The sequence below is a fragment of the Haliotis rubra genome, unplaced genomic scaffold, assembly GCF_003918875.1.
Source record: "Haliotis rubra isolate DU_JTF1 unplaced genomic scaffold, ASM391887v1 Scf170, whole genome shotgun sequence".
Classification (NCBI taxonomy): domain Eukaryota; kingdom Metazoa; phylum Mollusca; class Gastropoda; order Lepetellida; family Haliotidae; genus Haliotis; species Haliotis rubra.
The window spans coordinates 1,231,666-1,303,754 of NW_025765670.1; the positions used below are offsets into that span (position 1 = coordinate 1,231,666).

A 72,089-nucleotide genomic window follows, 5' to 3' on the forward strand; every position below is an offset into this window, starting at 1 on the left:
GAGAGAGAGAGAGAGGAGAGAGAGAGAGACAGACAGAGAGAGAGACAGACAGATAGAGAGAGGGGAGAGACAGAGAGAGTGAGAGGCAGAGCGAGAGAGACAGAGAGGGAGAGAGACAGATCGACACACAGTGTGAGAGAGAGAGACAGAGAGAGAGACAGACAGATAGAGAGAGAGGGGAGAGACAGAGAGAGTGAGAGGCAGAGCGAGAGAGACAGAGAGAGGGAGAGAGACAGATCGACACACGACACACAGAGAGAGAGAGAGAGAGAGAGAGAGAGAGAGAGAGAGAGAGAGAGAGAGAGAGAGAGAGAGAGAGAGAGAGAGAGAGAGAGAGAGAGAGAGAGAGAGAGAGAGAGAGTCGTACACCCTATATATGTTATCTTACTTAGTCACATTATTCGTTCTACCTATTTAAGAAATACAGTTCGCTCTACCACCATGTATAGAGTAATAAAGCACACTTTCGCCCTGAAATATTATAGTTAAAGCACGTGGACGCTTGCGTACACGGGCAATGTGAACGTCGCATTTCTAATACCAACGTAAGTTTAGATCAGTACATGGAGATGAAGCTGACTGGTCACGCGACATTCCACGATTGCATTGTGGGAATGTAAACATTGCGAACGTTACCGTCTCGCTGTAAAATTGTGAGTCAAACTGAGACATTTTATCCGTCGGAAAACATAAACGTAATGTTTCCACCAGTGATGTTAGCTGAGAGAAGCAACTGCAAACCAGAAACGGGATGCAACGGTGTAGTTTACTGCCAGGAGGCTGTACGAGGCGGTGACAACTGACATGCATCGTGACGTCGGTTACATTGTGACGTAATGCAAAAAGTGCACACAATCGTCTGATAAAGTACTGTCGGCGCCTTTGATCTTTCACCGAAGCATCTTAGAATTCTAATTAATTTAGTAGTTATGCACATTATGAATTCTTGCTTTTAACTGCCAATTATTGGTTTTCCGACGTGGAAAACATAGCTTATTGTATGGGTAGCCGGTTGGTTTGGTCCAGATTCGAATGTTTACAGATCGACGGACAAAAAAAAGAAAAAGAAAAAAAAGATAAAGGAAAAAACAAACCCAAAAAGCACCAAGTCACAAATCAAACAACATTCACTTAAACAACATGTAAGTACTATGTCCGAACATTAAACTCGGGAGGATATGGTGCTTATTCGGTAAGAACGATCCTCCCTCTGTGGTTTTATTGTGAGGTTGTCTCTCTGTAGAATCGAGATATCTTAATATAATTTGCAACCAAGCGCTTTAACGTTCACTCCTCTGTTAATACTCACATCGATTACTAATTGGTAAAGCATAATCTTGTCGTCCGATAGGTTAGGTCCCGGGTTCGATTCCCAAACATAGGTACCATGTGCAAGGAAATAAGCGATGAATAACCAGCTCACTTCTCCATGGAGCTCCAGGACGGCAGTAAGAAATGTAGGCTACTCACTATCTTCTTGTCCAGCAACTAAGATTGAAATACAGGGATCATGGGGATTATAAGGCATTTTTCAAGACACATTGGCAGACAGACAGACAGACAAGTTTATTCAGTAAAAGGCCACAGGCCCATCATACAGTCATTTGCATATGATATAGATAGTTTAGTGCACATGCTGTGTACTGACTGACTGACTGAGTTTGGTTTTACGCCGCTTTTAGCAATATTCCAGCAACATCACGGCGGGGGACACCAGAAATGGGCTTCACACATTGTACCCATGTGGGGATTCGAACCCGGGTCTTCGGCGTGACGAGCGAACGCTTTAACCACTAGGCTAGCCACCGCCCCACATGCTGTGTAAGAGGAACATTTCTAATGCGCTGAAGTACATGATACAGAAAAATACTGACATCTCTTATGATACAGTCATTATGTGTTTTCATAATGTAAATAAAATTGGCATTTGGATCAAAATCAGTCAAATATTTCTGAATATATCATAACCTTAAATCAGAAAAACGTTCACACTTAAGGAGTACATGGAATTCATCTTCAATAACATTTTTGTCATCCAGTTTACAAAATAAAAATAATCTCTCATTGTAATTAACTTTATTGTATCTTCCAGTTTCAACAGCTAAATTAAAATTACCACATCTAAATTTAGAGAGTGCAGATCTGAGATGTAAAGGAATATCAGAATTTAAATACCTTTCCACATTTAAAAATGTCTTAAATTGGGAGTAATAAAAACACTTATTAGAATTTTGAATTGAAGTGGACTAACATTGTTTAAAATTATCCGAAAGTCTCTGCTTTTACAAGGATATGAAATATTCAACATTGCCAACATCCTGACTGATCCATGCATAGCCAAAACCATACTTAAAACAAATATTTCTGACACAAGTTGCCCAAGTAGTGCGGCCAACATAATCTAAGGACTTGAGCATAATATAACAATGTTTTGGCAGTCTATTATAAGGCATATACAATAGGTGATACCAGTATTTATATTAATTACTTTAGTCATATAAGTAATTTGTAGAGGAAGTCTGCCACAATCACCGAGAACCATGTTATTACAGGTAAATTAACCAACTTTCAAGAAATATTTACAAAATTTTACCTGAACAGACTCAATGATGCTACAATAGTTAGTACCCCAAATCTCAGACCCATAACACAAAATAGGTGAAACCGTACAGTAAAAAATCTTAAATAAGTCTTTACAATTTACTCTTCTCATCTTTTTTTGAAAACCATTTACAGAAAATATTGCCTTATTAGCTTGAGATACCAGACAGCTTTGCGCTTTACTCCATACAAGCTTTGGTGTAAATACAAGTCGTAGATATTTATAGAAGGATACAGTTTCAATAGGATTACCATTACAGAACCACTTTTCATATTCCCGTAATGGCCCACCATTTCTAAAAACAAGAACTTTTGTTTTACTAAGATTAATTGACATTCCAGTTTGTTTACAAAAACATTCAAGTGCATTTTTCTTCTGTTGTAACTGATTACAAGTATCAGAAAGTGCAGAAACATCATCTGCAAACATAAGTGAACACAAATTGTTAAAATCAGATGAAACATTAACACCTATACCACCTTCCTGTTCCATTAAGGAAAACAACTTATAAATAAATATGATAAACAGCTGTGGGCTTAACACACAACCCTGACGGGTACCAATATTACATGTAAAACACTTAGATTAACCATTTGAGGTTCTAACACATGCAGACAAACTGCTGTACATTGATGATATTATATTAATATATAATTTACCAGAAATACCAACTTCAGCTAAAGATTGCAAGAGAACATCATGTCTTATTGTGTCAAAAGCCTTTGAGAAATCAATAAAAAGGCAATAAAACCTACCTCTCTTTTTACCACAATATGTTTGGGCTAAAGCCTGAAGAGAGAAAATATGATCAATTGTGGAGTACCCTGCTCTGAAGCCTGCCTGGGACTCATTAATAATTTCATGTGCATCGCACCATGATTTTAAACGCTTATTCAAAATATAGGGAAATGTTTTACAAATAGAATCAATAAGAGATATACCCCTATAATTATTTGGGTTACTTTTACAGCCAGATTTGAACAGAGGGCATATAATACTCTTGCCCCAACCACATGGAAAATTACCACTATCAAATATCTGATTAAACAATACTGTAAGAAAAGGTTCAATGGAGGCACTTGATGCTTTAAGAAACTCATTTGCTATACCATCAGGTCCATGGGACTTATTGTTAGGAGAATGTAAAATGTGAAACAAAACTTCCTGCTCAGTAATATCAGCATTAAGTATTGACACATCAGTAGCATTTACAACATGTGGTGAGACAATAGGTAAAACATCAGGTTGGTCAACACAAAGTAATGATAGAAAGTGATCAAACCACTGATTCCATGAGATAGATGGGGGAAGACTGTCACACATTCAACAATTTCCAAAATTGGCTCGAGTCACTGCTGGAATACACTAGTTTCTGTCTCTGCTTACACTGATAAGTCTCCTTTTTGGATATGAATGTCTTTTTAAATAGTTTTTGCAGTTGTCGAAATATATCCAAGTCCTGATTATTGTCTCTGTGTGCATGTAATGCAGAATATGTATCGTGTTTTAGGGCATCCCACCAGGGGGGCCGTGATATGTCCCTCTGCTTATCAAAAAACTACGATACAAACTTCTAGTATGGGGGCAGTTTGTTGTATCACACTAACTAAGAGAATAACTGCTTCATCAATATTGGTATACACAAGGTCAGTTAGTGTAACAGACATATCTAAAAATTTGTTGTGAAACTGTGTTGCAAATTGACTATTACTGTCCTTAGACCATACATATCTAACCCATGAATCCTCCTCAGTAGTGGCCTGCTGATTAGCATCTGTATTAGAAGTTATGGTACATTCAGAGTTAGACAGAACACATGAGTGAGTGAGTGAATTTAGTTTTACGCTGCACTCAGCAATATTCCAGCTATATGGCGGCGGTCTGTAAATAATCGAGTCTGGACCAGACAATCCAGTGATCAACAGCATGAGCATCGATCTGCGCAATTGGGAACCGATGACATGTGTCAACCAAGTCAGCGAGCCTGACCACCCGATCCCGTTAGTCGCCTCTTACGACAAGCATGGGTTACTGAAGGCTCATTCTAAACCGGACCTTTACGGGTCCAGAGCACATTAAATATCAAGAGTGCAGTAGAGGGGGAAATGACAAGAAAGGTCCAGAGTACCTATCCCAAAATTTCTAACCTTGTGGAGTAATGATGAGCTTCCAATCATATAGACATATAGACACATTGAGTGCTTTGGAACTTAAACTTATTTCATCGACTCTTCTAAATACGCTCAAATCGTCCCGAATCATAGAGTGAGTGAGGGAGTGAGTTGTATTTTACGCCGCTTTTAGCAATATTCCAGCAATATCCCGGTGGGGGGACACCAGAAATGGGCTTCACACATTGTACCCATATGGGGAATCGAACCTGGGCCTTCGGCAGAGTGAGTGAGTGAGTGAGTGAGCAATTTTCCAACAATATCACCCGTGCCCCTTTTGCATGCCGATTCTGGAAACTCCAATGGCGTGGTCTGACACTAGATCAGCTTGTAGACCGACCGCCTATCTGATGGAATACTATGATCTAGTCGAGTACAGATGCATTGTGATGCAACTCCAGTATCTACTACGTAAGTGTACACAATATCTGAGTGTGAGTGAGTGAGTGGCATTTGAATTATGTTACAATCCTTTGTTACAATCAATAAATACCAAGGCGGGACTCAAACAGCAGATGGACGTGACAAGTGACCCCACTAGGCTATCTCAGCGATATATCTATAGTCTATATTTTCCGCGATAAGCAACCACGTATATCCTCAGTGGTCGGCGGCCCTGGCCTGGGAATCCCCGTTGTGAAACAAAGCGTATTTCGCACTTCTACAAACTCACTATCAAACGAATGACCTATTTTTATTTTTTTTTAGTTAACAACCACAGGAAGAGAGTTTATTATGTAGCCAAAACCTGACAATGCAGTCGAATGTCTAGAATGTTGAAAGAAACATTATAATTTTGATAAAAATTAAGAAGTATAAAAATGCATAATTTCTTTATGTTTCTTCCGTGAGTTTATTTTTTCATATTACATATTAAACCCTATCTGTGGACCTTTCTGGGGAATTATAACTTTATACGCAAAAGTCTGAACTGGATTTATCATTAAAGTATCCATTTTATAAAATGAGAAGTATAAATGATTAATTGACATTTAACCATTTTTAGGTACAAAGGTGATTGATATTTGGCCTTTTGAAATTGTATGGATAGTAAACATTAAGAGATTATAACATGAAAACATCCTTGAAGAATTATAAACAAGGAAACATTAAGAAACACACGGAAGATGATTAGAACTTGCGAAAATGATAAGAGATCTCTGCTTATATCGTTGTTAAAGGTTCACTTGATTTATATCCAAGTTCCATGGACTTTACACTTCCGATAAGTTATCTCTAAGTTAGAGAAGCCGGGGCATAAAGGGTGTGACGTAGGATTCAAGGGAGACCACTCTCTTACAAAGTCAACTTCCTGGTTAGCTGACAAGGGAAAGTGATCAATGTTATGATCTTCGCCTCTGCTTCGTATGGCATTGGTGCCGAGGCCATTGGCTTGACATGATTGACAGGTGAAATCAACATGTAAGTACAAGTGGACTGTTTTATTTGAACACTGTGTTGGAGGGTGTGAGAATATTTCGTAACTATTTCGTTCGTGCCGTCGAACGAAAATCGAAACATGTCGCTGAACTTCTGTGCTCTAAACTTTACCAGTTTACAGAACAGAAGTTGAGTGCCTTGGACGAAAGTGATTAAAACTAGCATAACATGTTCCTTGAAAAGTTACGAAATAGCTACAATAATGGTAAAACAAATTGATTATCGAAATGATATTGTGTCATCTCGGAAATTATAGAACTGAAACCCAGTTCTGTCAATGTTTTCGATAGTAAAGTCAACACTGGGGTGGGTAGACATCCGTTACACCCTAACCCTAAACCACTCAAAATAATCCTAATAAAAAAACATACACGTTGACCGGAGCCAGTGTAATTCATTCTTACTGTGTTTGTGTAAATGACGATCTGTTCACATGGAATAATTATGTTTGAAACAAATACTGCCAGTGTAAATTATAATGGGCAAATTTGTGTAGTAAAAACATTTTCATGGAAATAGTTTCTTTTGAGAAATATGGTATAATGGAACAATTTCACTACAGAACAGATAGATCTATCCTGTTACATTTTCACAACGGAATCAGTGCAGTCACAGTACTGTTTTAGAACACAGACAAACTAAAATGGACTTATCATTCTGGTCATACACAAATTAATGTGGAAACTGACTCAATACTGCTGTTTAAAGTCACAATTGAGGGCTGCAACACTACTTCGAAATGTTTTGTCCCACATAACACAAATACAACAAGGAATGTTCCAGGGATTTCTTTTGTTAATTACACTTCAGTGTTATATTATGTATACTGGCTAGCGAACAGTTATCGCCATATTTTAGCGGTATTTACAAAATTACTCCGCCATTCGTTAAATTTATGAAACAGAATTAATTATGATACTTAATAAGCTCTTCACCAGTGTGTCCAGCCTGTTCACTGCAGCCGATCGTGTTTTTTCATAACGCGGAAGGGAATCATGGCAGTACAAATAGATGTTTTCTCTCAAATAACTGTAACAGTTATCACCATTTCTGAATTTCTCAAGCCATTCGTGTAGTAATATACATTTATATCAATAGTAACCTCGAATAATTGATTGTGTGACTATTTGAGTGTTTTTACAGTAGATTGATAGGGAATGAGAAACATTTAATGACTTGTGAACTTGAACTTGATATTATATAATATAGTTCGTGTGACATTCCCCCGACTAAGTTAAATATATTTTATATCATTCATAATTTTATCTTTAATTTTTCTCTTATGTTACTCACCGAGAAGAATTTTTTTCTTTTGCTTTCCTTTATTGTTGTCAAATATCATGGGGAAAAAATACCAGAATTGTAATTGACCGGAACTGCGCACATGTGATACTGGTGTATTGGCGATAACTGTTACATGACAATAACTGTTCACTAGCCAGTAGTACAACCAGAATTTGAAAGGTATCAGAACCGCAAAGGTATTGGTGCTGAGAAGACTCCCATTCTGTAAAACAGACTTACTGCTGTCATAGCGTTACAATTGCTTTAGGAACAGCACCCTGGTATTCTGATCATTTGAATTTTAGCATTGATGAGAATAACAAAGAAAACAATACTTTAATTTCTTTTGAAGATGTGTGTAAATGTAGTTTGTTTCTTGTCAGGCAATTGTACAGTTTGATATTCCCTTCGAAGAAAACGCCTTCCATTGAATATTTTTTAACTGACACTCAAATAGGAATGATAAAATGATTGAAATAGACACATGCTTTTGATTGAATGTTTTCATGACTGCAGTTTTATGACTAAACTCTTTGTTTGGGGATTTCATTTTAGAATAGTTTGCCCTGTCCTTATCAAGTTATGTTCATTGTAAGATACAACATGTACTAAACTTTCTGTGTGGATTCCAGCTTAGAATAGTTCGACCTGTCCACAGCAAGCTATGTTGATTGTAAGATTCAACATGTACTAAACTTTCTGTGTGTGGATGCCAGGAAAGAATAGTTCGACCTTTCATCGGTTTTGTTTTTGACATGTCTACACATTTAGATAAATATGTGTGACAGAATTGTAAACTTTAGTTGAGAAAATAGCTTTATATTTGAAAAACTATTTTGTCTTGTGTAGTTACATGTTGTTCACATTTGTTGTACGGCTCCACATGCTATCATGGATGACCTACAGAGAGCTAGCAGTACAGTCCCTTTTATCCATAAATGTATATTGACATACCCTTCAATGTCCCAGTTGTTGCAGTCCACTGTATCAACACACCCTCAATACAAGCACACTGAAAGGCTTACATGAGACCAGTCTACTCGGATGTCAGAATAAGCATGTTTGTTTACAGACAAGTGAAAAATCCAAATGATATGCATGTTAGCCTGGGGTTGCAACGATTCACCATGACCTCGATTCGATTCGATTTTCGATATTGGACCCTCGATTTTTTCATTTTCGATTCGATTCTTCATACAAGTAAATACATCAAATTTCATTTACTTCTCAGATTCTGCTTTTTTATTGTGAAATCCATGATCAACTTGGCGTTGTCTACTAGCAACAATTCTCATTGGATAATTAGCCCGGCATCAGCTAATCTTGTTTTGCCATATTCCAGTGCTCGAAACTGCTCGAGTTGAGTCAAAGTTACGTTCTGGCTGTGTGGAAATAATTTAAATAGGTACATTTGTATTCCAGTATCTAATCGAAATAGTGATAATGGTTATTGAAAATTGAAACTAAGGTGTCAGATTTGATTTTCGATGAATTGAACCGGATCGACACAGCTCTACTATAGAATTATAAACTTTTGGAACCATAATTTCTTGAGTTATTATCAATAGATCCGTGTCTGTTTTATGTAACCTCTGGCTTAATTAATAATGACAATTTCTTTTTTACTTTCATGTCTTTTTTGAGGTAGTATCAGAACATTCTATAAAGTAACTTTTCATTATGATGTATCAACGTTCTGTTAAAGTAGTAGTGTTATAGTATAATGAATATGTTTGAGGTACCGTTAAAAGTTTACACTGATAGTCTGAGAATTTGAAATATGTTCCAAATTTAATAAAGTTATGTAAATAAAGAAAAGGTCAAATGAAAATACTTGACCGACAGGGACCTAAACATTTGACTAGATCAGTATATATTTGTATGAACTATATCCCACTACGAAATCAAATTCACACGACAGTATCCTGGTCTGAGAAACAATGCGCACAATTATGATATCATATATGGAGGTGTATCATCTACAAAGACAAAAGTTTCTTTTACAAAAATGACAGTAGCATCAACGTATAGTTTGGCATGAAATGCATGTGGACCCGTTTTTTTGTAAATATCTCTTCATCCAATGACCCAATCGATCTCAAACTGTGCAAGTGGATGTTTTGTCAGACAACCTAATCACATTGTAAATCACCGATTTTATGCATTTGTATTAAAGAATCTGTCTATGTAACTGTCAACAAAATAAACAGCAGAATGCAGACGGCTTGCAGAGGGAGGGATCCAATGACCTGTAACAGCGGTAGTGTTGGGTCATAAAGGTAAATGCACGTGCAGTTCGTGATAGTTACCTGTGCACTGCACAGTGATAGACCGTTTGGATCATTCACATTGACTAGTTCTAGCTGTCATCATGAAAGCTTATTCAGATGATGCTAAACGTTTAATTAGCAATGTGTTTAAATTTTTTTTTAAAAGAGAGCAAACATAGCAAACCGATTTATAAGGTGTCGGATTACATGATTACTTTTGCTCTTGGCATGAAAAAGAACATCGTGATAACAATTGTGAAAAATAAACCAACGTCCAAGAAACAAAACCTTGTACAAAAATTTAGGCGTCCAAAGTTAGATTCTTTTGACATCAGGGTCATCAGCATTGCTGACCTACATTGACGAACGTTGACCTTTATGACCCAACACTGCCGCTGTTACAGGTCATTGGATCCCTCCCTCTGCAAGCCTTCTGCGTCCTGCTGTTTATTTTGTTGACAGTTACATAGACAGATTCTTTAATACAAATGCATAAAATCGGTGATTTACAATGTGATTAGGTTGTCTGACAAAACATCCACTTGCACAGTTTGAGATCGATTGGGTCATTGGATGAAGAGATATTTACAAAAACGGGTCCACATGCATTTCATGCCAAATTATAGATGCTACTCACTTCTTAGTCTGGCTCACTGTCGCTGAACCACATTGTTTTCTGTACTGCCAAGCCCTCCCTTCAATGCTAAAGCCCTAAATGAAACAAGTCTAGATTTCCTCAGGTTCTGAATTTTCCATCTCACTGTGGCTCCTTTTCAATTTAAATGTGATTATTTGCTACTATCACAATTGTATACATTCAGAACTAAGCATTAGTCTACTATCTCCTATGTAGATTTAAGTGAGTGAGTGAGTGAGTTTAGTTTTACGCCACACTCAGCAATATTCCAGCTATATGGCGGCGGTCTGTAAATAATTGAGTCTGGACCAGACAATCCAGTGATCAACAGCATGAGCATCGATCTGCAATGGGGAACCGATGACATGTGTCAACCAAGTCCGCGAGCCTGACCACCCAATCCCGTTAATTGCCTCTTACAACAAGCATTGGTTGCTGAAGACCAATTCTAACCCCCGACCTTCGCGGGAGCTGTGTAGATTTAAGTATCATCCATGCAGATGATGAACATTCTATTATTTATATAATAATTTTATGTTTACCTAGATTTACGCTGAGTCATCATTACTATGGAGTGTGGCAGATTCAGTGACTTGATAGTATGTCATTGTACATTAGTGTGGAACAGTGCTCATAACGTCAATCACTTGTCTGGTCGGATGTTTTCATGCTGTCTTAATACAGCTGAAATATTGCTAAGTACTGAGTTAAACAACAAACAAACAGTAACACATATTTATTTAATGATACCAATCAAATTTGCTGTTAAGAAACACATTAAATCACAATATGGAAAATATGTCCTAAAAAGATTGATATGTATAAACTATGCAAACTGTTAGGTTCATATTTTTGATGAAGTGTTTGTCCAGTTTCTCTTTTAAATAAGGGGCGGTCGGGTGGCCTAGTGGTTAAAGCGTCTGCTCTCTATGCTAAAGACCCCAGTTTAATTCTCCATATGGGTACAATGTGTGAAACCCATTTCTGGTGTCCCCCGTTGTGATACTACTTGAATATTGCTAAAAGCGGCGTAAAACCCAACTCACTCACTCTTTTACATAATAATAATAAGGCTACTCATACAGTGCCATGGGCATGCTCTAAGAGCATATACCTTTGAAGATCCGGGGCGAATAGGTCTTCAGCAGTCCATGCTTGCCACAAAAGGTGACTATGCTTGTCATAAGAGGCGACTAACGGGATCGGGTGGTCAGGCACGCTGACTTGATTGACACATGTCATCGGTTCCCAATTGTGAAGATGGATGTTCATGATGTAGATCACTGGATTGTCTGGTCCAGACTCGATTATTTACAGACCTCCGCCATATAGCTGGAATATTGCTGAGTGTGGCATAAAACTCAACTCACTCATCTCTAAGCACATACAACATAATTGACATTAGCGAGGAATATTGGGGTAGCTTGGTGGTTGAAGCCTTATCTCATCATGCCAAAGACTCAGGTTTGATTCCAAAAATGGGTCCATAATAGGAGGTTGAATTAATTTGTATCCAACTGCCATGATGGTGCTGGCATATTGCTAAAAGTGGCATAAAACGATATTAACTCACTTACAGTTTTATGTTGTCATTTGACACTGGTTATATATCATATATTCTACATGAATTTTTTCCTGTCAATTCCATAAGCACAGACCATGTATTTAGAGTCTGTAGATAATGAATAAGCCATTTCTCGGTTGTATAGAGGGGTATTGGGGTAGCCTAATGGGTAAAGCTTTACCTCGTTATGTCAAAGTCCCAGGTTTGATTCCCAACATGGGTACAATGTGGGAATTGCTAAAAATGGCATAAAACTAAAAGATATTCACTCACGTACGTGATTTATGTTGTCATGTGACGCTCGTTATATGTCATATATTCTACATGAGTTTTTAGTTGTTTCCATAAGCACCAACCATGTAATAAGAGGCCGTGCATGATGAATAGGCCATTGTGCCTTGCAGAAGAAGACAGTAGGAAGGGGGGAGGTTATTCAAGGTCCATCATAAATCTGCCTCATCCTGTACATGCATGTATGACAGCAAATTACTTATATGTCAGATGTCATATTTCTGCGACCCACTTTCCATGTTATCTGTCTGTGCACATGTCGCTGCTGCTGTTGACATTATCGACCGTTCTGCACGACCAGGAACTGTCTACTTGGAGGACTGTCTCAATCACTATCTTGTCCTGATGGCTATCATCTGTATTTATGCAAGAATAGGGTTACTGACCTGATGTGGACATTTAAAGGGAGGCTGTGATGCTCTGTTCTCTGTGACCTTTAGCCCATTTCCTGCTATGGTCTAGACACCGTGAGTAGCAAGGATGAAAATTTCCTAGGAATCTTTTGAATTCTTTGGATTTCATTGTGTAAGGTCATTTTTGTGTAGCATGCCTTTAGAATATATGCATAAATCATATAGTCACAAACTGACAAACTTCCACTTTGTAAAAACAACATCTGCATAGGTTTTGAATATATACATATTTAGGACTTGATTCGAAGTGCAAGGGGGATAAATCTTACTGGTTGTTTAGCGAACTTTGTGGGATTGCTGAGCCATGCCAATTTATGCATGTCAGAGGGGTACACAATGTATGTGATCTTGACTACCAGTTGTCTGACTCAGTTGACGATATGGCTGAAATATTGCCAAAGTGACTTTCAATTTTAACTCCTTTTACTTGCTCAGTTGTCCGCTGTGTCAGTTAGATGGCAGACTGTATGTGCTGGTGATCTGGTGTTTCCCGCTAAGATTGTGGGTTCTGAGGTTGTTGATGGGACTCTGTATGAAAAGTATTTGACTTTTAAACTTCACAAAGAAAGTGTAATCCCATATATAGCATATGTTAGATTTCAGTTTATCAGGGAACAGTCTATCTCATGATCACAGTGATAGACTTCAATGATGAAGGGGTGGTGCTGTAGCCTAGTGGTTAAGGCGTTCACTTGTTTGGCTCGTCATCCTGGTTTCTGGTGTCCTCTGCCATGATTTTCCGGGAACATTGCTAACGGCAGTGTAAAACTTGACTCACTCACTAACTTTCATGATGAAGCACTGTAACATATAAAGGGAATAGTACCTCTGGGAATACTCTAATGTATCTGTAGGGATCATATGTGGTCTGTTATATACTCTTTGGTCTTCGCAAACATCATGTCATCCTTGTGAGTGAGTGATGGCGTGAGTCAGAATGAGGATTAGGCACCTGGGCAAAACGGGTGTGTGGTCGAGGCAAGCCTTCTGATTGGTCAACGCTTGCCAAATCTGCAATTCTTTATATATTCTCTTGATTTTTTTCTCTCATCGACTGCTTAATGTAAGAATATTTTTTGAGCAATGGCTTCTCAAAAGAAAGCACCAGTTGTAAATATCTCCTAATCAAGGATCAACCAATCAGAGGACTTTCTTTGACCACACCCCCCTTTTGTGCGGACACATCGTCATCCATCTGTGTCAAGATCGTTTAGTTGGGGGTCAAAATCGGGTTTCAATCAACTTGCAGAAATAACAATACAGAATTGGTAGGTGTCATGGTTGGTGCTCGATAGGCCAATCATCCATGATTATGTTTACATTAAGGTTTAATCATTTGCATGCGATGGTAGTGTAGTGATCGGCAAAGCAGGTGCGGGTGGAGGTATACCGAAGTGTCCGGCCTTGTCATAATGTATTGTACTGTGTAGCATTTCAAGTCGGGGGTCATCTAAAAAAAATACTTTTTTAATCTTTAATCTTCGCAAAGACACGAGGGCCTGTGCTTGGCTACCCCAAAGCTTCCATTGCCAAACAACTGGTTTTATCTGGCACTTTGTTGGCTGGGCTTTTGACATGATGTATACTCTTCAAAAAAAGAAACTTGACATAGGATTTGATTTTTTTTATGGAAACATACTTATTCAAGAGAATGGATTGGGTACAAGTTATGCCAACTTAGTGAAACCCTCTCCTATTTACAGTGCTTACATGTAAAAGTGAAACTATATATACAGGGATAGAAAGATATATACAAAAGGATATATACAATACAATTAATACATGATTTATTTAGATCATAAACATTATATCCAATTACTGAACCTTCGGGAGTTTGATATATATTTTTGAACATCTTTTGAAAAATTTGATTATGGTCACTGTACGGAAGATCTGCACTGCCATTTAATAGTACATAGGACATATTTGAGTTTTGGGAAAATATTTGACACAAACCAATCCATGCTGAATCCCAGCATGTGGGGGAATGGTTGCCGACAACAAAACGTTTGAAAAAAGAAATGTTTAACAAAAATGTAACGTTACACTCACGTCTGTAGTGAATCGCTAAAATGCACCCTACATGAAATGCACGAGCATCATGAAATTGTGTATCACCCTGAGCTGAAGTCTATGACAGTAGGCTTTAAAAAGCCACATCATGATACCCCACATGCATTGCTTTAAGCCACTGTAGACAAGAGAATGAAAAGACTGACAGAAGCTCAATGACACAATGGCCGTTTACAAGGATGGACATCGAAAAATGATGTGGCAAGGCACTTCACCGTGACCAGGCAGACCATCTCAAACCTATGGATCCAATGCAAAAATACTGGGGGTGTTAATGACAGACCCAGGTCAGGTCGACCTGGAGTTACCACTGCCGCCCAGGATCGCTACATCTGGTAAAAACATTTTCGTTCAAACACCATGGCCGCATCATCCACAACAATCCAAATACCTGGACTGCTCCGAATCTCCGACCAGACAGTGCGCAATTGGCTATGGAAAGCCAGACTTTTTGCCAGAAGACCAGTTCAATGTCACACCGTTCCCTACATCAACATGATCTTTGACCTTACGTTGCACGTGTTTGACAGGTCTTCCTCCAGCAAAATAATGTTCAGTTGTTAACTTGGCCTTCTCAATCACCAGATTTGTGCCCCATTGAACATCTATGGGACACACTTGGTTGACGCTTGCGCCAGCGTAATCCGCCACCTCAGACTCTACAAGAACTGCACACAGCACTTCAGCAAGTGTATCAAAAAATTCCTCAAGACAGCATTTGGCATCTCATTTTTTCTATGGGTCACCGCTGCCAAGCTGTTATCGATGCTCATGGTGGTCACACCAGATACTGACATTTTGCTCTGAGAGAGTGGCTTTAATAGCCCTCAGTGGTTTTACCAAACACTTTCTGGATAATCATGTTTTGGAAATTTGTAAAGTGATGATTTTACTGTAACTGAGCAATGATGTCATGTTTGAATCAGTTATATGCACTCAGTAAGTAAACTCCAAAACAGCATTTCAAGTTTCTTTTTTTGAAGAGTATATATATACATTCCTGAAAGAAAACCTTTGTACTGTAATGTTTCGATACTGTTGTCAGTGATGAGGATGTGAAATCAACAATAGAAGAATCACATTATATGATGATGGAGATGGTAAATACTCTGGATTAGGAATGTATAATATAAGTTGTAGCATTGTGATAAGGATTATACAGGGTTATAACCCCATATACCCCGAATCATAATGCTACAACGATATATTGTTTATTCCTAATCTAGAGTATTTACTATCTTCATCATCATATCGAATGTGATTCTTCTAATGTTGTACATAATGTAAATATAGCAATAAAACAAACTGAAATTCAATCATATATTTTACTGACATGGCACTGACTTGACGATCTGAAACACTGATTCACGGTCCACTGACAACCGTGGATGCAAGCTTTTTCCATTGGGTGGGGCATAATGATTTATTCTCCCTCACAAAGATTTATAACCCACTTGGGTTGTGTTTGGGTGTGCACCGGGCATACATGGTAATTTGTTCAAGGTCAGGTGAACCAATCAGAGATGGACATTCTTACATGAGGTAGGATAATATGTATTTAACTTGTAATGGCTCACTAAATACATGTTTATTCCTATTACAAGATATTTAAACCACAGGTTTACATGATAACATCAGTGTACATGCTATAGGTGATATATTTAAAACACAACTTTGCAGATTCTGATACCTTTCGGTATGGACTTACCGAAACAAATCATCAAAAATGCAAATTCAACTTATAAAGTTGAAAAATAACGCGATGACAAAAAAACGCCCAAAATCGGAGTTCAAACGATTCACTAATTTTCCCCCGACTTTTCGGGGGAAAACTGATTTCAACAGCTGGGCTGCGCTCATTGCACGTGCGCAGTGAAATAGGTTCGCGCAACTTGGAAGCGGGCTGTCCGGTGAATACTCGGTGAAGGCTTTGGTGTGAGCTATTTGCCTAATGTTTTGTTGATATCTCACAGGCGTGAGCTTTTTATATGTTATGACAGTAAATAAACTGTTTATATAATTTCATTTGTCTATTTCACCACACGTTCTTCTTACCGAGTCACTTTCTCAGTTCGATACTTAAAAGCAATGTCATTATTATTTACAGAATTTCTAACTGTGATATAGATATGTCGTTGTCAAAGACAAAACTCAATGTCTTGTTTTATTGACACCTGTGTGTCTGCCTGCCTGTCTGCCTGTCTGCTAATGACAATATTCAATACACAACTGCGATCACTGACCACATGCAATTTGAACTTAACACCAATCAGGCTATACACCATAAACAAAACGCATTGATTTATGGCCCCAGTTCGGTCTCTGTCACATTATGTAATTACACAGACAGGCAGGTGTGATACTTGTACACATGACATGTTATGATGTCTGTTGATTGCAAAATGTTATACACAAAAAATGAGCATGTAACTACAAAACCCAACATCTCTATATATACACTAACAATGAACCGTGAGGGCATCTGCAAATGAACCAGCCGTTACACTTGAGTGCACACCCACCCGCTCTGACTGGGTTCGGTATCCCGGCTGCTTCATTTCTTGGGAAGTAAACCCAAGCACACAATATTGCACTTTTGATTTGCGGTTGTACGCTTATAATTTTGTTTATATGTTTTTTCATAACCAGCAATGTATATTATATGTCATGAATAAGTGATAATTGTGTTTTAATTATGTTTGATTTTTTGGTTGCATGTGACCTTTAAGTTATTCAATGTCCTGTTTTTGTAGAAACGGGACAATATTGTAGAAAAGCTGAAAATAGAATACGTTCTTGGAAAGGGTATCCTGTTTATCAGAGGCCAGTGTAGTCTCTAGTACAGACCCTGAAGCAAATATATCCAAGAAAGCCCACACAAGTCTAGAAAATGTGGCAAGTCTAGATTTCCTCAGCAGAAGAAAGTCTCAGGGCTCCTTTTCATATTATATTTTATTTTTACTATGAACTTTTTTTAGTAAAATATGTTCATTTCAGAGACTAGTTGTTAGTCTAAGGCCAGTGCATGATGTCATGATGGATTTCGATTGGATAAATGTCAGTTCCGTTGACAATATTGTAGAAAAGCTGAAAATAGAATACGTTCTTGGAAAGGGTATCCTGTTTATCAGAGGCCAGTGCATGATGTCATGATGGATTTCGATTGGATAATTGTCAGATCCGTTGGCTGTGGTGAGTGCACCTGCTCTGTCCTGTTGAAAATGATGAGCCAGATTCTAGACGACATGTTGCAGGATTTCCTCTATCTTGACTTGGGACGGTAGGCAAGCCAAGTGGTTAAAGTGTCAAAAACAAGTACAAGCCAAAATCAGAGCAAGCTTACCTGAATCTACATATGTGATCTGTATAACTGCATAAGTCCTGCATCCTATACACATAAAAATTGACAACAGATGCAACGAAATGTATTTGCACATCCACAGGGACGCAGAAAAAGTCCAAATACTTTTTGTACAAATTCAAATCAATTATCAATAGGTTATCACTGAGTTTGCTACTGGCTGGGTTATGGTATCATTTGCAATTTAATAACTGTAACCATTAATGTGGTGATCATGATACACAATACAATAGCAGTATTAATAATAATATTTAAGTGTATGGGACCCCCATTTTGTTGTCCAGAACTCCTGAAAATTAAGAGTACGAGTCCCAGGGACCCTCAAATACAGGACTCAAGGTACATCCCTGCATTCACTAATATGTGAGGTCAAATATAACCAGACATAGACATACCAGTATTTGTCTCAGATAAAAAAATTCAATTTGTTGTAGTCTAGTGGTTAAGGCATGGGTTTAGTCCCCACATGGGTACAATGTGTGAACCCCATTTCTTATAAGTGTCACTTGCAGTCATATTACTGGAATATTGCTAAAAGCGCCTTAAAACCACCCTTATTCGCTCATGCCAAAGGCCCAGGTTTGATTCCCTCATGGGTACAATGTATGAAACTCATTCGTTGTATCTCTTTGCTGTGACATGAATAATTTTTTCTGTGAAAAACTATCTAAGTTTTTAATTTAGATTTGATTGTGATAATGGATATTTGATGATGCTCAGAAATGTGAGTTAACAATGCATTGTTCTTAACCTTCCCCAACAGGGGACAATGGGGTAGCCTAATGGTTAAAGTGTTATCTTGTCACGTCGAAGACCTGTGTTCGATTCCCCACATGGACACAATGTGTGAAACGCATTTCTGGTGTACACCACTGTGATATGGCTGGAATATCGATAAACGCCGCGTATAAAAACACTCACCCATCAACTCCTCCCGAAACACACGCAAGCACGCACATATGAAAATTGTTGATAATGTGAGGTTTTAAATACAAAATGTAATACATGGTTGGCATATGGAAGAAATAAGGTCAGGAGTGTCTGTCACATACCACTGTTCACTACAGTGGAAGCTGTCAAAACCGGCAGTTGTCCAATCCTGCAAGTTGTCAACACCAGCATAAAATCTCAGTCCCGTCTGTGGCTAGTGCATGTGTCATCATTTAAAACTAAAGCTCTGCAATCCGGCAGCTGTCAATTCCGGATCTTGGCATGAAATGAGCTCCCCTTATATGGGTTTATACTGTAATCAGAGCTGTCTAATCTGGCACATGGTGAGGAGTCGGCTGGATGTGTATTGTCACCAATTAATCTTGCGTTGAAACTACATGGTTGCCGACAAAGACATTTTAATCTTAGTTCAGCATGGGTATACTTGTACATGTTACTGGTGAGTTGACATGTTTTATTGTGATAGAACAATGTATATGAGAGTGACAAAACTGGTTCACTTCTAGTTGGAAATAACCGTGTCATCTGTACAATCCAGCATGCTGTGTAAACCGGATTATTTCTTTAGTCACGACGAGTGCCGGTTTAGACAACTTCCACTGTAACCAGCAATTGTGACTTTGATACCTTTTGAAGCATTGAGCTATTGTTTTTGTGTGTATTGTAATGTGATGTCTAAATTCACGAGTAATCTGTCATTGGTGATGCCTGACACTCCCAAATGAGATGATAATTGACATGGTCACCATAATGATTAATAACATGAGATTGTTGTCGGTTTGTCCTCTCACTTCAGGCATATGACATTTGCTAATGTGTAGTCACATATAACATTTATGTGTGCCAGCAACATCATCTAGCTTCTTTTGTTGCCTGTTAAGCCCATTTCTGGTGTCCCCCGCCGTGATATTGCTGGAATATTGCTAAAAGCGGCGTAAAACTAAACTCAGTCAGTCAGTCTGTTGTTGCCCCGAAGACCCTGGTTCGAATCCCCACATGGGTACAATGAGTGAAGCCCATCTCTGGTGTCCCCCGCCGTGATATTGCTGGAATATCGCTAAAAGCGGCGTAAAACCAAACTCAGTCAGTCAGTCTGTCTTTTGTTGCCACTGCAACTTAACCACTGCAAGAAGATTCAAGATCCAGCAGGGTTAGTTACATTATAGCGCAACTAGCTCAACCAGGGGCCCTCTTTCTGTAAAGAGAAATTGAGCATATTTTGTAAAAGGGATAGAAACACAAAATCAGAACAAGCTTGCCTCAATCTATATATACACATGTATAATATATATCACTACATATTACACATCAGTTCACTAAAATGTCTTGTGCAGTAAAACCAGACATATTCCATATTTGTATTCTATTCTTTGTCTCAAAATAAAAAATATAACTTGTGTGAGGCATTGGGGTAGCCTAGTGGTTAAAGCATCTGAAGATCTGGGTTTGATTCCCCACATGGGTACAATGTGTGAAGCCCATATCTGGTGCCCCGTGATATCACTGGAATATTGCTAAAAGGGTCATAAAACCCACATTATTCCCTCTTAAGGGGCGGTGGGGTAGCTTAGTGGTTAAAGCGTTTGCTTGTCACGCTGAATATCCGAGGTTGATTCCCCACATGGGTACAATATGTGAAGCCCTTTTCTGGTGTCCCCCACCGTGATATTGCTGGAATATTGCTAAAAGCGGCGTAAAACCAAAACTCATTCACTCACTCACTTAATTGTGTGAAAAACTAAGAACTTTTGCACCGTGATATATTGCTGGAATATTGCTAAAAGCGGCGTAAAATCAAAACTCATTCACTGACTCACCTAATTGTGTGAAAAACTAAGAACCTTTGCAAACTGTACCTGTTGACCTGACATATTGGTTACAAATTTAAATAAATCCCAGTAAAATTGGATCCATGTATGCTGTCTGTCACGCTTCGTTGAAATCTTTTTCTTAGAAAAGTCTGGGAAAGTGAAGCTGAAACTTCATGTGCATTTTCCCCATGAATCCGATCAAACCCACTGTGTTCAAGAGGTACCAATCTGAGTTTCATTATGGTTTCTATGAGTGAGCGAGTGAGTTTATTAGTTTTAGCAATATTCCAGCAATAACACGGCAGGTCACACCAGAAATTCGCTTCACACCGTACCCGTGTGGGGAATCGAACACGGGTCTTCAGCATGATGAGCAAACACTTTAACCACTAGGCTACCCCATCACCCTTACCAATTACGCATTTAAAATGTTAGATACGCAAAAAGTTTAAAACAAATGCGTACGGAATATATTTATGAAAATCGCTCGCGTAATGAAAAAGACATCGATTGCTATCAAGTTGTACTGTTAGTATAGGACAAATGTTGTTCTGTCAGTATAGGATGAGTGATTTTTTATCAAATCATTTCCATTATATTTAAGTTGGTTTTGATTAGGTATGACATAAGGCAGAACATACCTGCTTAGTAAACTTACTCAGTCACATAATACTTAGGTGAGTAAAATGACTGAAATACGCACATATTTGAAAGCAGTGGGTAATGGAAAATGAAATACCCGCTCAACATTCATAATACCCACTCCAAAAAAATACAGTGGGTACAGTACCCACATGAGCTAAATCTTATCTGGAGCTCTGTAATTGTATTTTCTTCCTTGATGAGACCATTGGACAGCTAGTTTCTCCTACGTGCACAATTTTCAGAAACACAATTTTTGTGTTTTTGTTAAGCATATTCATTGTAGAGTAACAACATGCATGCACTTTTTCAAGCAGCTGTGCCATCACATTGAAATATGTCACATTGTTTAATCTGCTTGTATTACTGGTAAAGTAGGTATCATGGATGTCAAGCTTGTATGAACGATGACTCTCAAAAGCATTAAACTTCTTTCCTGAAGGTGGGTCACCTGTAGGCATGCCTGTTGGTGGACCAGTGGCACAAAAACTTTTCTACATGCTATTTATTAATAAGAATAATAATTGTATGTAGTCATAGACTTTTGTATCTATGTTGAAGAATATGAGTAACCAAATTTAAAAAAAATTAAAAACATTAATGAATGTTGGTTTGGAACTGGTATAGTTTACAAAGCAGGTTCAAAGAATGTTAACCCATGAAGACCCATGAATTGATCTTCAGTAACCCAAGACTAAGACTGGCGACTAACGGGATTGGGTGTTCAGGCTTGCTGACTTGGTTGACACATGTTATCAGTTCACAATTACGCAGATCGATGCTCATGCTGTTGATCACTGATTTGTCTGGTTCAGACTCGATTATTTACAGACCGTCGCCACATAGCTGGAATATTGCTGAGTGTGGCGTAAAATTAAACTCACTCACTCAAAGAATGTTGGTTTGGGGTATTGGCTGACATCTGTTTCTGTGCCCTTGCCGTAAAATCTTCAGAACTCAGTCTTTACCTCATGAATTATTTTGTTTTCAGTAGAATAAAATGGCACCGGTAGTTCAGATGTTGATAATAATAAGACTTTTTGGATGATCAGCAGTTATACCCACAGCTAGTAATAATAAAAATACGACGACACTCATGTAAATGTTTTGGCTGATACTGGGTGATTACAGACTAACCCTCTAAGTCTCTGAACATATATGATTTTGGCGGAAGAAATGTCTCATATGTACTGTGTCAACTAGAGCTGTGCAATATTACCGGTATACCAGTATACACCGGTACAGTGTCTCGTGATACGATTATCGCTATATGCTTCAGATTCTGCAATATATTGGGTCATCCAGAGTTAGCTCCCTTTGAATGATCTCCCCTTGATTTCCATGTAAAAAAATATGCTCTAAAAGTGCCAAATATGTTTTTATTTCTGTTGGTTTCACGTAACATTTTACAAGTGGAAATGACATTATAAGTGGCTCCAAAAGTGCCATATGTTCTACCAAATGCTTTACGTTTTGTGGGTTTGAATGGTTTCATTTTGAGGAATTAAGTGGCCTCAAATGGACCATTTGTTTATTTGGACTTATTAGTAGAGCCTCTGGCTCTGAGTGACCATTTCACAATTCCCAGTATTTGGTTATTTTTGTTTGTTTCATAACGGGACATATGATATCAATTTAGCATAAAGGTTCTTTGACTCATAAATTTTGTAGGACTATATAATGACATTCTAGTCAAGGATCTTAGTTGATATTAAGCTCAAGTAGTTAAACTAAATCATGATTTGTTTCATTTTGCAATAGTTCATGTTAACACATGTTTATATTGGGAGTTGAATCTGAATGAATCACTGACATACAGTAACAATAATTACATACTGCATTGAAGTGCATTCTGTTGAAGCAAACAAACACTGACCATGAAAATCATGTTATACTATTGTTTTTATCATTATGTTCGCAAAACTTTGTTGCAATGCTTCAATTAAACATTCCACATTAAGGCTCAATATCATTTTATTTATCTGTAAACGATTGTCACACAGCCATACACAATGTGGAAGGTGAGCCTGAAAGTATGATGTAACAGCGACTAAGAAGATGATGTCGCACATCAATAGAGAGCTATTATGAATTTATGATGTACGCACTTGGGCAGAAACCTTCCAGTCAATATATCACAAAAAGGGAAAGCAATATCTCTTAAATTATTGCAATATATGGCAAAATGAAAATCAGGGCAATATCCAGCCCTAGTGTCAATAGGTTCAACATGTCTAAAATGTTTTTGTTTGATGTGGGTAAAATGTTGGTGAAAGGTTTATTGTAATGTAATAACACTTCCTGTTAAAGCTCTGACAGGTTCCTTTTTGTTTGCTTGCTAGCAGACGACATTTTCAGTGATCCTCAGTATGGATGATTTAGAGAAAGGGAAGTTGATTTTAGAGTATTATAACAAGGACATCTGATCAGCTAAAGTGGTTTCAAGTAGAACAAGCATCCCTTTGTCCACTGTTTATTGTGTTCTGAAAAATATTGCAAATGGATATAGCACTGAGCACCAGGGAAGCCTAGGTAGGCCCAGGTAGGCCCAGAAAATTGACTGTCGGTGACAGGAGGCGGCTTGGTATTCTTGATTCTAAAAACAAACGAAGGAGTCTATTTGCAGTCCGAAATTTAACGTGTGGGGTGGCATTTCTGTGCAGGACAGTGACCAAAAACATCGGTCAAAGCATTTGCAGGCCTGGTTTCGGACCAAAAATTCGGACATTATTAGATTGGCTAAGCATGGGCCTTGACCTAAATCCAATAGAAAATATTTGGGGACTTATGAAGGAAAGTGTCAATAAGAAAAATCTGACAAATATTGCTGAAATGAAAGAAGAGGTGGTCCGATTTTGGGACAGCATGGACCACGACTTTCTAACTTCTTTGATCACTAGTATGCCCCGCTGCATTGAAGCCTGCATTGCTGCCCATGGTGACTTGACAAAATACTAACTGTTCAGCTGTCTTTGAATCTGGAGTTATGTTCTGTTAATATTCACATTTAATACGTGCGTAATGAGTGAAAAAATAAAATAAAACAATTTACTATCTTAAATTCTCAATAATTTCTGGTTGTACTGTATCATCAACATTGGGTAAGGAATACGAGTGAGCGAGTGAGTGAGTTTGGGTTTACACCGCTTTTAGCAATATTCAGGCAACATTTTATTTGTTATCCAGAAATGGGCTTCAGACATTGTACTCATATGGGGAATCAAACCAGGGTCTTTGGCATGACGAGTGAACGCTTTAACCACTAGGCTAACCACACCGCCCCTAAGCAATATGATTATTGGGTAAGCAATACAATAGCAAGTCAACTATGTATATTCATTATATTCAGTGAAACAATGAGAAAAAACAATATATATTATTTGACATGTTTTGACCATGTTGACACTGTTAATTTATCACGATAGTGAATAGTGACAACATTTCTGTCAAATTGAATATGTAAGCGTGTCATCTGTTATCTTGCCTGGCTTGGATATCTTCCATTTTGCATCCCTGCCTTTTGATAAATAACACCCTAATTCAAATAAAAACACATGTTTAAAACAAATTTTCATACCGACAGACATATAGAGATGTACTGTTAGAGATACAGTCTTTCAGAAATCAGCAGGGTCCCGATCAACAAAGTGTTCGTAGCACTGTCATTCATAAGCCTATAATAAACTATAGAGTTATGATAGGTTACTGTTACTGAATGCTTTGTGGATCAGGACCCTCAACTGTACTAGAGGTGGGGGTTTACTCCCAAAAGTTAGACATCCCAAAAGTCAGGCGTCCCAAAAGTCAGTCATTTAATTAACGAAGGTAACAGTGTAGTGAACCTCAGTGAAACCAACCATAACCTTTGTTGTTTTAACGCGTGTAACTTTTGGGACGTCTAACTTTTGGGAGGTCACCGAGGTGGGGACAGAGTTCAGACAGTTAACTGCCATTATGTTTTCTTTGATTGGCATTTCTTCTTTGATTGGTCTTCTAGAAGTTAGGTAGATGAAGAATGAGGACTATTTTTATTGATATACAACTTCTTTATTCTGTGTAGACAAAGTTTCAACATAGATTCTTATGTTGTCAAGCAAGTGGTCGTGAGAAGTAATGCCATGATGTTGTTAACGTATGTGTACGTATGGGTGGCTGGAGTATAGGAGAAAAGGAGAGTAGCTTTGCATGAGAGGCATGCGCATGCGCAAGGTGCGTCAGTGTGGTCAGTGAGGAACCATGTGCCGGCCGGCGTGGTTGTGTTGGTGTTCACTCAAGCGGGAGGTATAAAGTACATGTCCTGGCAACTTCGCCAGGGTGTTTTATTACCACGAGTCATATTTATCAGATGTTGCTGGAATATTGCTAAAAGTGCTGTAAAACTCACTCACTCAGACAGATGGACAGATAGTTAGAGACGGAGATGTACTTGTTGACCTATGAGCAGTCTATTACACAGCTAGAATGTGGTGCTCCTAAATACCAGATATGGACTGAAGTATAGGTGATGTAATTACTTCCCTGTTAAACTGCTCAGAGACAATGTGCACTAGTCAGTGTTCGTTGCCCACTGTGTAAACAGACTATAAGCGTCCCATCCATGCGAACATTAATGTGTCATTTTGCCCATGCTTGTTGTAAGAGGTGACTAATGGGATTGGATGGTCAAGCTCGCTGACTTCGGTGACACATGTCATTGTATCTCAGTTGAGTAGATCGATGCCCATGCTGTCTGGTCTAGACCCGATTATTCTGCTGCCATATTGTTTAAGCACTATCAAGTGCTTCTCATAGTATGCAGAGCTCCGTGTTCTCGTGTACAAGAGATGGTAGCCCGGGGTTCAATTTTTTTTAAAAAGCCACTTGCCACAGGGCAAGTGACTTTAAGAAAGTAACTTGTCCTGACTAATTTTCCACTTGATTTTATGACATAATCATGATGATGTAATTATTAAAGAATCAATCAACATGTTATTTGATGTTAATGTCTACTGGACTTTTTATTGAAAAGTGATAAATAGCAAAGAAAGACAACTCTACTTTATTATCATTGCGAAATTTAATAGCTACATTTTGAGCAGATATGAAATTAAATCCAAGTCTATTTGCAGTTTGAAACCACAAGTGAAATTATCTAGTAGCTCACGGACAAGTAAGATACCATTATTTGATTGCCCGAAATGAAAACTGACTTGTCCCGGGCATCGGGCAATGGGATTTTTGAACCCCTGTAGCCATGTCTTTGAATAGTGTAGGAAGAGATGGCATGCTTTTGGCTTACTATCTGTCTTTTATCCTGTATTCATACAAGATCTTCCCCAGTGAAGATCTAGGTTAGAACTGGCCTTCAGCAACCCATACTTGAAATAAGAAGCGATTTAACAAGATAGCGGGTGAGTGAGTTAGTGAGTATGGGTTTTACAACACTTTTAGCAATATCCCAGCAATTTCACGGCGGGGACTCCAGAAATAGGCTTCACACATTCTACCCATGTGGGGAATTGAACCCACATCATCGGGGTGATGATCAAATGCTTCAGCCATGAGTCTACCCCACAACCCCTGGTGATCATTAGTGTTGGGAATCGGAACCCAAATCGACTATCGATTATCGGAGGACTTGTGGTGAACGATTATCGATTATAATCGAAATATATAAATTTTTAATGTAATCACCAATTTTAAGCTTTTTCCCCAAGGCAATTTCTAATTAATTTTTTTTTTTAATAAGTAATACTGTCATGCAATGAAATGCACGCATGCAAGAAGGACACTGGAATTGTAATAAACAATAAAAGAGGTTAAGTTTTACAATGCTTACTGTCATCTTTTCATTGCTTGATTATTTTATTCTATATCATTAAAGACCCGTGAAGATCCAGGGTAGAATAGGTCTTCAGCAACCCATGCTTGCCACAAAAAGCGACTATGCTTGTCGTAAAAGGCGACTAACGGGATCGGGTGGTCAGGCTCGCTGACTTGGTTGACACATGTCATCGGTTCCCAATTGCGCAGATCAATGCTCATGCTGTTGATCACTGGATTGTCTGGTCCAGACTCGATTATTTACAGACCTCCGCCATATAGCTGGAATATTGCTGAGTGTGGCGTAAAACTAAACTCACTCACTCACTCTATATCATTAAATATATATACCATCATTCATGAGTATCTTGAGTCTATGAATACAATGCGCATAGCTTTGCACTGATGATCGCGTGTTTGTTCGTGAATGTTCGTCAATTTTAATGGTTAGTTTACTTCATTCAGGTGTGTTATACTAAAACAACAAAATTCCCATTAATAGAAAATATGTTTTTTTACAATCGATAATTATTTTTAATCCTTCTTTCGATCGATTTTCGATTATTTTCGATAATCGGAACACCACTAGTGATGACTCGTCCTGTCTAAGACCCGGTTTCATTAGGAAGTTGTCCATCACACCTTGCCAATATATCTGCATCTAGCTGATGAGATTATTGGTTGAAAGAAGTGATGGTTGCCCAACTTGTGCATGTGCAGCTGTGTTGATGCAAACTCTTAAATAGATAGATCTGAATTGATCTTCAGCAACCCATGCTTGTCATAAGAGGTGACTAATGTGATCGGGTGGTCAGGCTTGCTGACTTGGTTGACACGTCATCATATCCCAAACTCACAGATTGATGCTCATGCTGTTGCTCATTGGATTGTCTCATCCAGACCGCCACATACAGCTGAGATATTGCTGAGTGCACCGTTAAACAACAAACAAACGCAAAAAAATCTGAAATAAGTTGGTAATTAAGAGGACCCCTTTGGAAAATCGAATGATTTTATAGTGTGATGATTGGTGACTACAGGCCAATGAGTAATTTATGGCTGTGTTGTAATGAGGAAAGTAGTCATAGAACTAGTCATTATTTCTATAATCACTGCTTTATATTGCCTTTGAATTTGTACTGCCAGTCTATTATGTTATGATACTGTAATACCTTTTTATTGGTCTGTGGTCAGTTGAAAATTTGGTTTAAGTTTAGAATACAATACAATTGTTATTTACCACATTGCTTAGTTTGTTGGTTTCACACTGATTTCCGGTTAACTTTCAGTTTCAACTTAGCAATCAACGCTTAATTACACATATTTTCCAAATATTTCAATCAAGATGCTGAAGTAATTAAAAGCATTTCGCAACATGAGACCCATTTTAATAGAATCATCTATTTTGGCTGGCGTCATTGTAGTGCAAGAATCGATCCTCAAATTTCAGCCTAGTATGGCAAGGCTGGAAACTGGTATTAATCTGTCTGATAACTCCCTTCCTTCAAGAAGACTGTCAGACAATATTCAAGCAGTTTGATAATGGATGAGGGTTAATATTTTCATTGAACAGTTGCCATCATCAGTTAAAAAGAAAAATCAACTAAGCAAAGAAATCACTAACTATGATGCTAATATATTCCTAGGAAATAAATATCACATTAAAATATTCCCATAAAGAGATATTAGACAATAAGGAAGTCCTGATATGACTGACCAAGCGTTTCACATCGCTGCTTTCATTTTCCTGTAATGCATCATATAGTGACTCTATTAACGGATCTGGTTGAGATGAGTATAGCAGTTGGCCGGGACAAGGTGGGCGGCCTTTATTCAGTGTTAGTCAACACTGATCCTTGAACACAGGCATATTATATCGTGGGCTTGTGAAGTTGTCAGACTGGAATATCACTCTAGCTATTACCTGAAGTCCTTTTACATCTGGTGAATTTGGCTGTTTAAAGATGGTTGGGAGTACTGCAAGAAGAAGGTGAATTGTCTTTTGTTTATGAATGCTTTGTTTTATGTTTTTGGTGATGAGATACTGTGAGGATATGAGATACTGATGAAGTTTAATATATACTGGACAAAATAAGTTAGGGATATTTGTATTTTTATGATTGATATTTTATCAGTGCGTCAATGAATAAATAGATCATTGTTCAGAATTTCAAAATTTACATATATCCCTAACTATTTTTGTCCAGTATATAAAATTGATATCTGGAAAGAAATGACATATGTTGACAGTTTGTGCTGGAACAGCGGGGATTTTCAGTCATCTTCATTGAGACTGGTTTTACTTAAATGGTTACCAGCACAAACAGTCAGTGATGGCTCAGTGGGTTAGACTGCTGTCTTTGTGTGCTTGTAATATCGTGCCTCACACTGAGAGTGTGGGTTTGAATCCTGGATATGACTCAACCTAAAAGAAAAGCTAGAATCCGTACTTTACTGAGAAAGTGTAGTCCATAAAACATAAAAACATTTGATCTCTTCCTAAAACCCCATGAAGATCCGTGTTAGAATTGCTCTTCAGCAACCCATATTTGTCGTAAGAGGCGACTAACGGGATAAGGTGGAAATGTTCAGCCACAATAGTTTATATGAACCCCATGTCAAGACAGAATTATCCGTGAAGTTCCTTCCACCAGAATATGAACACGATATACATTTTATCCTGGATGTTATCTTGATAAATATTATATTACAATATTTAAATATGGAATTCAGGATGTCATTTAGAAAATGTCAGTGTGAACCTCCATTTTTGACATGTAAAGCATACTAAACATGGATATATACAATTTGCCAGTTTATACAGGATTGGGCATAATGTAAGTTATCCCACCATTATGTATACAATATTAAACTAACTCATTTTGTGACTACAACCTTCTAGAGCCTAACAGGCAGTTATCTGGGGCAATAATTTTCTGTGCAATTCATTGTTAGCCCTATGAGCATACCTGTTGTAGAGTTTAGCGCTATGTAAATGGACACATTATTATTATTATGTTTTACAGATTAAAAATAGTATGCAGCAGAGAGGGTGGTAATAATAATAATATTATTATTATATGTTTTCAGCATTACGCTGTCACTACCTTTGTAAATATGAATTTCCAAATCACAGAATAGGTTCAAGGGTGCCTGCTTCTGTAGCGTAATCATTCCTTTGTTGTCTATTTACACAAGTTTTCCACTACACCTTTACTCTGGCAATATATCCTAACATCTGAGGGCTTTACCACATACAACTTTACTGTTCAGGCATTTTGTATACTGCTGATGTGGCGGACATCTTGCAATGACATGCGAGGGGAGCATTCATTAATCTTGTGTGGGGAGCATTCATTAATTTCTCTGACATCTTCATTCGGGATGAAACTGTTTCCATGGGGAACTAATTATTAATGACAAATACATATTACACATACTACACAGAGCTGTATCTACACTGCATGCTATGTCATATATGTCTTGTTTTCTGTTTGTGTTAATGGGTATATTTAAAAAATTCAAACTACTTTAACTAAATTTGGTTTACTAGCTGAGCCCTATGAATTGAATGTAATCTGAGTTTAATGCAATTATATTCTTATCAGTAAGGCACTTCAGAGTAGTGTGCAGTGTGGACAAGCTAAATCACTTCATCAATACAGACTGCTCGGTAGTTAAGTGGATAAGGTGTTTGCTTGTCCCACCAAAGACCTGGCTTCCATTGGTACTATGTGTGAAGCCTACTTTTGGTGTCTGTTTTGACATAGCAGGAGTATTGCTAAAATGGATGTAAACTTACTTTCGTACTCAATAGATCAGTATGTCTACCTGGTCAATCAAACAAAGCCAACCTTACTTGTTTCAATGTAAATACATGTATAATTATTTGGAATATGGCCTCAGTGAGTTACAGCACTTTTTTACTTCATGTCTATTGCATTAATATGATGCTTCCACATAAACCCCAAGTCCACTGATCTGAAGGAAATATGTTGAGGTATCAATTTTAGACTAACAATGGATGAATATAAGACAGTAGCAAAGTGAATGATAGTGCTGACACCATCAGATGACTCTGTGTTGAATGATATATCAATTTAATAGTGTTTGAGGTTTGTCTTAAATGATATATCAAGTTAAAAGTTGTTGAGATTTGTGTTAAATGATATATCAGTTTTAACATGTCACTGTTTCTCAGATCTATTTATTTGCACAGATCGATACTCATGCTGTTGATCACTGGATTGTCTGGTCCAGACTCGATTATTTACAGACCGCCATATAGCTGGAATATTGCTGAGTGCGACGTAAAACTAAACTCACTCACTCACTCAGATCTATTTGTCATGTAACATATACAAGAATGTTTCAGATACATACTTGAAAACAAATTTAGAAGAAAGTTTTTACTACTTTTACAAGTCAAAATATCTGCAACTCTGATTGATCCTTTAATGGCTTTATTATTAAAAAAACAGCTAGATCAAACAGTAAAAAATATTCAAAATTTTGTAAAGTTTCGCCATATGTTATTTTGAGACAACTCTGTGACATTTCTTTGTAAGGCATGCTCATATTTATCACTTGCTTGATAATGGTGTTAGAACCTACACCAAAACATCGCACTCACTTTTCGATAACGGTGTTAGAAGCATCGCACCGTCTCCGTAGAGAAGCAATCGGTGTGGTGTAGTGGTTAGAGCGTCTGCCCGGAGAGCGGAAGGTCGCGGGTTCGATCGCCGACCGCGTCATACCAAAAGACGTTAAAATATGGTACTTGTTGGTCCCTGCCTGGCGTTCGGCATTAATGGGTACAACAAGGACTGGTCGGCTCGGAGTCAGTATAATGTGTCTGAGTGGGGTATTCATGCTTCACTGCGGCATGGTATCACAGTGGGCTAGCACTATAAAACCAGCTTAAGTCTGGGCTAGTACAAGCAGCCGCACCTACACATACACATGCATGCACGTCGTCATATGAGTGAAATATTCTCAAGCACGACTTAAACCCAATTTCACCTCACCTCACCTCGATAGAGAAGCTGACTATACATAGAACTTGGTTTTCCTTCAACTCTGTGTGATGTGTATGTGTATGTTTATGTTCCAGTGCCAACCGCCAGTCCGGAGCACTCTATCAGGGCATCACTATGGCTCGGGAAATGGGTCTGCCGGAGAACCAAATACGAGCTGCCAGAGTTCAGAACATTCCCGATGAAATCAAAGCCTTACCCTACTTCTATGCAAAATTTGGTGACAGCAAAATTGTAAGTAAATTATACAAATGAACATGGTATTAATATTAATTAATAATTAATTGATCATATATATTTTACTGTAAAATCGTAATGTTGCTGAATATTAATTGGTCATGTAGATAAACATAGTATTCATTAAAATTATGCCAATTTGGTGTCAAAGTTAGAACAAGCAACAAATTCTTTCATTTTGTAGAAATTGATGAAGTGACTAATTTGTCAGTTGCAACATCCTGTTGAAATGTGGTTAGCCCTTTAGAATGCTGGTCAATACAGGTTATAGAAATATGAAAACAGGAAATAAAGGCAGGAAGATTCAAGATGAGTAACTGAAGACTAAGCTTTATCTAGAGTTGGATAAATATTTTGATCTTTTTAACATCTTTGCCAAAATACGACATGTTCCCCTTTGATGCTAATCATGTCCTTGAAAATCTGGGATTTGAACTTGTGATCATCTCATCTTGATATGACTCGGAGACGTGTTGTGGCCACTTATACTACTGTGCCAACAATGCTTAGATGGAATTGATTACATAACTGTGCTGTGCGTTTTGTTGTGTGTTGGAGGTATTTGATGGGCTACATATATCTGTTCAGTATTTTGTGTGAATTCTGAAAACAATATTTTCAAATTTTTAGGCAACAAGATATGTGGAGCAACATGCGCAGGGCCTGGGTACTACTTGCTGCGTCTTAGCTCCAAGGGAGATAACTATTTGTCTCTTTCAGTCAGGTAAGGTGATTCTTGTTATTTCTCAAATACATCTCAGACATTCATTAAGAACATTTTATTTCTTCACCAGTAATGGGCTTCACACATTGTACCCATGCTGGGAATCAAATCCGGGCCTTTTGTGCGATGAACGAATACTTTAACTGCAAGGATACGCCACCATTCCATGAAATTAGAGGAAGATAGTTTCATCATCTTTTGCATTCAGTGGAAAATGTGCAGCGGATATAATTGCATCCATTATATATTTAATGATTTATTTAATGTTATACTTTGTAACCTATAAAACACTGCCTCTATATTTAGTTTTGACATATTTTTTTGCACTAACTTTTGAAATTTCTATTTTTTCAGCATTGCAAATTCTTCTGTACGGCATGTAAATGTAGTCATTGAGAGACGACCAGCTTTGAAGTACTTCATTGTGGAACAGGTGAAGTTCAACAGCTTCCATGAACTCTGCACTTACTACCATACCCACCGAATCTGTAATCTGGAGCAGATCGAGAACGTCAAACTCTTACACCCAATAAACCAAGGGGCAGACTCAAAGGAAGACTATGCACTACCATCGTCACCTGTAAATGGAGCAGGAGTACCCATTCCTCTCAGAAAGGGTTCTGACACAAGCCTGCCCAAAACACCTAGCTCGGGTCAGTTGACAGCGAGGTTTGACTATGTAGAGGAACTTCCTCCAATTCCCGTGTCAAGCGGTCGGCCACGGAAAGACAGCAACCCTTCGCGACCTCTACCAAAGACACCAAAGTCGAGTAGTGAGACACGCCCCCCTTGTCCACCTCCTCCAGGATATGAAGGCAACTCGGATCTGTACTACTTCCCGCCCGAGGGATGTGAGCAAAAATAGGATCGATGAACTTCGACAGATTTTAAAAGATTCTGAAATGTGTGATTGTGGTGTGAACTTAAGTGACTCTGAACTCCCTCAGGGCTGGACCTTACATAAGAGTCACGACGCGGCATCATATGGTTGCCTCTTCTACCAAAGTAACCAAGGAGACACAACTTGGAACCTTCCTCTACACATTGTGCCAGAAATCACTCCCAAGATGAAGAAAATCATCATTGATTTGAGTCATCAGAGCGGGAAGACACCCCCAGCAGTGTTATTCCCGCCATATCAAGAACAGATGAGGGGGCGAACAGATGGTGGCCAGCGGAATGGGGTGGGCACTATGTTTGGACCGGGAGGAGGGGCAAGGAAGCGGGGTGATGAAGGTTGATCTTGGTTGCCTTTCTGTTACTCTTTGTTTTAGCATCCTGACATTTTTAGAAATCCACACAAGGATGTTGTTTCTCTTGAGTTAGTCGTCTTCCATAGCGTTGAATGTTGGCTGAGAAGATTCGGTGGTGACAGTGCTTTTGACAAGTTTGACCATACCACATCACCGTAGTGTTGAAAACTGTCAAATGACTTACTTAAAGGGGGACTATACTCCACATTCTGGTGACAATGTCCAATACAGATCTAGATCTCTTTAAGCCAAGATGTTATCTGTGTAATATAGGAAATCATTTGTTTCTATATCGATACACACCTTGAAGATTGAGTTAGGAGAGACATAAACATGATAAAATCAGATTTGATTTGAATCAATTTGACTAGGACTTTGAATAGTGTGGAAACAAGCTCTTACTGAAGTATGGGGAGATGAGGAAACCTAGATTTGAAAGCACTGCCTTGGCACACCAAGGACCTGGTTTTGGTTCCCCATGTGGGTAGAAAATGTGATACCGATTTCTGATGTTCCCTTTCGCCCTGTGATATGGCTGGAAGTGTCGTACATTGTCGTACATTGGTAAGACAACAAAACTTACAACATCAGAGGCTTCAATGAAAGGTTGTTATACTCTGATTGAATGATTGTATCGAAGAAAGGAATATAGAAGATTATCAACTCCAGTCCAGATGAGACAAAACAGGACTTGAAAACATGACTTAAGAATACTGTATGACTGGATGACTGTTTCTGCAATGAATACTGTTTGTTATACTTTATATACATTGAACTGAGAAATACACTGTGCACCATTTTAGACCAACCTCTTGAAGGATGTCTTCAGGAATCCACTGAGCTTTAGCCATTCTTGTGGTGAAAAATCAACATTATTAACACTTTATCAACATCTTTGAATCTGTAACCTAATACAAAAATGGTATGTTGTACAGTTGCCTTGATCATATTAGCATGGTTAGTGTCTGAGGTGAGGTGAGGTGAAATTGGGTTTTACGTCGTGCTTGAGAATATTTCGCTCATATGACGACGTGCATGCATATGTATGTGTATGTGCGGCTGCTTGTACTAGCCCAGACTTAAGCTGGTTTTATAGTGCTAGCCCACTGAGATACCATGCCGCAGTGAAGCATGAATACCCCACTCAGACACATTATACTGACTCCGAGCCGACCAGTCCTTGTTGTACCCATTAATGCCGAGCGCCAGGCAGGGACCAACAAGTACCATATTTTAACGTCTTTTTGGTATGACGTCGTCGGGAATTGAACCCGCGACCTTCCGCTCTCGGGCAGGACGCTCTAACCTCTACACCACGGAGGCGGTCGTTAGTGTCTGAACATGTAACATGGTTTATATTCTTGGGGTGGAGGCCTGGATGTTCTATATATTTGGACTTAGGGGCCTAAATGTTGTATATACTCTGGACTGGGGCCCTGAATGTTTTATCCGGGAGTAGGGGCCTGAATGTTTTTATAAACCTTGGGTTGGGGGTCTGAATGTTTTATATATTTGAGGGTAGTACCTTAATGTTTTATGAACCAAGGGGTTGGGGGTCTGAATGTTTTATATATTTCAGGGTAGTACCTTAATGTTTTATATACTTCAGGGTAGTAACTGAATGTTTTATTTACTCAAGGGAAGGGGCCTGAATGTTATATTAACCTATGGGTGGGGATCTGAATGTTTTATTTACTTAAGAGTAACGCCTGAATGTTTTATATACTTGGTGTTAGGGGACTGAATGTTTATGTACGGGAGGGAAGGAGGCCTGAGGATATATAAACCAAGGGGTGGGGCCCTGAATGTTTTATAAACCAAGGGGTGGGGGCCTGAATGTTTTGTAAACCAAGGGGTGGGGCCCTGAATGTTTTATAAACCAAGGGTTGGGGGCCTGAATGTTGTATAAGCCAAGGGGTGGGGGCCTGAATGTTTTATAAACCAAGGGGTGGGGACCTGAATGTTATATAAACCAAGGGGTGGGGACCTGAATGTTATATAAACCAAGGGGTGGGGACCTGAATGTTATATAAACCAAGGGGTGGGGGCCTGAATGTTGTATAAACCAAGGGGTGGGGACCTGAATGTTATATAAACCAAGGGGTGGGGGCCTGAATGTTTTATAAACCAAGGGGTGGGGGCCTGAATGTTTTATAAACCAAGGGGTGGGGCCTGAATGTTTTATAAACCAAGGGATGGGGACCTGAATGTTTTAATATATTCTGGGGGATTCAGGCATGAATGTTTTAAATTCTGATTCGTTTGGGCCTAAATAGATTATTCATCTGGTCCGGCATTGATTCTGTAACCCCCTGAACACCCCCCTCTGGATCCGCCACTGGATGAGAGTCAGTACTGCCTGATGGTGCCAACTCTACCTGTGCTCAAGTGCCTTAGTGTACAGGGACCCTACCCACAAAACGTTCGTAGCACTATGCCATTCGTAAGCCAATGATAAAGGGTATCCTCCCAAAATGCAGACCTCCCAAAACGCAGACCAGTTAAAACAACACTTGTTATGGTTGGTTGCATCTACGATTAGTAGGCTGTACCCTTGATTAAGCAAAATGGTATCACCCATGTAACGAGTTGTAATGGTATAAGGGAGTGGACCAGGCCATTCATTATTTAGGGGTGACCAGCTTGGCCCAAATTAGTAGTGTGCTATTTTTTTTCGCGTTTTGGGAGGTCTGTGTATGGGAGTAAACCTGATAAAGTATAGAGTTACCATAGGTCATAACGTTACGAACGCTTTGTGGATCTGCACCCAGATGACGTAGTATTTGTATATTCTATTTCCTATTTATTCACAAAAATCTGCAACTGAATCATACAACATGCAACAAATGAAAACATGTGAAGTAAAGGCATTGTTAGGATAACATTTTGCAACAAATTTCCTTAGTTATTGTTGCTGAATACGGTATTGCATTGGTTATTTGTTAGGGTATATTAACCCTGTAGTGGAAAATAACCTTCCTACCAAAAACTTCTCGTTTTGTATTCTGTTGTTCTTATTCCATTATACACCAAGTTAATTTCTTAATATATGTATCTATAGATGTGTGTGTGAATGGTATGTGAAATCAGCTTCCATATCAAGGGCTGAGTAACGTCACAAGAAAGTTTTATTGTATTTTGTATGTAGCAACATATTCAGTGTTGAAATTGTAATGTTTACGAATTGTTTTTTCTTATAATGTAAGCTGTAAATTGAAGCTTTCAAATATTTTGACATTCCAGTTTATTTCTAAAAAGAATTGTGTCTGTGTATATAGAGATTTTTATCAAAATAGTTTATTGCATCAGGGATTATTCCAATGGACTAATATAATTATATTCCAAGACTGCATATAGTTTTCCATACACTCAGATGATTTTGCCCTACATTTGTTTTGTACACAGTGCTTGGATAAAAGAGTGGGGTATATGTTGTTTTTCGAAAAATAAAGTGTTCAATCAAGTATTCCTATTTGTTTTTGTTATATTTTATCTAGTTTTTACATGTGAAACAGCAATTAAATACCAGTTAATTTCATGTGAAAGGCTTGGTACATTTTGTTATATTATATGGCCAGACCAATTCTATTTCTTGTTTTATGGATCCGCTGGTTGTATATTTTCTAGAGTAAGAAAAAAATTAAATAATTTTCCTTACTCAGAAAATCTTTTTTAATGTTTTTATTGGCCAAAAATATAAACTTGCAAAAAAATGATTTAAGATTGTTTTTTGCCCCACATACACTTCATAAAGTACCAAAAGTAAAATTCTTTTAGTATTTAAAAGGAGTATAAGTGTTTTTTTAAAAAAAAAAAAAATTCCTCCTGCCTTTAGGTTTTCTGAGGACAAAAATCCATTAAACAAGAAATAGAATTGGCCTGACCTAATGATATTTTGGTATAGATTCTTAAACCGTTGTCAAGCTTGTCACTCTTGTTTGACAACGGTATGAGGATCTATACCAAAATGTCACGTAATATCATAATAAAGCAGTTGTTATCCATAAAGCTTCATACGTTTTTATTAATCAACTTTTAAAATCCAATCAACAGATCAGTTAATTTCAGTGGTCAGATTGTTCCAAGGATGGTTAAGTGAATTATATTGATTTTAAAACCAATTCAATCCCATTGCCATAGGTCAAAGACACTTTAATACACAGGGATTGATTTAAGGAAATGAAACCTACTTGCACGTGGTGCAACCTCAAGTAATAACCTTGCTGCACCAGCCAAAAATATCACAATATTGACATGTACTGGATGCAAGTTGGTACAAGTAGGAGGCTGCATTTTGAGCCCTTAGAAAGGTTATTACGATGACAAATTGCTGCGATATCACTAAGGTCCAGCATTAAAAACTCACATCCATTCTTTCGATACCATATATTTTGACAGCTTTTATTCAAGAGCAGGTAGGCCTTTATACTGTTATATCCACCACAGGGTTACGATGTTTCCTGCATAGTTTTATACAATGTTAACATGTTTGAATTGTGTATGAGATTATGTATACCAGAAAGTCCCCAAGCAAATATTTTGAACAATTTTATTTTCTATTTTGATTTAAGAAAATTCACACTTAATATTGGAAAAAAACCTGTTTAAACATTGATTAGGCCATATTTTAAAAAAAATCACCAGTCAAAGTAATATTTCTTTTAAAGACAAAAAGTATTTTACTTTTGGCAATTTATGAAGTGTGTATGGGGCCAAAAAGAAACAATCTTAAAATGTTTTCTTATATAAATTTTTATTTGTGGCTAATAAATAACATTAGGATTTTATTTTTTGAGTGGGGAAAATTAATTTTCCTTTTATTTTTTATTCATAAAAATATAAGATTGGCGGATCCGTAAAACAAGAAATAAACAGGGATGAGAATTTTCCGCAGATCTGCGTAATTCCGGGAATTTCATAAGGCCAAGGGTCATTTTGTGAATCATCTAAATCCGATAGATGCTAACTCCCCGGCTAGTTTTCAGAGTTTTTCTCAAAACTTCATTCTCATCCCTGAATAAAATTGGTCTGGCCTTATACAGAGTACTATCTTAAGCTAACTGGTCAAACATATTTTAAAAAACACATCTGTATTCAAAGTCAGGCCTCGATTTCTTGAAACAAAATTAAGTGTGAGTTATGACTTACTCAAATTTGAGAAAATGCATGAAAATGCATTTCCCAAAATTAACTGAAGTCGATATAAGTTTAGTAGGTAGGTAACTGTAGTTGTTTGGGGATTTTGATTTAAGAAATGCAGTTGAGTTAGAAATTCAGCTGTTTAAAATTGTCAAACTCAGTTTGAAATTTGACTAAAAACTTAAGTTTGTTTTGAGAAATCAGCGCCTGGTCTGCAGAAAAGTGTTAACATAGGAGGGAAATAAATATTTGACATGTATTTGTTGACATTCGTCAGATTGAGCTGACGTGCTGAACATAGGCTTTTCTTAAGGAGCAAGTTACAGTTTTTAGAAACTGTTTCTCCAAAAGCAAGGGTTTTTTTAAAAATATTTCTAATCGATTTGTTTCGTAACTGCTTCCTTAATAGTGAAATAATTGTGTTTTTAGTATGATGCTGTTGGGTGCTTGTTTCCTTTATATACTTCCTACTGAATGTTTAATTTACATTTTGAAGCATATTATTAAATTGAGTTTAAACAAACACACGGAGTTTCATTAGTTGGGATTCTCTAAAATACAAATGACCTTGTATTATAAATGAACATTGGAAGTTTTGGTGTCAAAGGTTCTTTAACAACTGGAATAAATATTTCCTGTTTTGTCAAGGTCGAGTACTGATTCCCAGGGAATCCATAGAGCTCAGAAATACTCTTTGTTTGTTTTGCTAATGAAGTTTGAAATGATGTATTTCATTTCCAGTTTATGATTGTTAATACAAAGCTCTCGGGGAAAATATTCCAGATTTTGTTGTCTCAGTGGATTCATTGGTTGTGACAACTATTTGCAGTTTCTTTGATCAGTTATTGTTTGAAAGTTTAAAAGTTATTATTTTTTCGACTGTTTAAAAGTTATTATTTGTTTGATTTTTTAAATTTTATACTTTTCTAGTCAAAGATGAAGCAATCACTGAAATGAAAATGTATTTTTTCTTACTTTTATGTTTTTATCAATGTAGCTTTTGATTTTATATCGGTAGGTTTTGACAAGTTACAAATTGTGTCCCCAACAATGCTGATGAACACAAAAGAACCTAGTAATTAGGGAGAAATTTCTAGATCAAATCCCCTGTTGTAATTCTGCCATGAGATTTAATATTTTTAAGGGGACAGCTACAAAACCAGCTTTGTTTTAGTTTTAAAAACCACCTTGAAGCAATGCAGATATGCTTTAGTATTAAAAACCAGCTAGAAGCAATGCAGGTATGTTTTGGTATTAAAAACCAGCTAGAAGCAATACAGATATGCTTTAGTTTTAAAAACGAGCTAGAAGCAATGCAGGTATGTTTTAGTTTTAAAAACCAGCTAGAAGCAATGCAGGTATGTTTTAGTTTATAAAACCAGCTAGAAGCAATGCAGGTATGTTTTAGTATTAAAAACCAGCTAGAAGCAATGCAGGTATGTTTTAGTTTAAAAAACCAGCTAGAAGCAATGCAGGTATGTTTTGGTATTAAAAACCAGCTAGAAGCAATGCAGATATGCTTTAGTTTTAAAAACCACCTTGAAGCAATGCAGGTATGTTTTGGTATTAAAAACCAGCTAGAGGCAATGCAGGTATGTTTTAGTTTTAAAAACCAGCTATAAGCAATGCAGGTATGTTTTGGTATTAAAAACCATCTAGAAGCATTGCAGATATGCTTTAGTTTTAAATACCAGCTAGAAGCAATGCAGGTATGTTTTGGTATTAAAAACCAGCTAGAAGCAATGCAGATATGCTTTAGTTTTAAAAACCACCTTGAAGCAATGCAGGTATGTTTTGGTATTAAAAACCAGCTAGAAGCAATGCAGATATGTTTTAGTTTTAAAACCAGCTAGAAGCAATGCAGGTATGTTTTGGTATTAAAAACCAGCTAGAAGCATTGCAGATATGTTTTAGTTTTAAAACCAGCTAGAAGCAATGCAGGTATGTTTTAGTTTTAAAAACCAGCTAGAAGCAATGCAGGTATGTTTTAGTTTTAAAAACCAGCTAGAAGCAATGCAGGTATGTTTTAGTTTTAAAACCAGCTAGAAGCAATGCAGATATGTTTTAGTTTTAAAACCAGCTAGAAGCAATGCAGGTATGTTTTGGTATTAAAAACCAGCTAGAAGCAATGCAGATATGCTTTAGTTTTAAAACCAGCTAGAAGCAATGCAGGTATGTTTTAGTTTTAAAACCAGCTAGAAGCAATGCAGGTATGTTTTAGTTTTAAAACCAGCTAGAAGCAATGCAGGTATGTTTTAGTTTTAAAACCAGCTAGAAGCAATGCAGGTATGTTTTAGTTTTAAAACCAGCTAGAAGCAATGCAGGTATGTTTTGGTATTAAAACCAGCTAGAAGCAATGCAGATATGTTTTAGTTTTAAAACCAGCTAGAAGCAATGCAGGTATGTTTTAGTATTAAAAACCAGCTAGAAGCAATGCAGGTATGTTTTAGTTTTAAAAACCAGCTAGAAGCAATGCAGGTATGTTTTAGTTTTAAAACCAGCTAGAAGCAATGCAGGTATGCTTTTTTAGTTTTAAAACCAGCTAGAAGCAATGCAGGTATGTTTTAGTTTAAAAACCAGCTAGAAGCAATGCAGGTATGTTTTAGTTTTAAAACCAGCTAGAAGCAATGCAGGTATGTTTTAAAACCAGCTAGAGCAATGCAGGTATGTTTTGGTATTAAAAACCAGCTAGAAGCAATGCAGGTATGTTTTGGTATTAAAAACCAGCTAGAAGCAATGCAGGTATGTTTTGGTATTAAAAACCAGCTAGAAGCAATGCAGGAATGTTTTGAAGCAATGCAGGTATGTTTTAGTATTAAAAACCAGCTTGAAGCAATGCAGATATGTTTTAGATTTCAAAACAACAAAATGCATTTTGTTGCAGACAGTTTCTTCTTCTTTGTTTCAATTGTTGGAAGATTACCATTTGTAGGTAGTAATTGTTTTAAAGCATTTTCTGAGATAATATATAGTTTTCGATGATGTTCCAGCCCCACCCCCAACCCACCCAATATCAAATGGTTGGTCTTTTGTGTGTGTACATTAAGTATATCATGAATTAAAAACCAGATTCAAGTTGTTGTTTTGTAGACTTGCTTGGGGATGTTAACTTTACAGAAATGTATATGTCCCATTAAATGTGGTTTGTATGAAATATATATATATACAAAAGATCTTTCTAAAACCGGCTTTTGCACAATTTATGACCGTGTTGATTCAGTCTTGTTGTATAACAATCAAGCAAGCAGGTGCTATATGTCAATTTCCTTGTTTGTAAACCGTACACAGATAGCAGTCGAACTGTGATTTGTTGTATTTATAAATAGATGGTGATAGATCTGCGTTATATTTATCTGCTGTTGTCACGATTTACTTCCCTGAGGCGTTAATACTTGTTATTGCCCAGGTTACATGGGTGTAGACGGCTGACATGAGATAAGATGATATTCCAGTTGTTTACATCTGCATTAGAACAGGCAGTATGGTGGGTCAATTTTGTTATCCAATTACTCATTACTTCAGGGTTCTTTGGTTATGAGGGTCCCGATGGGGAGGTCACAAGTCAGTAGTCAATATTTTTCAGCAAAGTGAAAAACGTGAATAGGAGACCCGCAAGTTGAATCTAAAATTATAAAGGTGATTGCTGTTTCACTCTCATTTCTGCAATTGTGTTTTGCAAGTACCAAATAGTGGCTTGTTTTGTTGTGTAGTTGGATCGAGAAGTGAGTGAGTGAGTGAGTATGGTTTTTATGCCACTTTTAGCAGTATTCCAGCAATATCACAGCTTCACACAATGTACCCATGTTCGGAATTGAACCATGGTCTTCGGCTTGATGAACAAACGCTTTAACCACTGGGCTACCCCACTGCCCCTCCAGCAGTGACATCTTTCAAGAGATTTTTTAAATAATTATGACAAAGAGTACATTTTTAATGTATGCCAGGTAATTTTTAAAGGGCATTATACATTTAGATGATTTGACTCACCATATGTTTATGATAGTTCTTATTTTATAATGTTGTTTTATTGTGAACAGCAAAACTCATCAGGACCCTCTGTTAATCCCTGCCCATGTGAACCTGAGACAATCTGTGTAAGTAGGTAATCAATAACTGCTAAAAGGATATTGATTATAAATCCTAAGTTAGCAGACAGACATATGAGTTATTTTTATCCCTACAACGTGTTTTGGGGGGGTATTAAAATGGACTCCGTCCGTCCATCTGTGCGTGCATGCGTCCATGCACATTTGTCTTTTCCGGAGCATAACTTTAAAACCGTTCAATATTTCTTCACCAAACCAAACTTGTTCAATGTTTCTTCACCAAACTTGGCACATAGATAGATCTGGTGGTCCACTGGTGCCTTTTGGTAGTTTTGGATTTCTGAATAAATTATTTTTTGTGTTTCCATGGCAACAAGTATGACTTAGACTGAAATATGTGGTAGTGCCCTTTTCCAGAGCAGAACTCTAAAACCTTTCAATGTTTCATCACCAAATTCCATACACAGGTAGGTCTAGTGGCAAACTGGTGCCTATTGGTATTTTTGGATTTCTGAATAAATTGGGTTTTTTTTTTTCGTTTCCATGGCAACAATTTTGGCTTCAACTGAATTTGGTGGTAGTGCTCCTTTCTGGAGCAGAACTTTGAAACCTTTCAGTACTCTCCTTCCACTTTGCTATATACATGCCAAAACATTTGACATAATCATAACTTGTAGACATATTCATGAAGAGTATTTTGCCATTTTTTGTATTGATATTTTAACATGACTTATTGTACGGGTAAAGGTGAGGTGAGGTGAAATTGGGTTTATATTTCGTTCATATGACGACGTGCATGCGTGTGTATTTGTAAGTGCGGCTGCTTGTACTAGCCCAGACTTAAGCTGGTTTTATAGTGCTAGCCCACTGAGATACCATGCCGCAGTGAAGCATGAATACCTTACTCAGACACATTATACTGACTCCGAGCTGACCAGTCCTTGCTGTACCATTAATGCCCAGCGCCAGGCAGGGACCAACAAGTACCATATTTTAATGTCTTTTGGTATGACGTGGTCGGGGATCGAACCCGTGACCTTCCGCTCTCCGGGCGGACGCTCTAACCACTACACCACGGAGGCCATCTGTAGGGGTAAAGAAAGATGTTAACCTTTTTGAGGTTTAGTCATAGTTCATATCCAAGATATTTCCAAAATGTTAGTATTATATTAAACAAATACCAGATTGCATTGATTATTGCTAACGTGATTTATGTTATTCTTGTACTAATACCATGCAGTGTAATAAAAGAATTATTTGAACTTTTCACTATATCTCTTAAGGCCATAGCAAATTATTATTTGCTTTTCTGAATTAATTTCTTTTCCTCCCATTTATTTGTTTTGTGTTTTATGTTTAAGTCGAATGCTTTAACCTACTTACAGTATACATTACTTTTGATACATTTATCTAATGTCCATACTTCCAAAAGAAGTATTATTTTTTTATAATGTTTATGAGCAGTAATCATTTTTCTTATTCATTTGGTGTTTTTGGCATTCCAGTGAATTTTTCTTATTACTTGTGGATAGTTCTTGATTTCGTGTGGCTGTACCTTTTATACCAAGTCTAACCTGGATCTTCATGGATAACTATATTAAAGGATGGGAGTTACTATTGTCTTTGTTCTACTATCATTTGAAGGAGGGGTCAAGATGTCTATTTTGAGGATTAAGAAGATTCGAGCAATGAAATGATTTCAAGTTTCCAGGTTGGCAGCACCAGTTGCGTTTATGTTTGGTTGACTATTGATGTGTTTGATATCAAATCCCAGGGTGGTGAGATTCTGTATATTATTCATATTACCACATAAACTATAGGGAAATAAACAGTGTAACAATACAGCTAACCAACTTCAGTGGGAGAGATTAATGATGTCATTTGATAAGTAACCATGGTAATGCATGATGTCACAATAGTTTGCACAGAGCATTTTGATGCAATTGCATTGCAGCTGTAGCTCCTTGGGGTGATATCAGGAGAAGATGCTTGATCAAGTGATGTTTTCTGTGGACGCCAGTTTTGGCTGATAAATACCTTGGATATCACATATACCCATTCAACCACTTTACCTTCATTTTGAGAATGACAGGATGCTAAAAAGTGAGGTCAAGTCAAATTACAATGGTCTTTCATTATTTCAGCAAGCACCAATACCTACTCTTTTTCCTTGTCTGTGTGTGTTAACTCCAGGCTATAGGGCTGAAATAAAGCTGATTTGACCTTAAATTTTAACTCACTCACTCTAGACTTTTATATATAATGCAAACAGATCTTTTTATATCTTGTATTAAGTTCTCTTTCCATCTGAAGACTGTGAAAAATCATTTCCAGCCAAGAAACAACTTTTAAGAGTCCTCCAAATACACCAATAACTTACCCAGATAAGGCTGTTTTGAATGTAGATCAATACCAAACTAGTGTTCAGAAGGGACATTTGGATTTTCTTGAGCTGGATTAAATCTGTTCATGTTGTGTTTATATAGATGCAGCTGGTGATTTGAATCAGTGTCAATCATTGACTTTGTATTGACCTATAGTATGACCAGAAATTATTGAGAATTTTAGGAATATGTTTAATTGGATTTCTAGTATAAACAACCTTGACTAGCTATCAAGTGCTTGGTTTCATTCAAGAGAGACAACTCCGTTAATCCTTTTTCATTAGTTTGTGAAGAGTTATCCCCCTTTGTTTACTTGCTAGCAGACGACATTTTCAGTGATCCTCAGTATGTATGATTTAGAGAAAAGGAAGTTGATTTTAGAGTATTATAACAAGGACATCAGATCAGCTAAAGTGATTTCAAGTAGAACAGGCATCACTTTGTCCACTGTTTATCGTGTTTTGAAAAATATTGCAAATGGATATGGCATTGAGCACCAGGGAGGCGCAGGTAGGCCCAGAAAATTGACTGTCGGTGACAGGTATTCTTGTTTCTAAAACAAAGGAGGGAGTTTAGAAAACTTAATGCTGGATATGATTGATAGAGGAACTGTGGCTGTCTGTAAGGAGACAATTAGAACTGAGCTGCATGCAATGGGTTGGACCAGACAAACTGAAAAACCTTTGTATCAGCGCCCAAAGCATAGAAATTTTAAGGACAGATTTTCTCAGAAATTTAACTGTGTGGGTGGAAATTCTGGACCAAACAAACTGAAATATCTGTGTTCAGCGCCCAAAGTTCAATCCGAAATTTAAGGGCAACGCAACCCCTCTGTGTATTTGAAGGAATATGAACAGTGAGCGGTACACAGATATTCTCGAGGGGCATTTACTTCCATCTGCTCACGTGTTCTATGGAAAATGTTTTGATTTTCCAGCAGGACAACGACCCAAAACATCGTTCAAAGCATTCACAGGCCTGGTTTCGGACCTAAAATATGACATTATTAGATTGGCCAAGCTATAGCCCTGACCTAAATCCAATAGAAAATGTTTGGGGACTTATGAAGGAAAGTGTCAATAAGAAAAATCTGACAAATATTGCTGAAATGAAAGAAGAGGTGGTCCGATATTGGGACAGCATGGACCACGACTTTCTAACTTCTTTGATCAGTAGTATGCCCCGCCGCATTGAAGCCTGCATTGCTGCCCATGGTGACTTGACAAAATACTAACTGTCTTTGAATCTGGAGTTATGTTCTGCTAATATTCACATTTAATACGTGAGTAATGTGCGAAAAAAATAAATACAATCTTTAAATTCTCAATAATTTCTGGTTGTACTGTATCACATGTTTCAATCGTCAACCATAGGTTGCCAACAAACTTACACGTCTAGTCATAGGTTCCAGGCGCTTCCTTTCGTCACTGGATCGTAAAAAGCCTTGTTTTAGGGCCTGGTGACACTCCACATAAAGGGAAAGTTGGCTATGAGAACCTGTTAAACTAAGTTGAAGCCAACCTTGTAAGGCAGAGATCTGAAAATACGTATCTGGACGAAACATTTGACCTTCAATAAATTCGGATCGTATTCCAAATACGCAGGTCGATGCTCATGGCTTGATTGTCAGATCCAGATTCGATTCTTTGCAGACTTCTGCCATATATTTGGAACATTGCCGAGTGCAGCGTTAACAACAAAAATTCAGGTGATATTATGTTTGATTGAGCTTCATTAGGCCTGTGATTTCTGTGGAAAAGGACGACAAAAACTGACAAAACAAACACAGCAGCGACAGATGACCCATTGACTTTTGGGGGCGGTGGGGTTGCCTAGTGGTTAAAGCATTCGCTCGTCTCGCCGAAGATCCCGGTACAATGTGGGATGCCCATTTCTGGTGTCCCCTGCCGTGATATTGCTGGAATATTGCTAAAAGCGGCCTAAAACTCAATCACTCACTCAATCCCATTGACTTTTGCTGTTGTGAGTTAAAAAGCATGTGTCTTGAAAGAATCAGCAAACAAACAAATCCCGGGCCATAATATATATTTTTGACAAATATTTTACATTACTCAGGAATATGTCTTCTTTAATGAATAAGGGGTAATCTGTAATGTTTGTGCAAGGTTAGTCTTTACAGTTGACAATGTGGTATCATTTTTCTGCCTAGGTATGTTTCACCTGTGAACCAAAGATTAACTCCGGGCCCGGTTCACCTGGGTTTGTTATTACCGTTAAGATAAGACATACAAGCTATAATACTGAAAACATCTCTCCACCTACGCGTTTTTGAAAATATCAACAATAAATCTTTTTGTGAATAGTTTGTGAGGATTATGGCAATAAAATGGCTGTGTACAAACAGGATTTTCTCAACAACAATTTATGCTCTTGAGGAAGACTTTGACAATAAAGAGGATATTTATGGCAATACACATCGCTGTGTATGAAGGTTATTGAAGTAACGGATTTACCCTGAGTACGTTTATGACGGTTTTGGGGTTCCCAAATACGAAGCAAAATGCAAATTTAAATTAATTCTTATTTTAAGTCCGTAGAAGTTTATATTGAGAATGGACGTTGACGTTAGGCCTATGGTGAAGATAATTGGCATGGCGGCCCACAGCAATGGAGTTAAATATAATGCGATTATAATACACATAAAGGAACCACTAATTTTAGTTCGTTATAACCGTAGTTCGTTATACGCATTTATAGTAAAACATAGAGCAAGCTGTTCCTTATAACAGTTCGTTATATACTTACTTTATTCTACATCACAATTATATGTTTATTAATAATCTTAATATCTGTTTAAACATTGTTCAGGACAGGTACTATGATTCTCATACTGAAAAGGTCACCAATGATACTCTCACTCACACTTGCTTGACAACGGTATACGAATCTATACCGAACTGTCGCATCATAATATAATAAAGACGTCGTTTTCCATGAAGTATCATACCTTCCTTATTATTCATCAACTTTTAAAATGCCAATCAAACAGGTCACCAATGAAAACTCCACAGAACACGCAACGCACTTCCACGTACACAAAACTGTATACAATACAAAATAGTCATGTCGCTCGTCACGCCGAAGACCCGGGTTCGATTCCCCACATGGGCACAATGTGTGAAGTCCATTTCTGGAGTCCCCCGCCGTGATGTTGCTGGAATATTGCTAAAAGCGGCGTAAAACTAAACTCACTCACTCACTCCTTTGTAAGACTAGAAAACTTTAGCAAAAAGTGTCAGTAATGCGAAGAATCACCTCTGTGATAAGGCCTGGGATATTACCAACACAAATTGCTGTGGTTGATAGAGAAAGTAAGAGTAGCCGTGATGACTGCCGAAGTAAAGAATGTTGTCTGTATCATTACAAGACTATTGATTGCTATATGCGTTTAAGAAGAGTAAACCCAAAAGGATTGCAAAATACAAAGAATAATTATCTCAAATCAAAACAAATTACTGCGGCTACGTTTTAGAGTAAAGTTACTGACACCAATCAAAACGTTCTATGATGTCCAAGATCTATTAATGCATACATACAAAAAGGCCAAAAAGCGCTGACACCGACGACCCCAGCTACCACTACAACTGCCTTTCTACGGTAACTGGGGTATTAGTGGGTAGGGACATCACCCACAGATCATTCCTACACTTCACCACAGATGCGGAAGGTTATACTTCCCTTGCTACTCGGAACATTCTGACCAGCAAAATAAACCCACTATATCTACTGACCACGTTCTTCACATGGAAGTCCTACATCGTGTGGCTTTCTGGGAATGGCGCCCACGTGACCACGGACAGTTGCAGCTTATAACCCATGCCCGGACACCTAGGTCGTCGGTTGGAACATAATATGAAGATATAGATATGGCTTTCTTTTGACATTCTACTGAAAATTCTATTGAAATAGTACCAAAGTAAAGGTTGTCTAAGGACTATAGAGAGTCCTGTTGAGAGGGGTGAGTGTAATGAGTGAGCTGACAGCAATATAGACTGATGTAACAGATGAGAAAGGTTTCAGCAATACAGATTGCTGTGCATATTGAAGAATGTTTCAGCAATACGGATTGCTGTGTATGAGGATGGCTTCAGCAATACAGATTGGTGCGTATTGAGATAGGTTTCAGCAATCCAAATTGCTGTGTATGATGAGGGAGGTTTCAGCAATACATATTGCTGTATACGATGAGGAAGGTTTCAGCAATACGGATTGCATTGTATGATGAGAAAGGTTTCAGCAATACAGATTGCTGTCTACGATGAAGAAGGTTTCAGCAATACATATAGCTGTGTATGATAGGAAAGGTTTCAGCAGTACGGGTTGCTGTGTACGATGAGGAAGGTTTCAGCAATACAGATTGCTGTGTATGATGAGAAAGGTTTTAGCAATACAGATTGCTGTGTATGATGAGAAAGGTTTCAGCAGTACAGATAGCTGTGTATGATGAGAAAGGTTTCAACAATACAGATAGCTGTGTATGATGAGGAAGGTTTCAACAATACAGATTGCTGTGTACGATGAGGAAGGTTTCAGCAATACAGATTGCTGTGTATGATGAGAAAGGTTTCAGCAGTACGGGTTGCTGTGTACGATGAGGAAGGTTTCAACAATACAGATAGCTGTGTATGATGGGAAAGGTTTCAGCAATACAGATAGCTGTGTGCGATGAGGGAGGTATCAGCAATACGGGTTGCTGTGTATGATGAGAAAGGTTTCAACAATACAGATTGCTGTGTATGATGAGAAAGGTTTCAGCAATACAGATAGCTGTGTATGATGAGAAAGGTTTCAGCAATACGGGTTGCTGTGTATGATGAGGAAGGTTTCAACAATAGAGATAGCTGTGTATGATGAGAAAGGTTTCAACAATACAGATTGCTGTGTATGATGAGAAATGTTTCAGCAATACAGAAAGCTGTGTATGATGAGAAAGGTTTCAGCAATACAGATTGCTGTGTATGATGAGGAAGGTTTCAACAATACAGATAGCTGTGTGTGATGGGAAAGGTTTCAGCAATACGGGTTGCTGTGTATGATGAGAAAGGTTTCAACAATACAGATTGCTGTGTATGATGAGAAAGGTTTCAGCAATACAGATAGCTGTGTATGATGAGAAAGGTTTCAGCAATACGGGTTGCTGTGTATGATGAGGAAGGTTTCAGCAATACAGATAGCTGTGTATGATGAGAAAGGTTTCAGCAATACAGATTGCTGTGTAGTTGAGAAAGGTTTCAGCAATACGGGTTGCTGTGTAGGATGAGAAAGGTTTCAGCAATACAGATTGCTGTGTAGGATGAGAAAGGTATCAACAATACAGATAGCTGTGTATGATGGGAAAGGTTTCAGCAATACAGATAGCTGTGTATGATGAGAAAGGTTTCAGCAATACGGGTTGCTGTGTATGATGAGGAAGGTTTCAGCAATACGGGTTGCTGTATATGATGGGAAAGGTTTCAGCAATACAGATTGCTGTGTATGACGAGAAAGGTTTTAACAATACAGATAGCTGTGTATGATGGGAAAGGTTTCAGCAATACAGATTGCTGTGTATGATGAGGAAGGTTTCAACAATACAGATAGCTGTGTATGATGAGAAAGGTTTCAGCAATACGGGTTGCTGTGTATGATGAAGATGGTTTCAACAATACAGATAGCTGTGTACGATGAGGAAGGTTTCAACAATACAGATAGCTGTGTATGATGAGAAAGGTTTCAGCAATACGGGTTGCTGTGTATGATGAGGAAGGTTTCAACAATACAGATAGCTGTGTATGATGAGAAAGGTTTCAGCAATACGGGTTGCTGTGTATGATGAGGAAGGTTTCAGCAATACAGATTGCTGTGTATGATGGGAAAGGTTTCAGCAATACAGATTGCTGTGTATGATGAGGAAGGTTTCAACAATACGGGTTGCTGTGTATGATGAGGAAGGTTTCAACAATACAGATAGCTGTGTATGATGAGAAAGGTTTCAGCAATACGGGTTGCTGTGTATGATGAGGAAGGTTTCAGCAATACGGGTTGCTGTGTATGATGGGAAAGGTTTCAGCAATACAGATTGCTGTGTATGATGAGGAAGGTTTCAACAATACAGATTGCTGTGTATGATGGGAAAGGTTTCAACAATACAGATAGCTGTGTGTGATGAGGGAGGTTTCAACAATACAGATAGCTGTGTATGATGGGAAAGGTTTCAACAATACAGATAGCTGTGTATGATGAGAAAGGTTTCAGCAATACGGGTTGCTGTGTATGATGAGGAAGGTTTCAGCAGTACGGGTTGCTGTATACGATGAAGATGGTTTCAACAATACAGATAGCTGTGTACGATGAGGAAGGTTTCAACAATACAGATAGCTGTGTAAGATGAGGGAGGTTTCAACAATACAGATAGCTGTGTATGATGGGAAAGGTTTCAGCAATACAGATAGCTGTGTATGATGAGAAAGGTTTCAGCAATACGGGTTGCTGTGTATGATGAGGAAGGTTTCAGCAATACGGGTTGCTGTGTATGATGGGAAAGGTTTCAGCAATACAGATTGCTGTGTATGATGAGGAAGGTTTCAACAATACAGATAGCTGTGTATGATGGGAAAGGTTTCAACAATACAGATTGCTGTGTATGATGAGGAAGGTTTCAGCAATACAGATAGCTGTGTATGATGAGAAAGGTTTCAACAATACAGATTGCTGTGTATGATGAGGAAGGTTTCAACAATACAGATAGCTGTGTATGATGGGAAAGGTTTCAGCAATACAGATTGCTGTGTATGATGAGAAAGGTTTCAGCAATACAGATAGCTGTGTATGATAAGGAAGGTTTCAACAATACAGATAGCTGTGTATGATGGGAAAGGTTTCAGCAATACGGGTTGCTATGTATGATGGGAAAGGTTTCAGCAATACAGATTGCTGTGTACGATGAGGAAGGTTTCAACAATACAGATTGCTGTGTATGATGAGAAAGGTTTCAGCAATACAGATAGTGTGTGTATGATGGGGAAAGGTTTCAGCAATACAGGTTGCTGTGTATGATGAGGAAGGTTTCAACAATACAGATAGCTGTGTGTAGTTGAGAAAGGTTTCAGCAATACAGGGTTGCTGTGTAGGATGAAAGGTTTCAGCAATACAGATTGCTGTGTACGATGATGAAAGGTTTCAGCAATACAGATTGCTGTGTATGATGAGGAAGGTTTCAACAATACAGATAGCTGTGTATGATGGGAAAGGTTTCAACAATACAGATAGCTGTGTACGATGAGGAAGGTTTCAACAATACAGATTGCTGTGTATGATGGGAAAGGTTTCAGCAATACAGATGGCTGTGTATGATGAGAAAGGTTTCAACAATACAGATTGCTGTGTATGATGAGAAAGGTTTCAACAATACAGATTGCTGTGTATGATGAGGAAGGTTTCAACAATACAGATAGCTGTGTATGATGGGAAAGGTTTCAGCAATACAGATTGCTGTGTATGATGAGAAAGGTTTCAGCAATACAGATAGCTGTGTATGATAAGGAAGGTTTCAACAATACAGATAGCTGTGTATGATGGGAAAGGTTTCAGCAATACGGGTTGCTGTGTATGATGGGAAAGGTTTCAGCAATACAGATTGCTGTGTACGATGAGGAAGGTTTCAACAATACAGATTGCTGTGTATGATGAGAAAGGTTTCAGCAATACAGATAGCTGTGTATGATGGGAAAGGTTTCAGCAATACGGGTTGCTGTGTATGATGAGGAAGGTTTCAACAATACAGATAGCTGTGTAGTTGAGAAAGGTTTCAGCAATACGGGTTGCTGTGTAGGATGAGAAAGGTTTCAGCAATACAGATTGCTGTGTATGATGAGAAAGGTTTCAGCAATACAGATTGCTGTGTATGATGAGGAAGGTTTCAACAATACAGATAGCTGTGTATGATGAGAATGGTTTCAACAATACAGATAGCTGTGTACGATGAGGAAGGTTTCAACAATACAGATTGCTGTGTATGATGGGAAAGGTTTCAGCAATACAGATTGCTGTGTATGATGAGGAAGGTTTCAACAATACAGATAGCTGTGTATGATGGGAAAGGTTTCAACAATACAGATAGCTGTGTACGATGAGGAAGGTTTCAACAATACAGATTGCTGTGTATGATGAGGAAGGTTTCAACAATACAGATAGCTGTGTACGATGGGGAAGGTTTCATCAATACAGATTGCTGTGTATGATGAGGAAGGTTTCAAGAATACAGATAGCTGTGTATGATGGGAAAGGTTTCAGCAATACGGGTTGCTATGTATGATGGGAAAGGTTTCAGCAATACAGATTGCTGTGTACGATGAGGAAGGTTTCAACAATACAGATTGCTGTGTATGATGAGAAAGGTTTCAGCAATACAGATAGGTGTGTATGATGGGAAAGGTTTCAGCAATACGGGTTGCTGTGTATGATGAGGAAGGTTTCAACAATACAGATAGCTGTGTAGTTGAGAAAGGTTTCAGCAATACGGGTTGCTGTGTAGGATGAGAAAGGTTTCAGCAATACAGATTGCTGTGTAGGATGAGAAAGGTTTCAGCAATACAGATTGCTGTGTATGATGAGGAAGGTTTCAACAATACAGATAGCTGTGTATGATGGGAAAGGTTTCAACAATACAGATAGCTGTGTACGATGAGGAAGGTTTCAACAATACAGATTGCTGTGTATGATGGGAAAGGTTTCAGCAATACAGATGGCTGTGTATGATGAGAAAGGTTTCAACAATACAGATTGCTGTGTATGATGAGAAAGGTTTCAACAATACAGATTGCTGTGTATGATGAGGAAGGTTTCAACAATACAGATAGCTGTGTATGATGGGAAAGGTTTCAGCAATACAGATTGCTGTGTATGATGAGAAAGGTTTCAGCAATACAGATAGCTGTGTATGATAAGGAAGGTTTCAACAATACAGATAGCTGTGTATGATGGGAAAGGTTTCAGCAATACGGGTTGCTGTGTATGATGGGAAAGGTTTCAGCAATACAGATTGCTGTGTACGATGAGGAAGGTTTCAACAATACAGATTGCTGTGTATGATGAGAAAGGTTTCAGCAATACAGATAGCTGTGTATGATGGGAAAGGTTTCAGCAATACGGGTTGCTGTGTATGATGAGGAAGGTTTCAACAATACAGATAGCTGTGTGTAGTTGAGAAAGGTTTCAGCAATACGGGTTGCTGTGTATGATGAGAAAGGTTTCAGCAATACAGATTGCTGTGTATGATGAGAAAGGTTTCAGCAATACAGATTGCTGTGTATGATGAGGAAGGTTTCAACAATACAGATAGCTGTGTATGATGAGAATGGTTTCAACAATACAGATAGCTGTGTACGATGAGGAAGGTTTCAACAATACAGATTGCTGTGTATGATGGGAAAGGTTTCAGCAATACAGATTGCTGTGTATGATGAGGAAGGTTTCAACAATACAGATAGCTGTGTATGATGGGAAAGGTTTCAACAATACAGATAGCTGTGTACGATGAGGAAGGTTTCAACAATACAGATTGCTGTGTATGATGAGGAAGGTTTCAACAATACAGATAGCTGTGTACGATGGGGAAGGTTTCATCAATACAGATTGCTGTGTATGATGAGGAAGGTTTCAACAATACAGATAGCTGTGTATGATGGGAAAGGTTTCAACAATACAGATAGCTGTGTACGATGAGGAAGGTTTCAACAATACAGATTGCTGTGTATGATGAGGAAGGTTTCAACAATACAGATAGCTGTGTACGATGAGGAAGGTTTCAGCAATACAGATTGCTGTGTATGATGAGGAAGGTTTCAACAATACAGATAGCTGTGTATGATGGGAAAGGTTTCAACAATACAGATAGCTGTGTACGATGAGGAAGGTTTCAGCAGTACAGATTGCTGTGTATGATGAGGAAGGTTCCAACAATACAGATTGCTGTGTAGGATGAGAAAGGTTTCAACAATACAGATAGCTGTGTACGATGAGGAAGGTTTCAACAATACAGATTGCTGTGTATGATGGGAAAGGTTTCAGCAATACAGATAGCTGTGTATGATGGGAAAGCTTTCAGCAATACGGGTTGCTGTGTATGATGAGGAAGGTTTCAACAATACAGATAGCTGTGTATGATGGGAAAGGTTTCAACAATACAGATAGCTGTGTACGATGAGGAAGGTTTCAACAATACAGATTGCTGTGTATGATGAGGAAGGTTTCAACAATACAGATAGCTGTGTACGATGAGGAAGGTTTCAGCAATACAGATTGCTGTGTATGATGAGGAAGGTTTCAACAATACAGATAGCTGTGTATGATGGGAACGGTTTCAACAATACAGATAGCTGTGTACGATGAGGAAGGTTTCAGCAGTACAGATTGCTGTGTATGATGAGGAAGGTTCCAACAATACAGATTCTGTGTAGGATGAGAAAGGTTTGAACAATACAGATAGCTGTGTACGATGAGGAAGGTTTCAACAATACAGATTGCTGTGTATGATGAGAAAGGTTTCAGCAATACAGATAGCTGTGTATGATGGGAAAGCTTTCAGCAATACGGGTTGCTGTGTATGATGAGGAAGGTTTCAACAATACAGAGAGCTGTGTATGATGAGAAAGGTTTAAGCAATACGGGTTGCTGTGTATGATGAGGGAGGTTTCAGCAATACGGGTTGCTGTGTATGATGAGAAAGGTTTCAACAATACAGATTGCTGTGTATGATGAGGAAGGTTTCAACAATACAGATAGCTGTGTATGATGGGAAAGGTTTCAACAATACAGATAGCTGTGTACGATGAGGAAGGTTTCAGCAGTACAGATTGCTGTGTATGATGAGGAAGGTTTCAACAATACAGATAGCTGTGTATGATGAGAAAGGTTTAAGCAATACGGGTTGCTGTGTATGATGAGGGATGTTTCAGCAATACGGGTTGCTGTGTATGATGAGAAAGGTTTCAACAATACAGATTACTGTGTATGATGAGGAAGGTTTCAACAATACAGATAGCTGTGTATGATGGGAAAGGTTTCAGCAATACAGATTGCTGTGTATGATGAGAAAGGTTTCAGCAATACAGATTGCTGTGTATGATGAGGAAGGTTTCAACAATACAGATAGCTGTGTATGATGGGAAAGGTTTCAGCAATACAGAAGGTTATACTTCCCTTGCTACTCGGAACATTCTGACCAGCAAAATAAACCCACTATATCTACTGACCACGTTCTTCACATGGAAGTCCTACATCGTGTGGCTTTCTGGGAACGGAGCCCACGTGACCACGGACAGTTGCAGCTTATAACCCATGCCCGGGCACCTTGATCGTCGGTTGGAACATTATATGAACATGTAGATGCTTTCTTTTGACATTCTACTGAAAATTATATTACAATCGTACAAGGGTAAAGATTGCTGTGTTCAAGGAGTAATGCCAGAACAATATCAGAGCATCATATGATGATGATGATGATGATGATGATGACTTCATCAAGACAGATTGATGTGTATGATGTTGACTTCAGCAAGACAGATTCTTGTGTCTGATGATGACTTCAGCAAGACAGATTGCTGTGTATGATGATGACTTCAGCAAGACAGATTGATGTGTATGATGATAGTGACTTCAGCAAGACAGATTGCTGTGCATGATGATGACTTCAGAAATAACTTTGCTGTGTAAGATGTAAAGCAATACAGATGTTCTTTTATAAAGAGTTCAGCAATGCAGACTGCTATGTATGATGAAGGAGATTTCAGCAATACAGATTGCTTGCATGGTAATGGATTACAGTAAAACAGATTGCTATGTATGGTGATGTAGATTTCAGCGTATAAATATAAATTGCTGTGTATGCTGATGAAGATTTCAGCAATGCAGATTACTGTGTATGAGGAAGATTTCAGCAATATGAATTGCTGTGTATGGAGATGAAAATACAGACTGCCCCTAAACCTTGACATATTCATTTATTCAACTTAAAGTCTGGCTTAATTCAAACATGCTGTTAGTAATAGATAAATCATAAAGGTATTCTGGATAAGGCCGTGTGGGTGTGTTTACGATTTCGTAAATGTATATTCTTTCAGGACAATAAGCATTTCAAGTATGGATGTTTTCATAAATACCTGAGGGCAAATTCTATATTTTCCTTTTTCCTTGTACAGTGTCAAAGAAAGAACGCCCTTCTCTCCAGTTGACACCCTGTCTGTGTGGATGCCTTTCAGCTTAAGATACTTGACAGTAGCCAATTGTTTCGTTGTTATCATAGATACCTCGTAACCTAGAAGTCAATAATATAGCGGGACCCAGGAATCGATCGTGTTGTCGGGAGGTAAAAGATAGGTCAATTTGTTATCTCAAAAACGCTAAAATGCTGAATGCGGTATAAACAACAAACAAATCTATGTACAATGGTGTCTTACAACGGTCGAAGACAACAACCATAGAACAGTACCAGTGACGCGTCTTCATTTCTCAACCAGTAGCATACGTCCATTGTCTGATGTTTGTTTGCGTTTTTATAAAGATATTTCTATTGTTGGCAGCATGCCGGGCATTTCACCCAATATTCTCTCTGAAACTATATAACATTACAAGTTACGCAAGGTTTTCTGTTGCAGATAGATTTGGTGCAGCGGTATTGCTATCGGTATGAAGAAAGTCAGCGTAAATATATCTTCTTCTATACTTACCCATACCGACAATATACCGAAGGTAAAGACACTGTCAGGCATCAAAATTAACTTCCCTTATTCTGAGATATCGGCTTATTACGCGTAAATTCTGACCGATTTTCAAAACGTATATTGGAATGTTTGTAATATTTGGTCAAATGGCAACAAAAATCAAATGACCTTGTTCTGTGCACTTGGGCATGGCATAGTAAAACACAACAATGGCGTTTTCGACAAGGATTACAGCACAAGAACACATCTTGTCTGATGCTTGTTGACAATGCGTATCCATTGTAATTCATTGTAAAATACCGAAGTTCACTACGGTGTCAGGTTCTGAGATATCGGTTTGTTCCAAGTAAATCTAACCTACTTTCAAAATGTATATTTGAATTTTGTAATATTTTGCAAAATGGTCAAATGATTTAAATTACCTTACTCTGCGTATTTTGGCCTGACATTATCAAACACAACGATGTTTTTCACAAGGATTCAAGCACAAAACACATCTGGCCTGAAATTTGTTGACGTATTTATGCATTGGCTCAAATATTCATTGGATATGAATATTATTGAAATGTATTTATAGGCACTGTCCTGTATCATATGTGTAATACTTTGTCTATTCCTTCTTCACATGCAAATGTAATCTTTTTTCTACTCGTCACCACACCGCTTTTGAATAATACAACAGCATCATAAGTAAGTGCACTAACCTTTCTCTGATAAAAACCGTCTAATCCACCGCAGATATTGTTGGCGTCAAAGTGACAAATCTTGTTCGGGAAACTTCAGTGAAACAGATAGTCCACTTTCCTTGAGGATTAAACGAACTTCTTCAGTATTTTCTGTTTCTAGTTTCGTCATTACAAAACTTTCTTGGAAAATTGTCGTCTGAAACAAGCGCTTTCAAAATCTCGTGCAACGGAAATGAGCTCTGATTGGTTGAAACAGCCGAAACGGAATCACGTGACAGTGCATCGAACACCTGCAGTGAAATAGACATATTCTTGTCAGTGTTTGGACATGTGTTTGTCAAACAGATGGTTCACATGGCATCCAATGTCAGGCTCGGCGACTCGGTAGATAAAATATACTGGGTCCTGGACTAAGCGATACATCGCTCCTATATCAATCACTGGTGGTTTGTCTGGTCCAAGCTGGTCTTTGAGTAGCAGCTGCTACCACTTGTGCAATACGTGGGCGGTGGGTAGCCTAACGGTAGAAGCGTTAGCTCGTCACGCTGAAGACCCGGTTCGATCCCACACATTTGTACAATGTGTAAAGCCCATTTCTGGCGTCCCCCGCGGTGTTATTGCTGGAATATTGCTAAAAGCGGCGTAAAACCAAACACATTCACTCACTCTTATGCAGTACATGCTTAACCTCTACGAGAACACCTGGTGTGTCATTACTATTTTTCAGCAATCCATTCACAGAATTTACACCACTGTTTTGCTCTTTACGCCCAGTTACATCTGTTTCGGCAGATAATCCACACCGATTATTCTTTGGATTTTGTTCTGAAAGCGGCGTTACACAATAAACAGACCAATAATTAAGTCCTTCTTATTCGGGTAATTCTAATTCATTCTAATCCCTGAAGACCCCTGAAGATCCGGAAACAACAGTTATTCAGACGCCTCACACGACTAACACATTTTGCTGGCGAATAGTCCCAACGGGACCCGTGAAGATCTGGGTTAGAATTGGTCTTCAGTAACCCATGCTTGTCATAAGAGGCGACTAACGGGACCGGGTGGTCAGTCTCGCTGACTTGGTTGACACACGTCATCCTATCCCAATTGCATAGAACGATGCTCATGCTGTTGATCACTGGATTGTCTGGTCCAGACTCGATTATTTATAAACCGCCGCCATATAGCTCACTCACTCCATGAATGACAAACTTGACATTAAATAACATTCACTTGCTGTCGGCAGCGATTTGTGTAGACCTGCTAGAAAGGCTGGTAGGCTATTCCGCTTCAAACCTGAAATAACTGAGGTCATACTTATCCGCGCTAACATTACTCCGAGGTGAGTACGTTCATTCAATGTGCTCATTTTCTTCCGACGTGCTTATGGTGATTTAAGGTGGTTTTGTTTTGCTGAGGTGTATATGTTGATCTAAAGTGCTTATATTCACTATTGACACGTATACCCATCTGTGAGATGCTAATTTTCATCCGAATCGTTCATGTTCATCCTAGGTACTTATGTTCACATACGCCTATGTTAACCGATTTGCTTATGATATGGATATGTTCGATTGCCGAAACACGTCCAAAGATGTCGTGAGTGAATAATTGTCACCATGTTTGACGTTCGGCATTGAATGGATAAAACATCGACTCGTCAACTTGTGGTCAGTATACTGTGTCTGAGTCAGGTATTCTTATTACTCTGCGGCATGATATCTCAGTTGGCTGGCAGTATACAACTGACATTAGTCCAGACAGTTTTTGGTAGTTGTGCTAAAACTGCGGCACTTTGTTTCAGTAGGGTAGCCACGAAACCTGTTTTTGTCTGAACAAGCAGCCAATCCCAGCCTTCCAACCCAATACTCTCCGAACACAGAATCAAACACCCACGCATGCACACACGTACGCGTACGCACTCACATGAACCAATATTCATGCACACACGCACGCACGCACACATACACGCGCCAAGCCATGTACCCTGGGAATCATGCTTACGTTATGATGTACCATGTCCCTATCAGCCTCCAGCCAATATTTGCAACTGATGGACAATGTCATTTTTCACCCTGGTCCATCATATTGAAAGCTTTCGCATCTTTATCTACACGAGACAATGTAATTCATCAAACACATGCAAAAGATGGGTGTTTTGCATGTGCAATAGAGTCAGCAATTGAGATGGTCCTATCACAGGCAACACCCACACCCGTTTGACAGCCCACCCTGATACGGCTTGTCAATGTATTTTTGAAAGATCGATCAACATCAGCCTTGGTGATAGGAAAAGTGGAGTTACGTCCCTTTAGGCTTGGGGCGTCTTCGACTGTTCACTGTCACTTGACCATGTCTTCTTTCAAGGTGGAATTGCAGTTTTATACCAAAACCCCATGTCAGCCCTTTCAGAAATTGGGAAAGAGGGGGTCTCGGGTTTATATGGGGTACGATATGAGTGAGTGAGTGTAGTTTTACACCGCTTTTAGCAATATTCCAGCAATATCACGGGCGGGGCACACCAGAAATGGGCTTCACACATTGTACCCATGTGGGGAATCGAACCCGGGTCTTCGGCGTGATAAGCAAACACTTAACCACTAGCCTACCCCACCGCCCTCAGTATGATATGAACCCGTGAAGGTCCGGGTTAGAATGAACCTTCAGTAAACCATGCTTGTCGTAAGAGGCGACTAACGGGATCGAGTGGTCAGGCTCACTGGCTTGGTTGACACATGTCATCGGTTTCCAATTGCGCAGATCGATGCTCATGCTGTTGGTCACTGGATTGTCTGGTCCAGACTCGATTATTTACAGACCGCCGCCATATAGCTGGAATATTGCTGAGCGCGGCGTAAAACTAAACTCACTCACTCCTCACTCAGTATGATATAAAATGCACTATGTAAATATATATATTTGTTGGAACAAATACGAGTGTATCTTACGTTATTGCGTCATTTATGCAAAATATCAATAGTGGTACAGCGCCCATATCTCTTTTACTCATAACTTGTTTCAGCCGCTTAGTATCATCAATAAATTGCATACGTGACGTTTAATTTCATCAAATGGATACAGATCCCTAATTAATTTATGACTTTAATGTTATATAGGGAGCTTAATATTTAGAGAGTTTTGTGTGCACAAATCAAATGACTTAAACATACCAATAGGCCTATCGTGAAATTAGACAGTGTTTGACATTTTCGTAAAATTATTTAAGTGATTCAATGAAAGTTCATAGTATCATCTCACTCATCACTTCCCCTTAAAACAGTTGTACTTCCCGTCCAACGTTACCACATTTACATTCACACAAGGCTCGCTGTTTCCGTTTTGGCGATAACTTGCGGCGATCGAACGAAAAAACTTGCTGGCTTGTCACGTAATGCAGTTTAGTTTTAGCTCAGTCCAACCTCAGTCGGTAGTACACGCGTGACAACAAAAACAACAACAAAAAAGACAATAAATTTCCAATTATCTTTAAGTTGTTTTGAGAGATGTATTCGAGGTCATGAGATTGGTCTGGATGGAGAACTTTGATGGAAGCGAGCATTGAATAATAAATTCATATAAATTGAAATTGAGAAGGAACCCAAGTGAGATCGGGCAGATTCCTGAACTTGTGGAGAACCTTCCACAGACATCACGCAGAGCCATAGCAGTAAAGGACTGCCAGATGGGGAAATAATGTGGTTTAGGGACTGTGAGCCAGTCTACTTGATGGGTGACCGGTCTGACATTTATACTTTGCGGTTCCACTAAATAGAGCTGTATGGATGTAAAGCAGTCTGAGGTTGGGACCTGGCGAGGGTGAACTATGGAAAAAGAGCTAGGGAAAGAATGAAAACTCAATGCAATTTAGTGAGTGAGTTAAGTTTTACGCCGCTTTTGGCAATATTTCAGCAGTATCACGGCTGGGGAACACCATAAATGGCTTCACACATTGTACCTATGTGGGGAATCGAACCCGGGTCTTCGGCGTGACGAGCGAACGGTTCAACCACTAGGCTACTCCATCGCCCCACAATGCCATTTAGAAACCCAAATATAAGATATAATATTATTACAGAAGGGAATATAGGTTGGTTGAGAGACTGTAACCAGTCTGGCATTGTACTTTACGGTTCCACTAAATAGAGTTATATAAATATAAAGCAGTCCGAATTTGGAACCTGGCGAGGGAGGACATCCACAAAGAATAAGTGAGTGGGTGAGTGGACCCAGGTGAGTTTGGTTTAACGTCGTGATGAACAACATTTCAGGTACATCCAGGCATGTAAGCTTATTGTGGGAGAAAAGTCCGACATCACGCAGGTCTCAAACGTGTACCACTGGTGACACTAACGAACGTGTATGGTATGGATAAACCTTAGGGGTGGGTATTGCAGAGAATTTTCATATTGCGATATATTGCGATGCGAAAGCATGTATTGCGATATGTATTGCAATATATTGCATGAAGTATTTTTAAACAAAAAAACTACTTATAATCGAGGTAATGCTTGATTTATAGAGCAAATACACAGCAAAATCACTATGCTTGATTAAGCTTTAAAAACAACTTTTATTCATGATTAAAAATAAAAATGTGAATAATATTTGGCACAAATGAAAAAAGAAAATATCCGAAGATTTCCGAGTGTTACGAAGTTTTCCGAATGCAAGTCAAAATACCGGTTTTCGATCAGCGTATCGCAATGCGTATCGTTTTCATGTCTGAACCGGTAAATACGGTCATATTGCGCAGCCCTAATATACCTAGACATCTAATCAGAGCGAACCGGGAACCTACCTACTAGGTCCTACGGGTCTCAGGCACGTCTAATGGATTCAACACGACCTCAACCACACCCATCCACAAGGATCTCACATCACATGTCGCTGCATCTATACATGATATTTCTTGTACTCTAGCTTTCGATCCTCTCCTTTTCCCAGCTTTCTGTCCGAATCCAAGGTAAGAATGATGATCCAGTGTCAGGCAACAAAGATATACTGACATTATCATGCAAATAGAGTGAATGGAGGGCGCTATCGGGACCCAGGACATGCTAATGCTTTTTGAGAATACCTGTGTCGTCATAGCTTTCAGTGATCCATTCGACCCGTGAAGCTCCGGGTTCTTCAGTAACCCATGCTTCTCGTAAGAGGCGACTAACGGGATCGGGTGGTCAGGCTCGCTGACTTTGTTGACACATGCCATCGTATCCCAGTTGCATAGATCGATGCTCATGCTGTTGATCACTGGATTGTCTGGTCCAGACTCGATTATTCACAGAACAGTGCCATATAGCTGAAATAATGTACAGGGCGACGTGAAATAACAAACAATCAAAGCTTAAGTGTTATCAATGACTTTCAGTCATCCATACATTTATCACCGCTATTTTGCCATTTACGGTCAGTGGAATTGAGGCCGATATCAAGACTGGTTAACTGTAACATTCTTTCTTCATAAGGTTGACTTCGTTGATTGGTTGTCATCATAACCCCATTTCTCAGGAAAACCTTAACTTTAGCATATTTATCTGGGAGACTTTATCTGATCAATATACACTCAGTGACGTCACTAACAAATCGTCACGTCAAATTTGCGAATAGGGTCACGTCTGATCCCACGATCCAATTCCAGTGCTGCACATTTCTCCCTTTAGTCGTGTTAGGATCTGCTGAGTGTGTGTTCGAATCCCAGATTATGATCCCATGGTTGGTGAGCACCGTACACGTTGTCACAGGTTTCCCGAACTGGTAAATCGTTGACACTTTCATACCTATTTTCTGAAATTTTGACATGCAGTCAATAATTGAGCTTGCAGACATCCAAATTGTTTGGGGATGAACATGGATCAAACTTATTCAAAATGACATCCGCGGGTCTACCGTTCTTATATTTATTGGTCGATCGGTTAGTACAAGGATTAGCGCGCTCGTTATTCACGCCGAAGTATGGGGTCGATTCTCGAAACATTGGTACAGTGACTGACGCGTTTTCGCCGTTATCCCATCGTGGCAATTCGTGTTGCACTTGGAAATTAAACAAACAATGCTTTCTAAGCCAAAAATCACCGCAAAACATGTGTCAGTTAAAAGTTTTTAGACCTACACGATCGATTTTCAATGAAGGTGCAGCACGGCAACGCGTATACGTAAGTTGGGCTCTGTCTTTACATGTAGTCAGTTGTCGCAGCGCACATTGAGTCTGGAACCAGACCAGTAGCGAGAAGTTGACCGTCGCTCATATTATTTCAAATGGAGAGTTAATTATCACCCCTTGCAACAAAAGGATCGCCCATTTCTGGTAACCCGCGAAGATCAGGGTTAGAATTGATATTCAGTACCCCATGCTTGTCGTAAGAGGCGACTAAAGGGATCGGTTGTTCAGACTTCCTGACTTGGTTCGCATATGTCATCGTATCCCTTTTTGCGTACATCGATGTTCATGCTGTTGATCACTGGATTGTCTGGTTAAGACTCGCTTATGTACACTCCGCCGCCATATATATTGCAGAGTGTGGCGTAAAACTAAACTCACTCATTCAATTTCTGGTGTCAACCGCCGTGATATTTCTGCAATATTGCTGATAATAATAGTGCATATTTATAACGCGCACATATCCACGCTCAGAAGCATGCTCTTGGTGCTAACAGAGAAGTAAAACCATACTCACTCACTCACTCACTTCAATACGTCTATATATCTATATTCTATTTGCCAACAACTTCAGAGTGTGTTTTCTTAAAACTGTAGTGCAAATAGCCCCGAATTATGACAAGTTAAGTGTTCTATTAATTGAGGAAATTGCTTTTTATCAACCAGACTGACGAGGAAGTATTTCCACATAAAGGGACTGTTTCACTACAGTACGTTCACGCACAACAGCCAAGGGACGTATTTATCATCGCAAACAACAGTGGGTCCAGCCAGTCGAGAACCGGACCGTCTCGTATTAGGAGACTCCAGCCCATGGGGAATACTACTGTCTGTTGACAATTGCTTATACAAATACTAATATTTATTGGTAGTATAAGACGTCCGCTGAAGAAAAAAAAAGACATACCGTCAGAATTACTTTTTCACCAGGACCAGGATAATGCTGATGGTTAGGAATGCACCGAGACGAAGGTATTTTTAATATTAATCGTTTCTTTGTTTTGACTGCTTAATTGTCTTAAAACTGCTTTTGTAAGCTGGTAAGATAATTAGTGCGGAGAAGTGTCACGTGATACACCATAACCGCCTTCTTCGTTCATTTATATCTTTGTCCGACATAACTGTAGATTTTCCTCCGATACATCACGGAGACGTTCAATCGATGTTAAGGTCTGTCCTCTCTCTTCCTGCATTCAGTAGATAGACATGCTGTTTTACTTTCACAATTTACCTTAAATGGTTAAATTTGTAAGCAAGCGAACGGAATTTCAAACCCCTGAAGATTCAGGTTAGAATTTGTAGTAGTACAAGACAAATCTTATGGATAGAATTTGTAGATAAATATTTTTGATAAATGTCAGCTTTGTCAAAAGCTATGTTGTTTTCTTTCTTACGTTTGTAAATTTTGAATTTTGACATCAAGTACATATGTATGGCTTGAACGTCGGGAACAATCCCGAACACACGGAACCTTGCCTCGGCAATCCTCACAGAACTGTTTGTGTCAGCCATGTTGCATTCCCCTTGCTGCAGTGCGAAAATATAATGATGCCACTTCGGTAGCGTAATTTATTTTTAATTATCCGAATTTCGAAGATTCTTGGGTTATATTTTCGTAATCGCGATTATTTTCTTATTATTTTATGTTTATATATTAAACGTAGTCAAAGAATCAAATTTACGACAAAATATCGGCAGTACCTGGAGAATTCTTTTCGATATTTGGAAAAACAAATATGCGTCCCTTTTCTTAATGATAAGATGGGAATGTTTCAATTATAGGTTATTACAAATTACTTGTTTGTTTGTTTTATATCTTCTGAAAGAGAACAAGGCAGACATAAAAAAAATCATTACGAGAAGCAGCTTATGGCCATAAGAAAGTAACGTTGTGAATTCATGGTTAATGACAATTTGCTTTCATTAAGAGACCTTTCTCTGCTTCATTGCCAGCGCCAACAACCAATCCGGAGCACTCTACCAGGGCCTCAGTATGGCTCGGGAACTCGGCTTGCCGGAGAACCAACTACGAGCTGCCAGAGTTCAGAACATTCCCGATGAAATCAAAGCCTTACCCTACTTCTATGCAAAATTTGGTGACAGCAAAATTGTAAGTAAATTATACATTCCGTTCATGTCATAGAAATACGTTTGTGCTAGTTAACGAAGTATTCACCAATATCTGGATCAGATAAGCAAGTGATTGATGTTATGTTCATCCCTCCACTCCCTCGGGGTATTCTGACTCTCCTCAACCATGAGTGTTGATTAACTAGGGGTGGGTATTGCGGAGATTTTTCATATTCCGATATATTGCGATGCGAAAGCATATATTGCGATATGTAGTGCAATATATTGTAAGAAGGTTTTTTTAACTAAAAACTAATTATCATCGAGTCAATGCTTGATTTATAAAACAAAAAGACATCAAAATCACTGTGCTTGATTAAGCTTTAAAAATAAAACCTTTTAATCATGACAAAATAAAAATGTAAATAACATTTGGCACAAATGAAACAAGGAAATATCAGAAGATTTCCGAGTGTTACGAAGTTTCCGAATGCATGTCAAAATACAGGTGTTTGATCAGCGTATCGCAATACGTATCGTTTTCATGTCTGAACCGGTTATATTGCGCAGCCCTATGATTAACGCCAGTTGTCAGTTTCACTGACGTGGTTGACACACGTCATTGTATCCCTACTGCGTAGATCGATGGTCATGATGTTGATCACTCGATTGTCTGGTCCAGACTCGATTATTTACAGACCGCCGTAATATAGTTGGAATATTGCTGAGTGCAGCTGCAAAACAACAAAGACATATGCAATCATTAAGTGAGTGAGTGAGTGAGTTTAGTTTTACGCCGCACTCAGCAATATTCCAGCTATATGGCGGCGGTCTGTAAATAATCGAGTCTGGACCAGACAATCCAGTGTGCAATCATTAAGACGCTTCCTACGACAAGCATATTTGGTTTAAACATATTTTATTCAAAGGATTGGGTACAAGTTATTACACCTTAGCACACCCTCTCCATAGTGTTTACATAAATATTATTTACATTATTTATACAAGATGGACAGACAAGATAGGAAACAGTGAAACAATTGCAATAATTGAAATAATCTTTTTGATTGACAAATATATGTTTGAACAATTTTAAATATGTTTTAATTTATGCGAACAGTCAGATCTGTATTGCCATGTAATAGTAACTTATAATATATATTCATATTGGTAACACTGCGTAAATTAGACATCATGGCAGTTTCTGTACAGTACATAATTGACACTCAAATAAATAATGACAAGAATTTTCACAAACATTTCCACAAGAGCAACTTGGGTTATCTTTTACACCAACACGGAATAGAGCATATTTTGCTTGCGAATTGTCCCAACGGGGTTATAACATTGACATATGTTGTTCGGATGCTTCTCAATTAAAAATAATAAGTCAGAACAATGTCAGGAAACGATCGATGTTACGTTGTTTTTATTTTTAAAAAATGCTATATTTTTTATTTTCTATTATTTTTAACGATATTGTAGGCGCAAAGATACGTCGAGGAACATGCGCAGGGGCCCGGTTACTACCTGTTACGGCTCAGCTCGAAGGGAGATAACTACTTGTCTCTCACAGTCAGGTCGGTTGGAGATACAGTTTCTGTTTCCATGTGTCAAACAGTTATTGTTGCAATGTGTCAGATATCCCTGATTCAACGTGTCTCTGTTATAGTCTATGTTTCAATGCTTCTGGGATGTTTCATACACCTGTTTTACTGCATTAGTTTGTTACAAAGGGTCTGTTACAAAGCTGGGCGGTGGGGTAGGCTAGTGGTGAATGCGTTTGTTCGTCACGCCGCAAGCCCAGGTTCTATTCCCCAGAATGGTACAATGAGTGAGTCCCATATTCCAGCAATATCACAGCGGGTGGACACCGGGAATGGGCTTCACACATTGAAACATCCAATGGCAATAGAAGTAGGTTTGTAAATAGCATAAGTGAAAAAGAGTGATATTTGATATATCAAACCAAGAACTTTGTTTGAAACCATTTTACTGACTCATAATATTGTGTTTCTCCTTCAGCATCGATACAAACTCTGTCCGCCATGTTAACGTTGTGATTGAACGGACCCCAACCATGAAGTACTACATCGTGGAGCAGCTAAAATTCAACACCTTCCAAGATCTGTGCAAAAACTACAGCAGTCAGCGGATCCGGAACCTGGAACAGATAGACAACGTCAGACTCCTCCACCCAATCATCCACGGAGCTGAATCCAAGGAAGCCTATGCACCCCTCCAAACCGGAATGCCCATCACCACAAGGAGGTACTCTGACAACAGTATTCCTAAGACACCCGATGCTGGAAAACTGACTCCACAGTTCGACTTCGGAGGATTGGGAGGAAGGTACATGGATACAAGTCAACAGTCAACCATCTCTCGAGCTCTATCTAGGAGACGGTCGGCAAGCAATGCAACTCGTCCTCTACCGCAACCACCCAAGACCGGAAGCCAGGGTCGTCCCCCTTGTCCTCCTCCTCCAGGGTCCGGATCCAACACAGAGACGTACTACTCGTCCCCGCGGGATGAGGACAAAAACAGGATGGACGAACTCCGAGATGGATTAAAGGATACAGACCTGTGTGAGTGTGGCGTGCCTCTTTGTGATTCCCAGCTGCCTCAAGGATGGACTCTGCATAAGAGCAACGACCCTATCTCGTACGGATGCCTCTTTTACCAGAATGATGAAGGAGAAACAACATGGGTTCTTCCTCTCTACATAGTGCCTGGGATCACTGCGAAGATGAAGAATGTGATCATCAAGTTGAGTAACCAGAGCGGGAACCCTCCCCCGGCGGTGCTGTTCCCGCCGTACCAGGGTCAGGCGAGGGCACGAGGTGAAGGTCAGTGGAATGGACCGGAGTCTATTAATCATGGTTCCTGCAGGGAATCGACGAAATTGAGTGAGGATGAATAGATCCAAAGATGCTCCCTCTTCTGTCGGCTCAAGCATACAATTGCTGCTGCATGTCCACTATGAAAACATCAGGCCAGGTCACGTTAGAGGATCTGCTGTAACGCAGAGTGCCATTTGTATGTTAAATTGGTACCAGACGCAAAGTGTTTCTCTTGTTGGAATCTCTTTGTCAAGGATCATTCAACATGGAGGACTTCTAAGGTATGAATCTCTGTCATGTCGGTGGATTGGGCGTGATTGAGAGTGACATTTTCATGTTAAAGGGTCATTCATCGCTAAGGTCTCCTAAAATATGAATCACTGACATGTCGTGGATTGGGCGTGACTGAGAGTGACATTTCTATGTTAAAGAATCATTCTTCACTAAGGGCTTCTAAGATATGACTCTCTCTCATGTCGTGGATTGGGCGTGACTGAGAGTGACATTTCTATGTTAAAGGATCATTCGCCACAAAGGGCTTCTAAGATATGACTCTCTGTCATGTCAGTGAATTGGGCGTGACTGAGAGTGGCATTTCTATGTTAAAGGATCATTCGTCACTAGAGCTTCTAAGATATGAATCTCTATCATATCGGTGGATTGGGCGTGACTGAGTGTGACATTTCTATGTTAAAGGGTTATTCACCACTTAGGGCTCTTAAGATATGAATCACTGTCATGTCAGTGGATTGGGCGTGTCTGAGAGTGACATTTCTATGTTAAAGGGTCATTCGCCACTTAAGGCTTCTAAGATATGAATCACTGTCATGTCAGTGGATTGGGCGTGACTGAGAGTGACATTTCTATGTTAAAGGATCATTCGTCACTAGGGCTTCTAAGATATGAATCTCTATCATGTCAGTGGATTGGGCGTGACTGAGAGTGACATTTCTATGTTAAAGGGTTATTCACCACTTAAGGCTCCTAAGATATGAATCACTGTTATGTCAGTGGATTGGACGTGACTGAGAGTGACATTTCTATGTTAAAGGGTTATTCACCACTTAAGGCTCCTAAGATATGAATCACTGTTATGTCGGTGGATTGGGCGTGTCTGAGAGTGACATTTCTATGTTAAAGGATCATTCGTCACTAGGGCTTCTAAGATATGAATCTCTATCATGTCGGTGGATTGGGCGTGACTGAGAGTGACATTTCTATGTTAAAGGGTTATTCACCACTTAAGGCTCTTAAGATATGAATCACTGTCATGTCAGTGGATTGGGCGTGTCTGAGAGTGACATTTCTATGTTAAAGGGTCATTCGCCACTAAGGGCTTCTTAGATATGAATCACTGTCATGTCAGTGGATTGGGCGTGTCTGAGAGTGACATTTCTATATTAAATGGTCATTCGTCACTAGGGCTTCTAAGATATGAGTCTCTATCATGTCAGTGGATTGGGCGTGTCTGAGAGTGACATTT

General features: G+C 38.6%; 2 protein-coding genes and 1 long non-coding RNA gene across 3 annotated transcripts in view; all 3 read left to right on the forward strand.

Annotated features, from left to right (window-relative positions):
• Positions 1 to 346: 346 nt before the first annotated feature.
• Positions 347 to 21,264, forward strand: LOC124272534. Its single transcript, XR_006897349.1, has 3 exons — positions 347 to 360; positions 2,795 to 2,801; positions 21,135 to 21,264. It is a non-coding gene; the product is annotated as an uncharacterized LOC124272534 (long non-coding RNA).
• A 10,068-nt stretch (positions 21,265 to 31,332) lies between these two features.
• LOC124272552 lies at positions 31,333 to 35,201 on the forward strand. Its single transcript, XM_046707762.1, is given in 5 exon segments — positions 31,333 to 31,358; positions 32,426 to 32,586; positions 33,216 to 33,309; positions 33,664 to 34,144; positions 34,146 to 35,201. Coding segments are annotated over 5 exon segments (1,167 nt in total). The 3' UTR covers positions 34,551 to 35,201.
• A 31,200-nt stretch (positions 35,202 to 66,401) lies between these two features.
• Positions 66,402 to 72,089, forward strand: part of LOC124272535 — a 7,787-nt gene continuing 2,099 nt past the window's right edge. Inside the window, exons 1-4 of the mRNA XM_046707744.1 lie at positions 66,402 to 66,665; positions 67,647 to 67,803; positions 69,249 to 69,343; positions 69,789 to 72,089. The exon at positions 69,789 to 72,089 is cut by the window's right edge and continues 2,099 nt beyond it. Coding sequence (XP_046563700.1) covers positions 66,634 to 66,665; positions 67,647 to 67,803; positions 69,249 to 69,343; positions 69,789 to 70,686 — 1,182 coding nt within the window. The 5' untranslated portion in view covers positions 66,402 to 66,633 and the 3' untranslated portion in view covers positions 70,687 to 72,089. The remainder of the gene's footprint in view (positions 66,666 to 67,646; positions 67,804 to 69,248; positions 69,344 to 69,788) is intronic.